Raw genomic sequence first — 55,973 nt, 5'->3', positions numbered from 1 at the left:
CTTTGTTGTTTGTGTTGTTTCTCTTGCCCCAAGCGCTATGAGGCAAGGTGGAGTGGCCCAGACACAGGGGACATCACAGCTGAGGAACCCTGAGCTGGAGAACCTGAATCTTTCACAATGGGCTTCAGGCATATCTGAGAGAGACATTGTCCTCAGAACACTGGATAGTAAACAAATCTGCCCCAGCTCTAGAAAGAGACACCTATCTTCCAAAGATGTTGTTCACTAAACAAACACCCCTGAAAAGAGAGTGCCTCTGCTTACATTTGTAAAGAAACACAAGAGATCCTTGGAGCATTATCTCCCAACAAAAAGAAAGCCTTCAGTTGTCTAATTCATGTAGACCCAATGGAGAACATGTAGTTGGTATCCAATGGGCCTCGCACTCTAAGTGAGGAATCCAGCCCACATACTAAGCAACTGCCTCCCAACAGACACAGACACAAATTCACATGGAAATGATAAATAAATATAAAAGTGTAAAGTTATATATCCCTTCTGCTTCAAAGAAAGCATTTCCACACATATCTTTGCTTTGTCATCTGAGAGGGCCTAGAAGCAAAAACACCCTGGTTAGCAACAGGCACAATGACCACCAATTTCATATGTTGAAATCCTAACCCCTAGTGCAGTGGTATTGAGACCAGACATCACTTGTAAATTCTTAATCTTTTAGCAGGAAATGAAATGGGACACCTCTTGCAGAGTTAATCTTTTTAATAAGCCTAGTTAAATCTTCTCCCCTCCTTTCTTGGGAAAAAGGCCCTCTCCCTAAAATCTTGATAATTGCCCTGGCGACTCCCCTGGCTATTGATAAGGGTCATCAGCCCATCATTAAGCAGAAATGGTATTAAGCCAGGCAGGGCCCTTAGAGTCTGAGGGGATGAGGGAACTTTAAGCAAAAGATCTTTCTTTTTACTCTTCAAGAAACATTAACCAAGCCTATTTCCCTTTACTCACTTAATAAGCAAATCAACAACAGAAATTAATAGATGTATAATTTAAATGATGAATTTGTATCTTCTTTTCCTTGTCTAGGGACTGAAGTGGCACTTTAGCAAGAAACCCAAGACCCCACCCAGAATGAGGCAGGAAGGGAAAGAGCTCAATGAAACCCCCGTAGGCAGGGACTACGGCCATTCTTAGCAGGAAGCAGATACAGAAGAAGAAACCTCCAGTCCCTCAACATCCATATTAATAATAAGGGAGTTCATGACTCTTAGAAAAGAGTTAGGCTGGAAAGTTAGTTAGGGGGTTTCGGGTCTGCCTGCAGAGACACCGAGGTCGCCCTATCCTAGAAGGGGTCTGCCCTAATCTGCCCACAATTAAGCAAGCCAGAAGGCATTTTTTAACTCACACAAAGAAACCAGTAGGCAGAGATTTAGGTACCAGTTTAAGCCAGTCACTCGCACCTGCGCAATAAAGACCCCAACGACCTTCAACTCACCTGAGTTTCATTATACCATTATTATAATGTAATGCATATGCCTGGAAGTTCATTAATATCATTATAGCAGACTGAATTCTGGGAACAGACATGTGCAGAAGGCAAAATGATGAATCACTAAGTCCTGTCAATCTTAGTTGTCAATCAAGGAAGCCCACTCCTCTAAGAATATTAATCACCCACAGCCAAAAGGGATAAAAACCCTGAAGTCTTTGTTACCAGGTCTTTTAAGCCATGCTTCTCTTGCTCAAGGCTGGCTTCCACGTCTGGAAGTGTACTTTCCTTTCTAATAAAACTTTTCTTTCCCACTGTAATTTGGCGTCTTGCTCAATTCTTTGTTCGAGACATCAAGAACCTGGACAACACACTGGGAGAGGACCCCACTCTCTGGTAACAGTATTCGGATGTGGTCTCTTTGGGACCGAGTTAGGACATGAGGGTGGAGCTCTCATGAATGGGATTAGTGCTCTGATAAAAAGACATGAGAGAGCTTGCTTTCTCTCTCTTTGCTCTTCTGCCACATGGGGATACAGCAAGAATCCAGTAGTTTGCAACCCAGAAGGCCCTTACCAGAACCTGACTATGCTGGCACACTGATCTTGGGCTTCCTGCCTCCAGAACTGTGAGAAATAAATTTCTGTTGTTTATAAGTCACCCAGCCTGTGGTCATTTGTTATAGCAGCCTGCATGGATTAAGTCTCACACTTAGTGTTCACATCTTGATACACTATTATCCAATTAAAAAAAAAAAAAAAACTAGGGCCCAGAAAGAGAGAAAAAAAGTAATTTTATGATGGAGAAACTTGACAAACACTACCTTAGCCAGGTGATCAAGGTTAATATCAACAGTGATAAGTCAGGTTGAGAGTCTGTGCCCTTGATGTCTAATTATAAAAATATCAGACAAGCTTCAGTCAAGGGACATTTTATAGAGCATTTGACCAGTGATCATCAAAACTGTCAAGGTCATCATAAACAAGGAAAGTCTGAGTACTCACAACTAAGAGGAGCCTAAGGAGACATAACAGCTAAATATAATGTGGGATCCTGGATGAGATCCCAGAACAGAGAAAGGATATTAGGGAAAAACTAAGTAAGTCTAAGAAAATATAGGCTCTAGTTAAAATAATGTATCAATATCAGTTAGTTAATAATGATAAATATGCCATACTAAGTAAGGTAAATGAAAATGACAGAAGAATCAGGTGTAGGATGTGTGGGAACTCTTTGTACTATCTAAATTTTTCTGTAAATCTAAAATTATTCTAAAATAAAAAGGATACTTTAATGAAAGAAAGCATTTCCAATTCATCTTCATCTTCCTTATTTTCATCACGTTCATGAAGATTCTGATGTAACAATTTCCATATTGTTATATTCACATTCCATTTGTTCCGGAGGCCCTAAATTCAGTAATAGCTGAATTTTTGCAATGGAAACTTTGTCAGTTTTTTCCTCTCCTGCTGAGGATTAAAGAGAACTAGAAGACTGCTTTTTTTAAAAAAGCACCTTTGTTAAGTTTAAGATTTTAAAACAGTATATATAATTCTCTGTTCATCTCACGATGGAAAGCCCTCAAACTTCAGATTTTTAAAGATATCATTAAATAAAGGAATTATACCACCAACAACCGAAAACTAAGAGGATGGATCCCCAGAAAAATCCCACTAATATATAATACTGGCAAGCTGAGAGCACTTGCTATGGGAGGTGTGGGCTGTTGAAAGTCGATAGAGACCCAATACTAGTCCTGCAAGGACATCTGGAGAAGCATGGCAAACAGAGCCCACAGCGCTGGGCACTTACTGCCAGCTCACTTCTTGTGCAAAGTGGACCCCCTAAAGAAGGAGAAGAGAATATTACTGCTGTTTATGGATGAGGGCAATTGTTCTGAAGAAGGCCTGTGCTGGTGGAGCTGCAGTTTTACAGAACATAGTGCAGTCTGTTTACTGCACTATGGTGGCCAGCCATGGGGGTAACTGGAGGCTGAGATCCAAGCTCTGTCTGACAAGCCCCCACGCCCTGCACTCTCAGCACAAGTTGAGGCTGCCGTGGGGAAGGGGTGCCTTTTTACTTTCGTTAAGCACTGAAGGATGGAACTCCTGCTTTTTGCAGATTAGATAAATGGGCTACATTGTGAGCTTTTGTTCTCAATTCTAGATGGCAACAGAAAAATCCTCAACTAAATTTCTAACAGTTTTCTCAGTGCTTGGTAATATGCATACATTACAATAAATATAACAAATTTCTTGTTTATGGTTTTGGGGAACTGATGGCATCTCTTAGTGTTTATCCCAGCCTTAACATACTTGTATGTATTTGTGGATTTTTTGGATTATCAAAATAATATGAACTTGTAATCATTTCAAACAGTATATAAACAAATGAAATAAATATGGAAATGAAAGAAGGTGAATTAATGTTTTTCACTAAAACCAGTGATTTCATATTTCAACAAGGTTATTTTCATCACATCAGAGCAGGTCAATGCCAAAGTCTCAGAAATGCCTCCTTGCATCTGGCCAGACACAGGAGAGGGTCTGGAAGGATGCACACAAAACTGTTAACATGATACCAAGAGTTTCAGGAAGTGAGAAGGAGGAGGGCTTTTGCCTTATACTTTAATTGCTTCTATATCATTTGAATTTGTTACAATGTGCATGCACTACCACAGTAATTTTATTTAAATCCAATAAGCATTTATTTTAATGATTTACCCAGAGTTGTCAAGAGCATGGTAGGAGTGTAAATCAGTCCCACCATCTGAGAGGGCAAAAAGATTAAAAGCCGTAAAAAAATACAACTTTTTTGACTCAGCAATCAGGATCTTCCCCCTAAGGAAATAATTATTGTTGTGGGGGTAAAATTAGCCATGAGGATTTTTTTTTTGCAATACAGTTAATAATAATGATAAGTTTGTGGGGAAAATCTAAATGTGCAAGAATGAAAGCTTGGTTAACTGAATTATGAAGCCCACATAGAATAAAATAAGAAGCATTTGATAGACTTAAGTGGGAAAAATAGGCCACAAACCGGTTGGAGGCTTTATGTGCTAATTTTCAAAGAGCAAACACAAAACTCTTATTAAGCTGAAAAAGTACCAAGTCCTGTGTGATCTAGGTTTTGTAAAATAAACTCTCAAATTTTTAAATAAGAGTATGTTTAATAATGGTCCGTAAATATTTCAATAGTAACAGGTATGGAGTGCTGGAGATTTTATGGTATAGCTTTGCTGTCTAATTAACAGACAAATGACATTAATGAATGCCAAGTGTCCCCCTTTAGCACACTAAAGGATCCAGAAGACTAAGCACAGCTTTTCTGTGCTCCAGCCCATCAGCACTTCTGCTGGGAGCAGCACCTTCACCTGAGCTCTACAACAGATCATGTGCTCTCAGTGCAGACATCAGCACCCTTGGGATCAGGCATTCACACCCTAGATGCAGCAGACCTCAGCAGACATTGCCTGCTATAGTGGCTGTATGGGCTGCAGGAGAGAATTATAAGGAGTGCCAACGGGAGAAACCCATGGTAACTGATAGAACCATGTCCATAAGCCCACGGGAGACATCTCCTGCCAAATCTCCAAAACCCATAGGGAACCAGAAAAGGGGGCCAGAACTCCCATCACAGAAGGTATATGCAGAGCTCAAGAAATACTGTGTGCAACTGCTGTCGCAAGGCTAGATTGTCCCCAGACTTGCAGGGTTATGGACACACAGGTTCCATATCTGCATCATGGTTACTGGATACCAAGGGTGTCTTCAATCTTCAACTTGTTCAGACAAGATTCTTTCCTAAAATGGGCTTCTGAAGATACAGCTGCTTGGAGTTCCAGTTGTCACTCATCCTTCTTACATTTCCTGCCCATGTTCAGATGAGCTAAGTGGCAGTAAGTATAGCTGAGATCACTGAAGAGATTTTTAAATAAGCTATTTAAAAAGTGACTGACATCATCAGCTCAGAGCTGTTATTCCTAGGTCAGCACATCTTCTCTGCAGCAGCCACAGTCCTTGATGATTTCTACCTGACTGCACAGGACACAGTGGGGTACCAGAGCTGGAGGCAATACCAGGAGCAGTGAGGTCCCTCTAGCAGCCAATCTCCCATAAAAAAAAATGGAAGAAACTGTTCCCCAACAGAATTTAAACGAAATGAAATATCTAATCATGATTTAGTTCTGAAAATATTTTCAAGTTTAGAAATAATTTGCGTATATTTAATTCTCATTCGAACAAACTTCCCGTTTCTTTAAAAGACACCTTGTCTTATTTATATGGAAAAAGTTAAAATTTGGTTTTATTTTTATATTTACCAAATAACTCTAGGAAGGGAAACTGAGCCAGATAACATCTAAATTCCTTTCCAACACCTAGATTCTATAACTCTATAAAATGAACAGGATTCAGTCACATTTGGTTTGTTTTTGGATAGTTGGTGCTTTTTCAAGTCCCTAGGTTCTAGGATATTAAGAACAATAACAAAAGAGAAATATTTCTCCTCTTTATGGGAAAGACAGATGTCAATGCATCTAAGCTTCGTTAATCTTCTAGGTGTTACCTGTTTTTTAAATGGCATCTTGATTAACGTCTTGACATCTTGATTAACATAAATTCCTAAAAATGATAATAGATAAGATTTATTGAATGCTTACTATGTGTTGGTATTGTGCTAAATCCTTTACTTATTTTTAATCTAATCTAATTCTCCCAATTTAATGAGGTAGCTATTATTGTTAACTCTGTCTTAGAGATGAGGCAGCAAGCAGAAAAGTTAAATGACTTGCCCAATGTAGCTCAGCTCAGGACAATCAGCTGGGATTTGATCTAGGTCTTTCTCATTCCAGAGCCTTTAAGCTCCTCACATTCCTGACATACTGTCACCTCTAGCCTGTGGTGCTTGGTATTCAAGAGAAATCAATCATTAAGTTCACGTCAACCCCCCAAAAACAGCACCCATTTTTGCAAGAGAACAAAGTTTCCTTAACTCTTGATTCTTAAACAACAACAACAACAACTTACCGTGTATTTTTATATAAAAATCACTGAATAAAATAACTTTACAGAAAATACAATCTTGGATTTTGTATAACAATTTCTTAAAATCTCTCAACACATTTGAGGTAAGGAAATAAACTTCAAAAAGGAGTTAAAACAATAGGAATTATATGTAAAAACTCTCTCTTAATTACGAAATAAAGCTTAGAACCACACACACAGAGATATAAAATCTCAGATGACTATTCTTTAAACAATTCTCCATGTAAATCTTTTATCACATGGCTTAAGATAAAAGTTGAGTGGCAAAAATGTTGAGGGTGTAGTCTATCACAAAGACCTGAAGTGTGTATCCTCTAGAGGGCCAATTAAGAGCAGACATACATGCTCTGAGATAGTAAGTTGTTATTCAATAAGTCATGGTGGTATAATGAATAGTTATACGGAAAAAAATAAATACATTTATATTATACACCTCACATCTTATATCAAATAAATTCCAGATGGATCAAAATATAATTGTCAAAAATGATATCAGAAAAGTTTTATTAGAAATATGAGATAAAATTATTTTTATAATCCCAGAATGGGAATGCCGTAGGAGACTAATAGATTAAATTACATAAAAGTAAAAATATCATGTTTGGGAAAAACACCACAAATAAAGCAAAAAGGCAAATGTCAAGTTGAAAAAATATATATTTTATTTCATATTCCAGACAAAAGGCTTATGTCTTTGATGTAGTAAGTATTTAAACAAAGAAAAAAAAAAAACAATAGAAAATGTGTAAAAGACATGAACTGACAATTCACAGAAAAGGAAGTTCGAATGATTCTTAAACTTATGAAAAATGTATGAACCCATTCATAATAAAAGGAATTCCAAAGGAACCATGAGATGTTATTCTTTACATTTCAGTTGGCTCAGACTCAAAATTTAGATTGCACCCTATGTTGATGAAGGTATAGGGAAACAGGCACATGGCTAGTGGGAGTGTCTAAAGAAAATTGGGCAATATTTATCAAAATTGGAAAAACATCACATATTCTTTGACACAGCAAATCTACGTTTTTTAAAATTTTTATTTATTTATTTATTTATTTAGGCGAGGCAACCCTTGCTTGACTTCACAGATTGCAAGGACCTTGCCAACTTACAGTCCCTTATTTTTTATTTTTTATGCCTACAGCACCTCGTCTTCCTAGGTGATCTCCTATCCAAGTACTAACCAGGCCCGACCCTCCTTAGCTTCTGAGATCAGCTGGGATCGGGCTTATTCAGGGTAGCATGACCATAGATGCAAATCCACTCTGAGCAAAAAATCCTATGGACATACCTGTGTGCAAATAATAAATATACAAGGACTCCCCTCACTAAGGTATAAAGCAGCACCTTCCATCATCCTCTATTTCTTTCTCCTTTATTGGTCATCATAACATTTAGCAATACTATTGTTTTGTCTACCTCCCCCGAGAGTGTGTATGTAGGTGAGCAAAGGGTGGGAAGCAGTCCTACTGGGGGAGATGATCCTGGGTTTGCCTTCTAACAGCACGGCTTCCTTGCATAAATGAGGACATTGCATACCACCAGTCGGTTATCTGTCTTGTCTACTCAGAGAGAAATGAACTGGAACTCAAGCCTTGGGCCTATGTAACTAGAATCATATAGAGAGACAGGTGAGGAACTAAGGCATTACATTCTGTTTCAAGATGAATGACACATACCTTGACCTCATTAATGGAAAGTATGTTTGCACTTCCTGCATGGAGTTGCTGAATCACTGATGAGACCAAAGATGTTTCGCATGCCGTTTTTCCCTGACCTGTTTTCCGTCTGCAGAGTAAGAAGACTCAGGCCTATTGAACCCCTCCAGTGGGATTTTCAGTCTGAACCTGAAACTACTGCTGGTGGCAGGACAACGCACCGAAAGGCAGGCTGTACCCCAGCATCAAGAACGGGACCTGGCACGTATTAGGAACTCTACAAATACCATTTAAACGGTAAATGAATGGATGACTGGATACTGTACTGGTCAGTGAAAAAGAGCAAGGTGCACAACGGTAGCACTTTGCGGAAAAAGATAATACCGCTTTCGTTTGCACAGGCTGACGTTGGTGGAATGCACAAGTGATTTGTACCTCAGTAGATGAATATACCACTTCTGCCTTCAGTGGTTACAAAAATTTTTAAAGCCAGGACAAAGATTATTCCTGGAAAACAGTTGTTGCTCATATACATAAATGTATAAACAATTAATCAAGGTTGTGTATCGTAGGGAATAATGATTTTTGAACTGGAAAATGACCGAAGCAGGCATTACTCGTTAAAGTCCATGATCTGTTTCTAGAAGTATAGTGATCTAGGTGCTCTGAGGGGCAAGCCACACGCCCCCCACCCCCAAGAAAAAAAAATCCCTGATTAGGAGCAGAAGCTGAGAGGGGTATGCAGTAGATTGGCAAATATTAATCAACTTAGAATTCTACTGATCGCACCAGGATAGAGAGGTTGGAAAATAATATAGCCTAGAGTCGTCAATCATATCAATCTTCCCTATGAAATTAAATATCTATCAACAGGTTTTGGAGGGAAGGATGCTGATAAAAACTTAATTTTCGAGGGGTGTGTATTAAAGTGTCTGATCAAAGTTAAATAACAGCAAACACTCCTATTTCAGAAATTATATATATCACACTCAGAATTTTCATACAATTTAAAAGGAGACTGTTTCTGCTAACTGGATATCATAGAGTGGATTTGCATCAGGGGTCAAAATTGGACAATATTTACCTACATCTGTTTTCTATATATTTTAGCCTGTTGCTGGCAGCACTGCAAACTATACCCAGCCCTGTGTGAGCTCCAGGAATTCTTTAACCTACTGCTTTATGGTGGTTCTTTCCTGGTCTTGTGGAATTTCGTCCCACACATGCGCAGAGCAGTAGTTAGGCAAAGATTCTAGGGAAACTGCTCTGCAAATATCCAGAACATTCTCTCTCTCTCTCTCTCTCTCTCTCTCTCCACGTTCTAGCCTTTGCTAATATTGATCTCTCCTAGATTCAGTGAGTCTCCGAGGTTCTGTTTCAGTTCTCTTTCCTGCTCCATAGCCTGGAAATGGCCTCAGACAATATGGGACAATCATACTTCTCATTTTATCTATTTCCTCCTCTTAGGTTTCTCAGTCCTTTGTTGCCTGCTGTTCACTGTGTGAAAAAGCTGTTACATATATTTTGTTTGATTTTCTAGTGTTTTTTTACAGGAGAGAAATTCTGGTTGCAATTAAACCTTCCTGGGAAGAAGTACAAGTCAATAATTTTATTCTTCATAACTTCTCCAAGAGTGATCAAGAGTATCTTCAAGGTCAGTTGAAATGATAATGTAGTCATGCTGAATATACGCAAACAACAACAACAAAAATTTTTATCTTTTAGAGGTTCTATTGACATATTTATTGAATGAGACAATTTTTAGGATTTGCTTCAAAAATATGGGTAAGGGTAAAATTGCATGGGGACATTTATTGAGCATGAATTGATACTTATTGAAGTTGGTTATGAGTACTGCCCACTTTTTATATTTAAAATGTTCTATAATAAAAAGTTTTATTAAATCAATTATGAGAACCTTTGTTTAATGCTCACCAAATGACTTCTGCGTCAATTTTGTAAGAATGAAATATCGGAGAGCAGGAGTTTGATGGTAAAAGTGGGCGGAACATGAGGCGCACAGCATGAAAAAAAGAAACTGAAGGGAAGGCAAACTGAAAAACCAAGGGCAACCTTCACCTGTCCTCTCGTATCAGTTCAGATGAGGGCTGTCGCTGATACCCTGGATACCCAGGACTCGGCACAATGCCAGGCTGGCAATTGGTCCTCCACTTACTGTGTGACTGAGAGGTAGCAAAAGCTGTGCCCACACGCGTTGTTACTGCTGCTGTGACTGCCTGGTCCTTATTTTAGAGAGTGAGATTTCACACATCGCCAAAACAATCTGTCCCGTCACAAACTCCAGCTAAATAGAACCTGATCACCATGGGAACAGCGAAAGCAAGAGTGGAGGAGGGATGCATATTTTGTCACAGAAACAAAAAAGCAGGTGAAGAGCAAAAGTTAGAGAAAGTGTCCTATCCGTGCCTCAGGATCCAGCCCAGAATTCTGTCTCCTCTTAACCCCCATGGCCTCCTCTTTATGGCTAGGTTTGTAAAGAACCTAGTCTGTAAATCCATAGGAAGTATCATTGTCTTCTTCTTACAAAAGGAAAATTGAGTCTCCGAGAGACTAAGAAACTCTCTAAAGTCCAATAAGTGCCCAAGCTGAAATGAAACCCATATCAACCTAGTGCCAAGGCCAACATTCTCCCATCTCTAATTCTGTAGTATTTAGCATTTGCAAATGCTCATTCAGACATATCCATGCAAACCTATATGACATCACTTATAAAATAAACACAATGGGCAACATCATAAAGATAAACACAAAAATAATTTTTAAGCATTTGAAGATCCAGAGTATTTTTGAGAACTCATATTTCATTCCCCTCTTCTCCCAAATATTACAAAATAAGAACATAATATTAGAATATAATAATGGAGGAAAATTACTTCCATTATAGAATGTGAAAAGAGAATTATAAACTAAGGGCTGCATTAAAATTTGGCCAAATAAGCAATATTCTAGGACATCAATGTATATAAATATCATCGTGATTAAAAATGATACTGTTCCATTCAGGTTTTCTCACATAACTCCTCAAATAAACTCCTTAAATAAAAACAAATAAATAAATGCAAATCATTCTTCTTCAATGTCTGTAATAAATCCTTTATTTAAACATTTAAAAATGTTGTAGAGAAAAGGAAATTTATCATCTCAAGCTGATTTCTAAGTAAGGTGTTCTTGTTTGTTGTTGATATTATTTGGGTGATACTGTTTGCTTAGGGGTTTTTAAAAATATTTTGTTGTACACAAATGCAATTTTTCTCTTCAGTATAGTTGCTTCGTCATACCGGAAGACAGAAATCAGAGGTGTTCTGGAAGAAATACTATGGTCAAGAGGCTGCTGCTAGTATTGAACATCCACCGCTAACCACCATTGCAGTTGATGACTTCCAGCTCCATTTTAGCCTTTACATCATTCATTCAAGATTTAAAGTCCAAAAAATACCCATGCTTCACATCTTATAAAACATTAACTCAAAATACATAATAGCTCTAAATGTAAGACCTAAAACTATAAAAATTGCAGAAAAAGAAAAAGAAAAAATCTTTGAGAATCTAGGTTAGGCAAATATTTCTTAGATACAACAACAAATTCATAATCCATAAGAAAAACAAATTGGTGAATTGGAATTCTTCAAAATTAACAACTGCTCCTCAAAAACACTCCTGAAAAAAAATGAAAAGAAAAAGCACAGATTGGGGAAAAAATTGCAGATTACATTTCTGTACTATATCTAAAATACATGACGAATTCTCAAAATTCAATAATAAACACTTTACAATTGACTGAAAAAAAGTCTCTCTAAAACTCCCATATCCTAATCCCTGGAATTTGTGAATATGTTACTATTACCTTCCCTGGCAAAAGAAACAGTGCAGATACAATTAAGTTAAGGATTTTGAGATGGAGAGATTATCCTTGATTATTCAATTGGGCCCAATGTAATCACAAGGGTCCTTATAAAAGGAAGGCAGGTGGATCAGAATCAGGAAAAGGTAACCTGTTGACAGAAGCAGAGAGAGATTGGAAGATGCTATGCTGCTGGTTTTGAAAATGGAACCTTCTTCAAAAGGGGTCATGAGCCTTTAGAAGCTAGAAAAGGCAAGGAAAGGATTTTTCTCCCAGAGCCAGCAGAAAAAACTCAGACCTGCCAACACCTTATTTTAGGACTTTTGACCTTCAAACTATAAGATAATAAATTTGTGTTGTTTCAAGCCACTAATTTTGTTATTATTCGTTATGGCAGCACAAAGAAACAAATACTTATGTATATATGCATATATACACACATATTTACTCCATAATTTTTAAAACTGTTCATATATTTTTTGCACATATGAAACAGTTATATATTTTTTAAAGTATATATACCGAATAGTGCATAAAACACATAAACAGTTTAAAGAAAAATGATAAAATAAATATGTGTAACCACAACCTAAGTCAAGAAACAGAACATTCGCAGCAGCCTTGGAAACCTCACGTGCCCCTCTGCATCGCGTATTTCTCCCTCCTCCAAAGGTCACCTCTATCTTGACTGCATGATAATCATTTTCCTGTTTTCCTTTATAATTTATACGCACATATAAGTGCACACATGAAAGTGTATCTCTAACCAGTATAGCAACTTGCTTGTTTTTCAAATTTTTTAAGTATATTAAAAGATATGTAACATAAGAATTTTCACCTTAACCATTTTAAAGTTCAATACAGTCCAATAGTATCAAGTACACTCACATGGTTGTGCAATAGAGCTCCAGAACTTTTCATCTTGCACAACTGAAACTTTATACTCACTAAACAACAACTCCCATATCCCCACACCCAGCCCTTGGTAACCACCATACTTCCTCTTTCTATGAGTTTGACTACTTTAAATACCTCATATAAGTGAAATCATACAATATTTGTCCTTTAGTGACTAGCTTATTTCACAGCCCATAATGTCCTCAAGTTCCATCCATATCGTAGAATGTGTCAGAATTTGCTTATTTTTTTTAAGGCCAAATAATATTGCATGTATATGTCACATTTTGTTTATCTACTTACCTGTCAGTGGACAATTGGGGTGCTTCCCCTCATTGGCTATGTGCATAATGCTGCTATGAACATGAGTATACAATTATCTCTTCAAGACTCTGCTTTCAATTACTTTGGATATATACTCATAAGTGGTATTGCTGACCATATGGTAGCTCTATTTTTGATTTTTTAAGGAAACATTATACTGTTTTCCACAGTAGCTTCACCATTCTATATTCCCACCTTGCCACATGTTTGCTAACACTTGTTATTTTCTGTTTGTTTGTTTCTTTGTTTGTTCGACAGCAGCCATCCTATTGGCTGGCTGTGAGGTGATATCTCATAATTTTGATTTGCATTTCCATAATAATTATTAACGTTGAGCATCTTTTCATATGCTTGTTGGCCATTTGTATATCTTCTCCAGAGAAATGTCTATTCAAGAATCCTTTACTCATTTTTTAATAGAGTTGTCTGGCTTTTTGTTTTTGAGTAGTAAAAGTTCTTTACATATTAACCCCTTATCAGATATATGATTTACAAATATTTTCTCCCATTTCTTATATGCTGTTGATTATAGCCTTTGATGCAGAAAAGTTTTTAATTTTGATGCATCTATTTAATTTCGATCTACCTATTTTTACTTTTATTGGTATTATATCCAAGAAATCATTGCCAAACCCAATGTCATAAAGCTTTTCCCCTATGTTTTCTTCTAAGAGTTTTATACTTTTGGGTCTCATATTAAGATCTTTGATCCATTTTCAGTTAATTTTTATATGGTATAAGATAAGGGTCTAACTTCATTTTTTTTTTTTTTTTTTTTTTTTTGCATCTGAATACCAGTATTTCCAGCATTATTTGTTGGAAAAACTTTTCTCCACTGAAGGGTTTTTGCACCATTGCCGAAAATTATTTGACTATATACACAATGGTTTATTTCTGGGCTGTCTATTCTATTCTATTCATCTATACTACTGCCTTTATGCAAACACCAAACTGTTTTTGATTGCTGTAGCTTAACTCCACTTGATTTAGAACTACATGAAATCCTATAATCCTATTCTTGAGGACCTTATTTCTTTTGGTTAGTATTGAAAGATACATTTATAGTATTATGTATGGCTATAAATAGTTTGTTTTCCTTGAAATATAGTATACTATTGGCCAAAATGTATCCATTCTACTGCTGGTGGATATTTGATTTTTTCCCTACACCTAAAATGGTTTTTTGTTTTTTGTTTTTGTTTTTGTTTTTGTTTTGGAAATGGATAGCTGCTATTTGGTCTCATTGGGTTTGGAATTTTTTACATAACTACCTGAGTATACTTTATAGTCTCTTTTGACATACTTCATCTTTGTGATTTCATCTTCTATTTCTTTAAACTTTCATCCATAGCTATTTTATATTTCCTACCTGCTATTGTATTATATCTGAAATTCTTGATGACCTAAATTTGCTGTTTACTGTTTGTGTGGAATCTCTCTCTTTTTTTTTTCATCTACATAGTTGGGGTGATCTTTGATTATAAGCTAATATTTAGTTGATATTCATCTGTTGAAAAATATGTGACCCAAACTGAGAATGCTCCCTCCAGATATGATATTTATTCACTCTTCCAGGAGCCAGGGACTGCTACGAATCCACCACTTTTAATCCATATTTGGAGCTTCCAGAGTCCATCTTGCTACTGACATAACAGTTCTGGTTTCTGGATTGCAGGAGTGATCTGCAACATATCATTCGACTCCTATTCAACTCTACCTTTTGGAAAGCACCAAGATTCATTGGGTTTTTATATTTTTTCCCTTGGAATGTTATCTATTTGCTGTGATATAAGCAGTATAATAAAAATTGTGTTTGATGTAAGTTTCAGTTGTTTCGTAAGAGGAAATTATCTGGTCTACCATGTAGACCAGAAGCAGGAGTCCTTATAGGTCATTTTTTGTAGGCTGATAAAGCATTAGCTTCTTGCTTGAGAACGATAAATGGAAGTTACTCCACTAACCAAACCAGGCTTTTGTTTTATTGAATAAGGTAGACGAAAGCTGGATTATCCTAGGTTGAGAACAAAAATTAAACCAGGACCACAGAGAGGATTTGTAGTGATTTGGAGAAGAGAAAAAATAGAAATGGGTAACTGGAAAGAGGAACAAACTCTACTGGAGTTCAATTAAGTTTCTGGCGCTTGGTGAGGAATGTGGATTACAAACTAACCACGAATAATGTCCATTGTTAAAAGTAATGTGAATTTGGTTCTACTTTGGAAAATGCAATAAAATTCTGAATTTGGCTCTGAAGTAGGCGAAAGTGAAAGCCGGGGCCTATTACCTACATTAGGTAATATCTAGAGAATAATAATATCTTGATCTTATTATTTTGGTCTCTTACAGAAATGTCTTCACCATGGCAAGATGTAATGTAAGTCCCCTAGTTTTTACATCATGCTAATGTAAAAATCTATTTGAAGAACATTCTGTCTTTTGCAAAACCACATTTTAAGATATTTATTAAATCACTCAGTGTACCTTGAACAAACCCACACACATTCAAAATTTCTCCTTAAATTCATTGCCAGGAAAAACCTTGTCTCTTTAGAAAATTATATTTCCTTATTTTATCAGACTAAATCACCCATATGTCTCCTCTCTCAACTTGCTTTCTTAACTTCCAAAAAAAAGTCAGATCCAAACTGAGTAAGCTCACTTGTGGTAAGCAGTGCATCCCAGGTGCCTGGGCCCATCTTCCTCTGTGATCCTGTTTGTAAAATCAACTTGATCATCTTTTCATTTTGTAGCATGAAAGTAATACATATTCGTTATTCATTCTAGGAAATATAAACCAAATATGAAGAAAAAAAGGCAAACATCAGTTTTAAAACCTTAGTGTATATTCTGAAAATACCATTTCCTTCCCCGCCCCAACTTTATTAATATTATTTGGTTGGCTGGAAGGAAACCCACTCTGAGTGCGTAGGGGAAAATGTTTTTATTTTCTTTCTCCCATCTTATCTTCATTGGCTGGGGCCCTGGAAATTAGACTGACAAAAGACAGATTAACAAGGGAAAATCAATCAGAGGTTTATTACCATGTAAATCACACTTACACCTGGGAGTGCCCAGTGATGAGTAATTCAAAGAGGTTTTTAGAACTTGGACCAAGATAGCATTTTACCAAAAAACAGTAATTTTATAGAGAAGTGACAAGAAAAAGGATAAGGACTTTGATCTTCTAGGAATGGCAAATTGTGGGAAGGCAAAGTTATCCAGGAAACTAATGGCAGATCAGGGTTAGTTTCAGCAAGGTTTGTTATGTAAATTTCTCTGGTGCCACCTCTGGGTTTGTAAGGGTCTAGAGCATTCTCGATGATGAACTTCTGACCTTTCTTGTCGTGAGGGGAGGGGACACACCTTTACAAATTTTGTCCTGCTTTTAGGCAAATAAAGGGAAGACAAAGAGCTTTTCTTGTGCCTGTACATCTCAGTTGCCTGCTTAAAATAACCCTTACGCCAAAGTGGCATCTTTGGGGGTGGCAAATTCTGCTATTCTTCACTCATTTAAACAATAAAAAGTGATCTTTAAAAAAATACAGATGAGCTCCCATAATTCAAGTAAACCACCCAGGCCTCAGAAAACATAGAAAACCTGATGGCCCTCAGCCCCCAGCAATGGAAATAACGGACAATCTCCCTGAGCCTCAGCCATCGGCTGACTCATCTCTAAACTACTTTTTTTCAAGTGATGGCCAGCTTGGAGCACTGCATTCAGCACTCGAGTAAGACTGCAAGGAATGGGGAGGGCCAGGTAGCCGGTGCAAATGAATATGGGTGGTTCTGTCATCATAAAAGTGGGGTGAATTAAAAGGGGTGTTTCAAACTACTGAATCATCTTTTTGTTCCCCTCCCTCTTTTGTGGTTGTAGCCAAGTGTTCATGAATTTGTTTCCCCACACCTATTGCCACTGCTGTGAGAGAGAAACCCTGGACTGGTTGTTATTCTCCTGGTGGGTTTCTTAGGCAGGCATCAGTCGTTGAGGATTGTGGCTTTCTGCTGCCTGCATGCTCTTCCTGACCTTTGTCTCACTAAATATGGCTGGAGGAGAGAGAAGAGGGAAATTCCTTAAGTACATTTCACATAATTAGAGCAAAATAAAGGTTGATCCTGTTTATTTCAAAAATTAATGATGGCATGAATCTGTTCTATATCCTCAACAAGTGACACAAAAAATGCAATATCCTCAGATGTGTATCGGATGCAGTATTTCTCAGTATTTATGGGAACACTCATTTATGGAACACTAGTACATTTAGTGATAGTAATATTAGTTTTGAGGAAAGAGTTTTGGTAGTTAAAATACATTTAAGAAACATTGTATACTATATGATATTTTTGGATATACAAACTAAAGGCTCTAGTAAGTTCTACAGTTTTATTGTAGGGAGGAGGCAGGAGAATTTAAAATATTAATCAAGCCACAATCAGAGACTACAATATGCTGATCAGCCCTGCAGCCAGGCCAGGAGGACACCTGCAGAACAAAGGAAGATTTCTACTGGGATTCCTAACAGCCCATTCCCCACACCTGTGAAGGGGAAACAGCAACCAAGAGTCATTGCCTATGGCTAAACCCCTGGGGGACCTATGGACTAAAGGCTGGGAACTGCCAGCGGGCCTTTCACTCTGCATATTCTTACCTTTTCACACTACATACTCTTCCCCTTTCTATCAAAGGAAATGGGTTAACAAAGTCTTTTAAACTATAACTCACAGGTTCTAAAGAATGATATATAAACTAAATTCTCTGAACACTAGGATCCCTCTTAGTGACTTTTCTCTGTCTCTCTCACTGTCCCTCTCACTCTCTGCCTCTGTGAGGAGACCACACTCTGTCTGTGGAATGTTATCCCTTTTCCGATAAACTTTCCTTTTGACTTGAACTTTGGCGTGTGTGTTGAATTCTTTCTAGACTCTCCGCCATAGGACTCTCTTCTCTCGGGGCAAGGCCTGGCCTCCCTGACTTGGGGAAATTTGTCCTGTCCTGCATCTGTTGTTTGCCTCTCTCCCCAGATGCATACGTGTATGTACGTGCATGCGCACGTGCACATACACAAATAACAATGTGAAGATACATATTAAAATATACAGTGATTATATTCCATGGTTCCAGTATAGTTTTTCTTTGTTGTTTGTCATGATACTCTGATTTTTCTGTAGCGTGTGTATATTAAAAAGGTTAATAATTTACACAAAATTAAAGATTAAATATAGCCTGTTAAGTACAACAAATGAAGAGAATTCGTTCTCATCAAACACCAAAACTGTATGATAGTGTCTCCTATTGAGACAGGACATCACTTGTAAAATTCTTAATCTTTTAGCAGGAAATGAAACTAAAACAGGACATCTCTTGCAGAGTTAATCTTTTTAGTAAACCTAGTTGTTTTCTTCCCTCCTTTCTTTGGAATAAAAAAGGCCCTCTCCCTCAAATCCTGATAATTGCCCCCAAAACTGGTGACTCAGATCCTCTGGCTATTGATAAGGGTCATCAGCTCATTGTTAGCAGAAATGGCGTTAAGCCAGACAGGGCCCCTAGAGTCTGAGAGGGGAGGAGACTTTAGGCCAAAGGTCTTTTTCACTCTTTTAACATATATTAACCAAGCCTGTTTCCCTTTACTTGCTAAATAGGCAAATCAATAATAGAAATTAATAGATACATGATTTAAATAATAAGTTTGTATCTTTTCCTTGTCTAGGGACTGAGCAGGCGCTTCAGCAGGAAATCCAAGACCTCACCTAGACTGAGGCAGGAAGGGAAAGAGCTCAATGAAACCACTGTAGGCAGGGACTACGGCCATTCTTAGCAGGAAACAGATATAGAAGAAAAGACCTCCAGTCCCTCAACATCCATATTAACAATAAGGGGGTTCACAGCTCTTAGAAAAGAGTTAGGCCGGAAAGTTAGGGGGTTTCGGGTCTGCCTGCAGAGGCACTGAGGTCTTCCTATCCTAGTAGGGGTCTGTCCTAATCTGCCCACAATTAAGCAAGCCAGAGGCATTTTTTAACTCACACAAAGAAACAAGTAGGCAGAGAATTAGATATCAGTTTAAGCCAGTCACTCGCACCTGCACAATGGCAATTAAGACCCCAACCACTTTCAACTCACCTGAGCCTCATTATGCCATCATTATAATATGCTCAGAAGTTCATTACTGTCATTATAACAGACTGAATTCTGGGAACAAACACACGCAGAAAGCAAAATGATCAATTGGTGAATCCTGTCAATCTTAATTGTCTCTCAAGGAAGCTCAGTCCTCTAAGAAAAGTAACCACCCACAGCAAAACAGGATAAAAACCCCAAAAGTTTTTTACTAGTCCTTTTGAGCCACGCTTCTCTTGCTCAGATTCACTTCCAGTTCTGGAAATGTACTTTCCCTTCTAATAAAACTTTTCTACTGTGTTTCTGTCTGCTCAATTCTTTGTTCGAGATATCAAGAACCTGGACAACACCCTGGTTGAGGACTTCGCTCTCCGTAATACCATTATCTTTTAAAATACCGCATGCAGTTCATTAACTATCTATTAAATATAGATATATACTGAATGAATATAACAATATCAGAGTGCTTATACAATGCTATTTCATTATACAAATAGTAATCACTAAGACATACTCTTTTATCGACAAAAATCCTTTATATCCTATATCATTTATAAATAACAAAGACATTTAAAATGTAAATTTTAAATTTATATAAAATGTACTTTTAAGTCAAGGATTGGAAAACTTTTTAAGAGACAAATAGTAAATACTTTAGAATTTGCAGGCCATACAGTGTCTGCTGCAATTACTCAACTGCTGTTTTAGTACAAGAGCAGCCCAGGCAATGCCTCAATAAATGAGTGTAGCTGTTTTCCAATAAAACTTTATGAATACTAAAATTTGAATCACATAATTTTCATGTCTTTAAATATAATTTGTTAAATTTTTTCCAACCATCGAAAAATGTAAAATAATTCTTAGTTCATGGGCCATAAAAAATAGGCACAATTAAATTTAGCCCCAAAGGCTACAATCTGATGACCTATGTTTAAAATATTTGCAGTGCAGGGATCACTTAAAAATACATATTTTTTTTAAAGCTAATCGTTAAAAAGTATCTGTGCTTTTGGGGACCTTCATTACTACAAAGATTCTTATTTGATCTGACATCTCTTAGGAAGAATAATCTTAAGAAATGCTTTTGTACCTGTTGAACCCAGCCTCTAAGCTGGCCCCCAGTGATATTCACCTCTTGGTAGTCACCCCTTGTGTGGTCCCCTCCCACATCACAGTAGCCTTTGGTAACAGTGATGGTTCATCACTTCTAAGATGAGGTTATAAACACTGTGATTTCTGTCTTGGGTGCATTCCCTCTCTCTCTCCCCCCTCAACTCTCTCCTTCAGATCTTGGAAGCAGACCCCCACCCCCAATCAAGCCTTCATATGTCTGCAGCCACAGCTAAGAGCCTGAGCGTTTGGGACTCTGCACCAAAATCACTCAGCTAAACTCTCCTGGACTCCTCCTTCATCAAACTGTAAAATAATAAAATAAAAAAACTGTCAGATAATAAATGTATATTGTTTTTAGCTGCTAAGTTTTGAGGTAATTTTTTTATACTTCCATAAATAAGTAGTAGAGCACCTATGTTAGACCAAAATCTGTTGGTTCCTAACTTTAATCCCTCACATATTGTTGCTCTTTAAGATCCCTCTTCCCTGACTCAAAACCTAATCCCTTGTCTGAGTGCCCTGTCCATGAACCTTGCTGTACTCAGACATTCCCTGAAACTAACACTTTATTCCATCTTTTGAAATGTCTATGCCGAATATGGAACTAGTGAAAAAAGAGGGGAATAATTCCCTGCATATTATTTTCCATAAAGCATTTGTCATATTTTCAGAATCTAGTGGTTTAATAGCATCTTTCCATCTCAAAAAAAAAAAAAAGTAAAAGTATTTTTTGCTTCTTCTTAACCTGTTATGTAACTCTCCAACTCTTCTTGATCACACTTTCCTGTATCTTTTCAGACAGTATATTGCATTTTAAGTGACAATTTTGCCATTGAGAATTGTGTTTTGATTTTCAGTCACCTGATTTTCCTTTATAATGCACAATAATCTATTCCACTGTCTATCACTTCTTACTCATCAGTGTTACAGATCCTGTGATTATTCAAGATGATATTTTGTAAAGCATAAGGCAGGAAAAGCAAGAAAATAATGGTCACTCTGCCAAGCCAATCACATGATCCTGACAGAAGCTTGGAGCCAGGCCAATCATCATTAGCAGGAAACTGTCCCACTGCATTTCATGATTTCAGGGTATGAGACTTTATGAATGTTCATAAAACCTTCTATACATTTAGAAAAGTATTGAGATTGTGTATTCTGTTTCAGTTTTGAGGGTATGCTCAGGCACCTGAGCATGTAGGCACATGTGTGCATGATGAGAAACAGGTAAGGGCCAGGAACTGGGAAATAACCAGATGCTCTAATTTCCTATATTCAATTTGTTTCTTAATCAGAGAACTCTAATCATAGGATAAATTTCAAGAAGTCATTAAAAAGTTCTGTCTGGTCTTTGAACTTCATAAGCTATGACTTCTATAAGATTAGACAGGGTCAAGGTTATCACACATAGGAAGCCAAATTTGACTCACCTGACAAGGGTTATCAGTGTGATAGGCTTGCCAGGCACTGTGCTCAGAGTTGAGGCACTGGACTTAGACCATCTCAGCTCAAATTCCTCCTCTATTATTTATTTTTGTTTTTACCTCTTTTTTTGCCTGCCCAGCACCTTCACTGGGTCTCCTTTCAGAAACACTTCCTCTTTATTTGGAGAAATGATTCTCTCTCTCCAACTATTTGGTTCTAAAGGTTCTAGTTCCAGTTATTCCTGAGGTCCAACTGATCCTTCCCTCTCGTATCTATTGCTTCACTGAGGCTTCCTTGCATTACATAATATACCCAGATGGTCTCCCTGCAAGCTGGTTAGAATCGAGTTTCTTTACTTACAACCACTTGCAAATGAATCCTGGCTCAATCAACTGTGCTAGGTGTTGTAGTATAAATTAAATAACAGTAAATTATAATCTGATTGAAACAAAAGACATAAAAAATTAGAGAATTATATGAGAGTATATAAATATAATTATTATAGTATTCAATTACCAATTATCTGGTTGTGTGTTAAATAGTTTTCAGCTAAAGTACATTTAAAAAGTAATATTGCACTTGTGAAAAAATTAAAATTGCCACAATGCTTGCATGTTAAAGACTCTATTGGTTATAACCACATGCTAAGCTCCTCACCAATTAAACCCCTCACCAATCAGATACAATCTATACTAATGTGCCACAGCCTGACATTCTGCCACTGTTCTGTGAAAAGCTGAGTTATACTCTGTCATTGAACATCTAAAAGTTTAAATATTATTAATATAACCTTAGTAATCAAAATGTCCACATCTTGAGATTGAAAAAAATTTTGAAATATTTTAACAAACAGAAAATTTGGAAGGGAGAACCTATTAAGAGACTTGTATTCTTTTACAGACATTTAACAGAGTAAAAATAAAGTAAGGGTCACTTTTAAAAAATTTCTTCAGAGAACATATTGAAGAAAATGGCAGTAACTAAAATGACTTAAGTATAATACATGGAAACTATGTTTGTAAATCCTGAGTTATGTGAGGCTGTTAAGTATGAAGATGGAGAATGTTCAGGGAGGGGAGCAGAGAACAAAAATAGAATTATAATCAATATCTCAGACTGCAGATAGAATATATGGGGGAAAAAAAAACACAGTTTGTTCAGTGATAAGCTCACATTTTATGGGCTTTATTGTATTATTTAAAAATGAATAACTCTGGTCCATTTTTTTTGGTCAGGCAATGCATCTAACATTCAGTGTCCCTAAAAGTAGTTCTATCACCTTTGCCTTTGGAAAGGAATCTACAGAGGAGGAAATATGTTCTAAAATATTGAGTGCACTATAAGTATTATATTAATATTGTACTAGACTTTGACTAATTCTATTTTTATTATAAGTTTGGGTTAACCATGTTCATCTTCTCTTCTCTCAGTCCACCGTTGCTCCTAATATTTCAATTACTTGTGAGTAAGCTGCACCATAATTGTTGTAGGACTTCAGAGGAAATGAGTATTGGTGAGAGCTGGGCTAGTTAGTAACTGCTTTAAGGAGAAAGCAAGATTTGATTTAACCTTGATGGATGGGACGATTACGAATAATTCTGAAGACTTAATTTATTGATTGATTCATTCAACAAATATTGAGCACTTACTATTTGCTAGGCTTATTCTAAGTACTGGGAATAAAGTTGTAGATATGGTAGAATCTCTTCCCTAAAGATATTTCTATGCTGGTTGGGGACACAATGTACAAGTAGACAAGTGAATGTATATTTTTAAATTCCGGATAGTGATAAGTGCTCTGAAAAAAATTTAGTAGGGTGAAGGCATAGGATGCTAATTGTATGGCTCTCTAATGAGCTAACATTTGATCAGGGGCCTGAATGAAAAGAGCAAGAAATGAAAGAACAAGTTGCAAAGATATAGCATTGCAGAGGCTCGTGGGGAGGGGATAATGGAAAGTTAGTGTTTCATGGGTACAGGGCTTGAGCTAGAGAAGATGAAAATGTTTTGGAGATGGATATTGATGATGATTATGCAAGGGTGATTGTACTTAATGACCTAGCATATTTTACCACATTTTTTTTTTAAGTTCTATATCAGTATCGGAAAGAGTGGAAAGCCATCTCTATGGAATCTAGTTTTAATTGAATATTCACATTTGTGGAGAAAAAGTGAGTACTGCTGTCCTGGTTATTCACAGATAACATCTATGGCAGGAAACAGCCTGTTTTATCTGAATGTAAATTCCTGTGCTAAATTGATCCTGAACAAATGCAAGCAAGAATTGATGTCAAGATTGCCCTCACTGAGCCAGAGTCTGCACGGTGACTGTGTGAGGAGGGAACCAGATTCCCCAAGAGTCTAGCAGACAAACAGGAGGCCTGCTGCTCATCACCATGGGTACGAAATCCCTTGGGCCTAAAGTAGGATCTAGATTCTTCAAAACTGGTCCAGGAAGATAACTTTGTTTTCAAGTCTAGCAAATCAAATGAGGAGGGGAAGTCCTAACATAAATGTACAGTGAACTGGCTGAGATCTATGATACTAAGATATCCTAAGGCAGAAAGAAAGGAGTCTGGCACATCATAAAATCATTGACACTTATTTAAAAATAAAAATAAATAATTTCTGCAGATACTAAACTGTACCTGAACATAGACTGAATAAAAAGAAAATAACTTGTGCTGGGTTTGGATTTTATATATATGTATACACACACACACACACATCCCCTGTCATAACACTGATTATTTTTGAAGTCTATAATATGAATTCACCAGAGACAGGGACAGTGGAATGTTAGCCTGATTCCCCTACCAAGCCTCACCATTCATTTGGGCTTAATTTACCAACTTCCAAAAGAGTGATTATAGTGGTTGCCCTGTTGTCAGACAATGTTTAAGGTCATCAATTTGGATCATAATGCTAGCTACCTGGAAAATATAGTAAGTATATTTTTAAATAAAAATAGCTACAATGCATTGAATGTCAATATGTGACTGATGCTTTTGTGTGTTTTACACAATTTCCTTTGGTTCTATGAGCATGACCTATTTTACCATCATCGTCGTACAAATGAAAACACTGGAGTATTGAGAGGCTAAGTAGCTTGGCTCGTTCAAGGCCACCTAGCTTGTTTTTGGCTGAATTAAGAAACAGACACAAATCCATTAGACTCCATAATCTTTGCACATTTGTATCACTGATGAGAAGTTATTCAGTGACTTCTACATTTCTTAATTCCATTTTAAGCTGTGTTTCATGGTTCTGTAAATGTTATTCCCTATATATGTTGCCCAGCATTAGCAGCACCTCATATTTGAAAAGTAAATTTTTTAAACGCTTTTCATGTTCTCACTTAGTTTTCATGATGTTGGGAAGGAAGTGTTTTAACTCCCACTTTACAATAATGAAAATCAAAATGCAAAGATTTTAAGTGTTTAGCATAAAGAAACCAATTGGTCGCCAAGCCAGGATTCAAACTGAAGCCATCTTACTCTGCATCCAACACTCTTCAATACACAGGTGGAAAATGGCTTGAGACTATGGGATTGCTGAACAAAAAGTTGAGAAAAAAAGGAAAATTTGCAAATAGATTTTAAAATAATTCCATGAGTATCACCTTCTTTCTAGCCCCCATCCACCAGAATAACCACTAAGTTTGTCATGTACCCTCTAATACTTATAAAATTACTAATAAAAAACATATACAAATATATACAGTTTGAAATTTTTTAATGTTTTATAAGACCATTATACTATAAATATTATTTGCAATTAGAATTTTTTCTTTACATTATTCCAGATAAATCATACAGATCTAATTACTTTTCAAGATATGGGAGAATTTACGTGTGAACATATTTAAAAACAAAGGTAGAAATTCAATTTAATAAATATTTATGGAGCACTACTATGCACTAGGCACTGTTCTGTGCATGCTGAGGATACAACAGTAACCAAGACAGACAAAACTGCCTGCTCTTGGGCTTCCACAGTTTGCCACTGTGTAGCCACCCACTTGTATCATTAACAGTTTTAGCATATGTGTTTGCCAATACAACATCTAATTTATTACTTAACAGTAACATGAATTCTATAGTATGGTATATGAGAGCTTATTAGCCATTTACTTATTTGACATTCATTTATGCTTTATTTTGATTTTTACAATCAATGCTACAATAAACGTCCATATTGAATATATCAAGTGTAATGATGCCTTTATTTCTTCTGAAGAATGGGTTTTAAAAGTAGGATTGCTGACTCAAGGGGTGTGTGTGTGTATGCTTAATTATATGTATATAATTATATATATAATTTTAAACTTTTGATACATTCTTCAGATTACTTTTAATAAAAGGCTGTAGCAGTTATGTTTTTCTATCAGCTTATAATAGTGTTGATTTCCCTGTCTTTACCAACACTGAATTTTAAACCTTTTAAAATTTTGCCAAACTCATAGTCAAAAAGTAGTTTTAATAATACTGATTTAATTTGTATTCGTCTGACTCTTCTACTAGAGATAGTTAAGCATCCTTACATGTGTTTATTGACGTTGCATTTCCACTCAGTTACAACTGCTAATAGAGTCAGGTGCTAAAATGTGCATCATCTCATTTGATCCTCACAACGACCCTACCAGAGATATAGCATCTGCTTTCCGCACCTATTTTACAGATGAAAAAACTGTTTCCAAGAAGTAATGACACTTACCCAAGGTCACACAGGTGACAAAGTGGTAGAGCGGGAATTTTAACAAGTCTCATTGTAGTACTTCTGGGCTGAACTACTACACAAACTGCCTCTGCTGCCAGGAACATTTTCAAGCCGTTCCCTCCAATCTTACTCCCTATTTTCTGGTGAAGTCAGAACAACTTGGTTAAATCAGCAAATATTTGAAAGGTCCCTTTGCAGAAGATACTATGATAGATTTTATTGGGTGATCTGAAGAAACAAAGCTCCTGCCGCAAAGTCTTTTTGACGAACCAAAATACATTATAGGTAAGGGATATGTATATATGTACAGATATATATATATATGTATATATATATACACACACACACACATATATATGTTTTTTAGAAGGATATGATTTACTATCAGCAACTATGGTGTAGTCAGAAAATCTATCCAATGACAGAAGCGAATAACGCACAAAATTTGGCCGCCCTACAGAACTTAATGCTAGTCAGAATAGTGTAGGGAACATTGCAAACAATTGCGTAATGAGAGTTAAAGTGGATTTATTTTTATTTCTGAAGAATAATGTAGGAAATGAATCACTTTCGAGATGACGCTATTTCTAGAGAAAAGCAGTACTAACCTAGGTAAACAAAAACTAGCAAACAGACCTGTCCCTACCCATTTGTCCCCGTTTCTCCATCTCCCAGGTGTGCTCACTGGCCCTGGTACTATCCACCTGGGTGGTGCTGAAGCAGGAGCTCACTCTCCGCTTTCTGAAGCCGTTCCCAGTACAGCCGTAATATTCTTGGTCTCCTTTTGCTTCCAAAATCAGGATCTGTCAATTGACTTCTGCCTGAAGACTTTCTAATCACGCTTACTATGCAAATCTAAACTCTGCTGTGTCCGACCGAGGACTCTGCCAATAATATTTTATTGAGGATCCCTTCTCTTGGCCATCCTCGTCAACTATATCTTAAACACATGCCGGTTGCCTTTGACAGGGTTAATAGCTCACCCATCAAAATCTGTAAATGCATGTGATTCATTACACTGTGTCATTCCTGAGACAAGAATATGAGTAATGGAAATACAAACCCACAAGATGTAGCTCTTTGAACAGATATTGGTTATTTTCTTTTTTTCTTCCTTGTCCCACATTCCCAGACCCTTGGCCATTTCCCCTACGCTTTGGAAAGACATATCTCCTGAAATTTAAATCACAGGCTAGTGATTTCCTGCTCTGCTTCCCGTCTCCCTTACGCCTCTCAGTTTCCTCCTGTTTGCCTGAAGCCGGATCCGCGAGCGATGGTGACCAATGGTCTCCCCGCTTTGCTGACCGAGGTGGTATCTAGCTCCTCGGTGTTGTCGCTGAACACTAGTACCTACACCCTCCCTCCCAATCTTCTCCTCCAACCGCCCCGTACAGCTCTAGGAGGAGCCTAAATGTCTTCTCCCGGAGCTGAAGGGGATTGTGCAGCGTAAACAGGATTAACTCTCTCGCCCCCAGCCGCATTGATCTGTCTGCGGCCTCAGGGCCACAGCGAGCCCACGGGTGCGAGGAGGGCGCAGCACAGAAGCGAGGCATGCGGGGTCTCCGGGCTTGGGAACTGTTCCAACCTCTCGCTTTCTCGCCAAGTGAGGCGGAAGGCCACAGCCTCAGAAGCTGCTCCTCCAAAGCCCAGGCGGACGGCGCGGGCTCCTAGCTGCAGCCTCCCCTCCGCCACCTCCCTCTCCCTCCCGGCGCTTCCTCTCCGCCCACCGCACTCCAGCTGCTGGGTCGCCGCACTCGCTGTCCTCCGCCCCCCTGAGCCTCCGCGCCCGCCCCGCGCCCAGCCATGGGGGACCTGCCGGGCCTGGTGCGCCTCTCCATCGCGCTGCGCATCCAGCCCAATGATGGCCCGGTCTTCTTCAAGGTAGACGGGCAGCGCTTCGGCCAGAACCGCACCATCAAGCTGCTCACCGGCTCCTCTTACAAGGTGGAGGTGAAGATTAAGCCCAGCACGCTGCAGGTCGAGTGAGTGCGGGCGCGCGCCGCGGATGCCTGCCCCCTCCCCGGGGTACGCGCGGAAGACGGAGGCCCGGGAACAGCCTGAGGCTCCCGGGCCTCTCTGGGCTCGTGCGGCGCCCAGCCGGACCCGGCGTTGGGGGAGCAGAAGTCAGCTCCTTGTTCCTCTTGGTCCCCTCCTCTGCCTTAACTCCTTTCTTTCCTCAATTCTCACTTCTCTCCACCCACCGCGGGGTGGGATGTATAAAACAGCGACGGGACGCCTGGGGGCTAGGGATTTTTTTTGTTTTTTGTTTTTTTTTTCATTGTAAATTTCTCATCCCTTCTGTCCAGCCACTGGCGTGAACCCCCAGGCGGCCAGAGTGGTGCAGATGCGAGCGGCTAGCCTTGGGGTTCACCTTCCTCAATCTCGGTCTTCCTCTCCCCAGTCCTGGCATTCCGCCCGGGTCGGATGAAGGAGAGAGAACGGCTGAGGAATGTAGTGTAAAGGCGGGGGATGGGGTGGTTATTGGGGCTCCCCGAGGGCCCTCCCCCCTCCTCCATCCGCCCTTATGTGGCTGAGGACCCCGGTGCTGGAGGAGCAGCCACAGGTCAGAGCACAGCCTCCTCTGCTTGGCCTAGTTTGACGGTTTTTTCGTGCCCGGTGTTTTTCTTTTTTTCCTGAGTTGTCTGTCTGTTCAGCCTAGTGATGGTGCCTGGGATTGGCAACATACTTACAACAAAAAGACGGGGAGGGGGGTGGGTTTTGTTTGTTTGTTTGTTTGTTTGTTTGTTTGTTTGTTTATTCATGGCAGGAATTATCTTCCCTGCTACCACAGTCGATGTGCCTGGTAGACCTCAGGCAGAAAGTTAGTGTGGTAGGATGCAGTAGCTATGGAGAAGTACCCAGGGGTGGAGTCATTTACCTCTCGGTCTCCACCTAAACATGATATGAAGTCTAGCGTGGAAGGAGGAAATAGCCAGCATTTATATCATCTACCATATTCTGAGGGGAGATGGGGGTGGGGCTTTGCATCCACCAAACACCTTTTATAGCTTAAATTAATTCAATAAACTTGTTTTGGCCTTTTAGATGCCAGGCCTTAGTTCAAACACTTAGAACCAAACCTGGATTGTTTCTGGTACTCCTGGTCCATCTATCTGTCAGCATCCCCCACAGCTCCATGCACCCATTACTCTCATTTCCCAGTGTTCTGTGTATTGCCATATGATCTAGACTTTTACTTTCCTTCTTTCCTAGCAACCTCTTTTCTCAGGTTATCTGTTCTATATGCGATTTTCTTCTGGGTAGTTTTCTATTTTTCAAATTAAAAAACCAGTTTGTGTTAATGACAAAACTTTTTTCTAGTTATACTTTAATTTTATTAAGGTTTTTCAATGACCTAACCCAGGGTTCTCAAACTTGAGTGTATATCAGAATCACATGAAGGGCTTGTTAAAACTTAGATGGCTAGGCCTCACCCTAGAGTGGGGTTTAAGAATTTGCTTTCTAATAGGTTGGCAGGTGATATTGTTCTTTCAAGTTCAGGGACTACTGCTTGAGAGTCATCATCCTAATACAAGGGAATAATGCCAGTGAGAATTTCTAGTGGTATGGCTGGCTTGAGGAAGAGTACCCCAACTCACAGGACGCCTGATTGTTGGAACATGAAAAAAAAAATCATTAGTTTAGTGGTTCACAACCCTACCTACACATTAGAATCACCTAGAAAATCTTAAAATAAATTTACCAGTGCCTGAACCATATCCCTAATCTCTGGGGTTTTTGATGGGACTGGATATAGCTAGGTTTTTAACAGCTCCATAGATGAGAAACTGAAGAAGAGGACCACTGATAGAGTCCTACCAGGCCTCATATAAGTATTCTGGATGAGAATACTGAGGTCAGTTCAGAGAGATTAAGTAGCTATGGTCACATGAGTGATTAGTTGAAGAACCCAAGCCTCCTGAACTTGCAGAACTTTCTACCATATCCGTCTCCTCTAGCCACATCCTGTAGGCTTCCAGCCCAGGGTTATGGTCTGACCAGGACTGGGTGCCTAAGCTAATCCCTACCATATGTGGCCAACTCAAGTTTATTGCAGGAACATTTCCATTGGTGGTGTGGCAGTCCCACTGGAGCTGAAGTCTAAAGAGCCTGACGGGGACAGAATTGTTTATACGGGCATATACGACACAGAAGGTGTAGCCCCAACCAAGAGTGGAGAACGGCAACCCATCCAGATCACCATGCCGGTAAGGCCTGCTTGTGGGTGTTGGTGTTGGGGTGTGGTGCCAGGCAAATCAAAACCATAGAAAACAATCATTATCTCCCCTTAAGGAAAGGTATAAAAAGAAATGTTATGAAATTATGAAATATTATCTCAACTCGTGGTTTCATATTAGAATCTGATTGTCTAGAATATCACAATACAACTAATTAAATAATTTGTGCTCTTCTAATGGTCAATTTTAAGCCTCTTTCTACTCTTCTAATCTATTGCATTGATCTGTTTTTTTCTTATGCCAATACTGCATTGTTTTAAATTCATTGCTTTTATAATGTGTGTTAGAAATAAATAATGTATTTTGCAACTCATCACCTTACTGAACTTGCTTACCAAAATTTTTTAGTAAAGGATCTTGAGTTTTTCAGATAGAAAGTTGTAATCTACACATAACTGTAGTTTTCTGTTTTTGTTTTTATTTTTGTTTTTTTTTTCTGGTCTTACTGCATTGGTTTAATGTTTCTAATGTTTCTAGAATAAAGTCACCTGCTAGTGGTGGTAAGGAGTATCCTTGTCTCCAAGGTTTCACTATTAGGTACAATGATAGTTTCAAATATTTATCATGTTAAAGCATTCTTTCTCTAGTTCACTAAGAGGTATATTTTTATTGGGAGATGTGTTAAATTTCATTTAATTCCTTTCCCATCTATGGAGATAATTTATCTCCATTGATATATTAATGTAATAATTATATAATACATTTTCAAATACTAAGCTACCTTTATTTCCTAAAATAAACCATACTTTAAAATTATGTATTATTTTAAATATATTGCTAAATTCAAGATGCTAATAGTTTACTTAGGACTTTTAGATTTTTATTTTATTAATTTTTTCACTTGTTTGATTTCTCAGCAAATACACAAAAATTTTTTACATATCAGGCACTGGTAGAAGAATGATGGAAAAAACAAATATCCCTGACTTTATGGCGCTTCTAAGCTAGAGAAGGAAAACATACTTTATACATGATTATCAATAATAAAGTAAATTTTTATAATGTCGAGCGAAGTAAAAAGGTAGTGGTGCATTTGGAGCATCATATATCAGGAGTCTCAGCCTCATCCAAGAGTTTGAGGAAAGAGTTTAGGGAAGAGGAAGCATGTGAGGAAAGAAGAGCTACTAAGATCAAGAGCTGAGTGAAATAAGTCAAAGAAAGATAAATACCATATGATTTCACTTATATGTGGAATCTAAGGAACAAAAAGGACTAATCAAAAACGAACTCACAAATATAGTTGACAATTTGGTGAACAGAGGGGAGTGGGGATTAGAGGGCTTGGAGAATGGGGTAAAGGGTTTAAGAAGTACAAATCAGTAGTTGATAGATGGCCATGGGGAATGCAGTTAGCATTAGATATTGGCTAGGTGGAAAACCAGAGGAGAGGAGGAGAAATTAGGGGGACTATTTTGTAAACTATATAAATGTCTAAGCGATGTACTGTATACTTGAAACTAATTAAAATAAATAAATTAAAAAAAAAAAAAGAGCTGGAAGAAAGCAAAATGTGTTCTAATGAATGAGAGAAGCCCAGCATGGCAGGGGCAGAGTGAAGCAGAGACAGGCTCAAGACAAAGCTGGAGAAGTAAGTAGGTGTTGGATGTTACAGGACCTTCTTTCCTTTCAGATTTATCCTCATGCCTATAGGAATTTGTTCGATATACATTTGTTCGATATAAATTTATTTGATATAAATTTACATACAATAAAATTCACCAATATTAAGTGTCCAATTACATAGGTTTTGACAAATGGGTACTACTATGTAATTACCACCCCAATAAAAACATAGAACATTTCTGTCACTTGAAAAATTCCCTCATGCCCATATGTAATCAATCCCCCAAACCCTAGCCCACCCTGAGGTTTTTGTCTCAATACCTTCATTTTAGCTGCTCTAGAATTTTATGTAAATAGAATCATACTGTTGTGTCTGACTTCTTGCATTTGTCATAACGTTCTTGAGATCCATCTGTGTTGTTGCATGTATCAGTAGTTGGTTCCTTTTATTACTGAGTGGTACTCCATTGTACGGATATCCTACAATTTACTTATTTTTCTCTAATAATTGGATATCTGGATTGTTTACAGCTTTTGGTATTATGAGTAAAGCTATTATGAAGATTTGAGTATAATTGTTAGTGTGAACACGTTTTCATTTCACTTGGGTAAATACCTAACGGGAGATTCGACTTGAGTAAATACCTAAGGGGAGATTTGACAAGTCACAAGGTAAGTAAGTGTATGTTTAACTATATAAGAAATATCCAGACCATTGTACCATTTCATATTTCTACCAACAATATTTGAGAATTCTAGCTGCTTTGCATACTTACTTATATATCAGTCTTTTAAATTTGGAAATGCGAAAGACCTAGCAGAGCCAAAACAATTTTCTTTCGTGTCCTATATACTATAGTCTTTAAATCAGGTTGCATAAGTCTTCCAGCTTTGTTTATTCAGTTATTTTAGCTAGTCTAGGCCTTTGCATTTTTATATGGATTTTAGAATGAGCTTGTCAATTTCTCCAAAAATTGGGATAGTAATTTGTTTTGCATTAAATCTGTAGTTTAATTTGGAGAAATTTGACACTCTAATGTTGAACTTTCTAATACGTGAATATGATATCTCTATTTAGGTCTTCTTTAATTTCTCTCTATATTACAGTGTTCCCTATATAGATTTATATATTTTTTGTTTAATCTATGAGCATTCAGTTTTCAACACTAAGTATGAAGTTAGCTGTAAGTTTTTTTGTTTTGTTTTGTTTTGTTTTTGGTATACTCAGGTTAGAGTAGTTCCCTTCTATCCCTAGTTTACTGAGAGTTTTTATCAGGAATGTGTTTATAAAGTGTTTTCAAATGTTTTCTCTATCTTTTGAGATGATCACATGGCGTTTTCTTTTTTATTCTGTTCTATGGTAGATTATATTGCTTTTTCAGTGTTAAAACAACTTTGAATCCCAAAATAAACACTATTTGGTCATGGTATAGTCTCTGTATATATGACTGGATTTGATTCATTAATATTTTATTGAGGATTTTTACATCTCTGCTCTTTAGGGATATTGCTCTGTGGTTTCCTTTTCTTGTAATGTCTTCGTCTAGTTAATACTGACTGCATAAAATGATTTGGAATGTGTTCACTCTTCTGTTGTCTGAAAGAGTAAACACATTAATACCTAGTATTGATATAATTCTTCTTTAATGTTGGATAGAATTCACAAATAAAGGCATGTGTTTAACTTTGAAGATTTTAGTTAACAAATTCAATTACCTTAGTTGATATTGAGCTACTCACATTTATGTCTTGAGTTGTTTGTAATTTATCTTTCATGTTATTCATTTGTTTTAATTAAATTGTCAAATTTATTGGCACAAAGTTATTGATAATTATCTTCCATCATCCTTTAATGTCTTAGGATCTCCAGTGATGTCTATCCTTTCAGTTTTGATATTCATAATTTGCTTTTTTTTCTCTCTGATCAGTTTAACTATTTACCAATTATTAGGCTTTAAAAATTGAGCTTTGTTTTCATGTTTCACTGTCCATTCTATTTCATTTTATTTCTTTATTTTTTTTCTTTATTTGCCCTGTGATATTTTAATTGAAGTATAAGACCTATATACATGATATTTATATATATCATATTGCATATTTATATAAAATAAATGATCCTTTGTGTATTGTACAGTTCTGGTTTTCAATAGTTTGACTAAGATGTACCTAAGTGTGGTTTCTTTGTACCTCTTTTTCCTTAGGGCCCATTGAATTTCTTGAATCTGTAAGTTATGGCTTTTTACTAAATTTAGGTTATTTTTAACCATTATTTTGTTTAAGAAATATTTTTTTTCAATTCCATACTCTGCTTTCCTTAGAGTATAGGACTCTAATTACACATACGGTGTTACCCACAGGTCTTTACGTTCCCATTCAATTCTCTTCAATTTTCTTTTGTGGTTCTTCAAATTAGACTATTTCATTGACGTATCCTCAAGTTCACTGATTTTTTTTCTTCTATCATTTCTAGTCTGCTATTATGCTTATCATCTAATATTTTTGACATATTTTTCGGCTCTAGAATTTTCATTTGCACTTTTTATATTTTCCATTTCCTGAGACTCCCTGTTTGCACATCATTGAAACCATGTTCCTATTTACTTCTTTGAGCATATATATAATTTCTGGTTTAAAATATTTGGTAAATCCAACATTTGGCCCCATTTAGAGTAAGTTACTATAGAATGACTTTTTTTTCCTGAATTTGGGTCATACTTTCCTGCTCTGTTACATGTTTGGTAATATTTGATTAGAAACTAAACATTGTAGATAATATGTTATTAACTCTAGTTTCTTTTATTCTTCTGAAGATTATTGTCTTTTTATACTGTAGCATGCAGTAAACATTCCTGGACTCAAGCTACAAACTCTGTGTTGCCAGCAGTAAGTAGTAGCTGATACGTGTGCTTAATTTTTTTCAGCTTCCAGTTGCTGCTTTTCTAGCCTGGTCCCTTAAGCTAATAGAGTTTAGCATTCAACCAAGGAATTGGACAGTTTATACTGAGATTTGGGGATCCATCCACCCTGAGATTTCCCTAAATTTCCAGCTGCTCTGCCAGTCCTGAGACCTTTGCTTTGACATTTCAAGCCATTAAGGCTTTAACTTATCAGGTTTGGGAATGCACTCAATCAAAAAAGAAAAAAAAAGACACCGAAATTACAAATCTTACTCAGCATAATTTTTTTTCTTTCAAGGATCGACTCTTCACTGATTTGACTGCTTTTTCATTAGGTCCATTAGGGTGTCCCTTTCTACCAGCCCGTGCGTGCAGTTAGCCAGGGATGACAGCAGAGTTATAGTCAGATTCTGGGTTTCACCTCTTCTGCTGCTCTCTTGCTTCCAGGATTTTCTCCTGGAATATTTCCACTGCTCCACCGTCCTGAACACTGTCTTCAGCCACTTCTAGCAAGAAAACTTCCATTTTCTTCTGCCAGATCTACAGGAGACTGAGGAATTCCCTCAGGCAAAAAAAAACCCACAAAAACAATTCTTAGCTGTTGTAGTTGAGGTCTTTTCAAGGTAACTCTCCTCTGGTTTCTGTCCTGCTTTTAGTCACTTTTTAAAGGCTTCATTTTTTTAATTTATATTTTGCCAGATTTTATGATAATACGTGTAAAGTTCATCCAACAACTCCACGCCACCATTACCTATCTCTCTCTTTTAAAAACCTTTATAAGAGTTCTAGGTCCTGATAATATGATAAGATTTGCATGTTTTTAAAATCAGTTTAATGTGCAATGTGGAAAGGAGACGAAGACAAGAAGAATAATTAGAAGGCCTTTATAGACTAAGTTTTGCTGTCAGGTTTAATAGCTTTATAAAATGAATTAGGAACATTTTCGTAGTTTGTGTTCTGAAACAATTTACATAGCATAGGACTTAGCTGTTACTTGAAAGTCTGACAGAATTTCCCCATAAAAGTCAAGATCCAAAATAAAGATATTTGGAAGGAATGTTTTTAACGTTTAATTTAGTCCGTAACTTTTACTTGAGGTGGGGGGAGCTTTGTGGTTTTATTGAGTCCATTTTACTTGTTTTTCTGACAAAATCATTCATTTCTAGAGTTTTAAAATGTATGTTTAGACCTCTAAGAAAATATTTTCATGTTACATACATGACAAAGGATCAAAATAAATCTTTTGTTATAACAAAGAGATATCCTTCCACTCCCAGTATGTCAAAACAGCATGTGTAATTAGAGTTGAAAGAAAATGTTAATTCGAAGCAGAACTGCAAATATGAAAGTTATCAGAATTTTAATGAGATCACAGAGGGTCACCGAGCCAGCTTGAAGTTGTTCCTTTTTTCACTGAACTTGTACTGGGCACTGAGTCAAGTCCAGAGGGTACCACCATAAATGAGCCTGTACCATCTCTTCCAAGTGCTCATAGAGCAGGAGAGGAAGCCTCCCCATCTTCTCCCTGGAACCAGTATGGGCTGGGGACCAGAGCTATAACTTTCTCTGTTTATTCCTGAGGCTGCTACTCCCTCCTCAGCCTCTGGCCTTAAAAGGACCCGAAGGATACTTCTCTTACTACAGGTGTAAGCAGAACGAAAATTGTGGGGGACGATTAACTCAAACATTTAGGAAGGAGTTGATTAAAAACTTCTTAATTAGATTTGTAAAGTAAGAATTTTTACATTATTTTGGATGGCTGAAGTACAGGTATTTTTTTCTAAATGAAAGAATGATTCAGACTTAGTCATGAAAAGAAAGATTTTATTAATTACCATAAGTCTAGATCAACTGTCTAAATATACACTAAAACAGGGGTCCCCCACCCCCAAGCCAGAGACCAGTACTGGTCAGTGGCCTGTTAGGAACTGGGCCACGCAGCAGGAGATGAGTGATGGGCAAGCAAACAAAGTTTCATCTGTATCCGCAGCCACTCCCCAGTGCTAGCATCACCGCCTCAGCTCCTCCTCAGATCATCGGGTATTAGATTCTTATAGGAGCATCAGTCCCTGATGCCCTAAAAGGTTGGAGAGGCTTCAAGTTACTGGGTAATTTGGAAGTATGTTGTAGGAGACAGGATCTGCAGTCTCTTACTGTAACTCACAAATCCTGAGTCCCAGAAGTAAAGCCTATGTTCTTACATATAATTTCCACATCTAGAAAAAGCAGGTCATTGATAGTTGATTGTTCCAACAACGATCTTACAGCTTTTGGTTTGAGCATTGGCCATGATTTGAATCTTATCTGTAATAGAGTGAGTCTAAGGAAGACAATTGAAATTAGGATTTCCTGATCAAGTCAGCATCTCTAATGTTAAGCTCAAATATCATTCTAGTAATGAAAGCCTTACATAACCTTTTACACTGTTGTATGACTTTTGCCACCAATGTTTCAAGCTTAAGTATTGTAAATTACAGACACAATCACACTTTAATGGATACCGAGGACGTCTTGAGCTGTCCAAGGAAACCCAGTTACATAGGTGAAGCCAGCAATGGAAGCTAGATTAAGGGTATACCAGAGAGATTGCCTATGAGTCTAAAGTTACTTCAAAGTACGTAGTTTTTTTTTTGTTCGTTTGTTTGGTTTTGGATTTTTAAATCATTGGATAAGTAATGCTGGGATAATTGGCTATTTGAGTGAAACATCACTGTAGTTTTTTTTCTGATAATATACTCTAAAATATACTTCAGATAGATCAAGGAGTTATCTGTAAAAAATCAACTTTTAAAAAAATCAAAATAAAAAGAGTTAATCTAAACCTAAAAGACATGGAAGACATCCAAAAGTAAAAATTTAAAACTTTGATTACATACTAGGCAAAATTTCTGCCAAACATCATAAACAAAGTTAAATTTTCATTATAATGTGATTTAAATTAAAAGACAAAATAACAATTGATGAAAAAAAGCTGTGTTGCTTTGATGTGCTACTGCCCATGTAGAAATTGTAGCTGCCATTAGTAACTTTCTGCAGTGAAGCTCAAGACAGGAAGAAGTCAAATACCATCTGACTTAGATTAACGGCAGTGATCCCTTTATTCAAATAATTCCACAAGCCCTGGTACCGGGAATTAATAAAGTGTTACCTAGCTCTAAAAGCTCTCCATCCCCACTTCAAAGAGAATGTTGACTTGTGTTTTAGTATGACTAATTCCCTACTCAGTCCTTTCCAGGAGAAAGTCCAGGTGGAGATGCTGTCTGTGTGAATCATTATAATGTTCTCCTTCTGTTGGCTCTCGTCAGTGGGAGACTGGTGGGAGTTTGGAAGAATAAGGCAAGGAGATGTATGAGCTTTGTTATGAGGCTGTGTGTGTGTGTGGAAGAAGGTAGCTTTATGCATGCACTCCCAAGGATAAAAGCTGTTCCTCGTGTCAGCTTTGTCTACTCATTTGGCAAGATCGGTAACAATATACGAAGAATTCTTGGAAACCTTTAAGAAAAAATAATCATAGGACATGGGAAATAGAAAAATAATTTTAAAACATAAATAAGCAATTCACAAAAAAAGAAATACAAATGACCAGTAAATATATGAGAAAATGGCTTAATTTTACTATTGTTAAAAAATACAGAGAGTACAATGACAATTTTCACTTATAAAATTGGTGAAATATTTAAAAATACCAATCGTTCAGTAGTTTTTTCTTTACTAGTATTTCTTTACTAGTATTTTTTCTTTATGAAATACAGTGGTTTTTATAAATTGATATTGTATCCTGCAAAATTGTTAAATTCACTTGTTAATTCTAGTATCTTTTAACATATTGTTTAATATTTCTACAAGCACAGTTGTTCATCTGTGAATAGAGACAGCTTTACTTCCTCTTTTTTTCCTCTTGCCTTAGGTACTGGCTAGGACCTCCAAACAATGCTGAATAGGAGTAGAAGCTAATAACCTTCCCTTTTTTGGCTCTTACCATTAAGGGTGATAGGCTTTTTATCCATGCCCCTTAGATTGAAAAACTTTCCTTCTATCCCAGTTTGCATAAATATTTATCTTGAATATTTATCATGAACGAATATTGAATTGCCAAATGTTGTTTCTGTATCTATTGATATGATGATATGATTTTTCTTTTTTCTTTTGTTAATGTGATGAACTCTCTTGGTCCCGATATAATATACTTATTATATATTGCTGGAGTTTTTATTATTATCTCAAGCAAATAAAAACTATAAGTAAATTTTCTGCATACATCCATAAGGGATTTTTATCTATAATTTTTCTTTACTTGCAATATCGTCAAGTTTGTATGTTGGGGTAATATCAGGCTTATAAAATGAATTGAAAAGAGTTCCTTCATCTGTTGTCTGAAAGAATTTATGTAGAATTGTTGGGTCTTTTCCCCCTTCAATGTCCGAATTTATCAATGAAACCACTTGGGCCTGAAAATTTCTTTCTGGGAAAATTGTTAACTACAAATTCAATTTCTTTAGTAAATAGAGGTCAACTGAAAATTTTATTCATTTCATTAAATGTATTGGTCTCCTTTGTTTCTGTTATTGGTAAATTTTTTTACTTGCTCAGTTTTGCTAGGGGGTTATCAATTTTAAGACATTTTCCAAAAACATTTTAGCTTTATCAACTTTTCTTTACAGTTTTTTGTTTTTTGTTTTTTGTTTTTACAATTTTTCCTTTTCTACCACATTGACTTCTGTTCTTTATTGCCTTCCTTCATCTTACTACTAGATTGGCTAAAATTAAAAGGACTAACAATATTAACTGTTGGAGAGGATGTAGGGCAACTGAAACTTTCATATTGCTGGTAGAAATGTAAAATGGCATCATCACTTCAGAAATATGTGACAGTTTCTTTTAAAGTCAAATATACTTTATAAGATACAAAATTTGTTGTCCTATATATATATTCAGCTAAGAGAAATGAAAAATATGTATTAACTAATAAAACTTGACACATCACAAGAACAGAGAGGCTTGAAATCCAGTAGGAATTAAATGGTAACACCACACTAAAAGTCACAGATGTTTATTTATACAGAATTTGTTTAGTAATGAAGTAATGTCATGTCTTTATCATTTTGTGCTCCCTAGTCAATGGATTTCTATGTGACCTTATTCTTGTCTCCAGTGGAGGTGGGTGGCATGGTGCATGCAGAGTAGTCTGGGTATTCTGGGCCAGCTGGTTGTAAGACTACAGAAATTGTTTAAAACAGGCTCTTGGAAGTACTCATTTATTACCGAGGACAACAAATGCATCTCCTCTCCTTGGAATCTGATGAGCTCTCTTTCACATTAGTTGTGCAATAAAAATGTACCAAGGTTTGTAGCTCGTAAGGACACTATAGCAAATGTCCAGGGATAGAGTAAAGTGTCAGTTTCAGAAATACAATAGACTGGGCGGCTTTAACAACAAACATTCATTTCTCATGGTTCTGGAGCCTGGAATTCTAAGATCAAGGTGCCAACAGATGTGGTGTCTGATGAGAACACTCTTCCATGTTCACAGAGGGCTGTTTTCTTGCTATGTCCCCACATGAAGGCAAGCAGGGAGAGAGAGAAAGGGGGGATGAAGAGAGAGAGTTTATTCCTCTTGTTTACTGGCACTAATCCCATTCATGAGGGCTCCACCCACATGACCTAATTGCCTCTGAAAGGCCCCGTCTCCAAATACCAAATACCACACAGTGGGGATTCAGGCTTTATTACATATATATTGGGGGATCCAAACATTCAGTTCATAGCAGTGTCCTTCCTAAAGCATTCAACAGGTGATAATCCATATATATTCTCACTCAGGGAGAAAAAAAGAAAAAAAAACTGATCATTAACTCTTAGCTGTTTTGCTCAAATGAACAGTTTGGTACAATGATGATAGTTCTTACGCAGGAATTAGGACACCTAGGTTCTTGACCTATCATTAGCTGGGTGCATATTTTAGACCAAGGGCAAGTCACTTAACCTTTTTGAATCTTAGTTCTTTCGTCCATAAAATGGAGATGCTAAAATCAAGACCAAAGTGGAATGACATCTTTTAAAGAGCTGCATAAAATAAAGAGTACTATACAAATGCAAAAGATTATACCTGTGTATAAATTGTATCACCCAGGGAGCCTGCCTGGGTAAATTTTCCTTGGAAGGCACAGATGGATTGGGAGGAAGAGCCTGAGTAGGTTCTTCTGTTCTTCAAAATGAATGTCAGCTTTTTAGACTCCATCTGTTCTTAGTCAGAGGAGAAGAAATTCTGAGCTGGGTGGTGAGATGCCCAAGAAATAGCACTCCGGAAGAAAGAAAAGGAAGGGAGAAGGCTAATGGGAAGTTAAAACAACTAGACATGGGAAAGAGGAAAATATATTCCTAGTCAGCAACAGTTAAGTTTACTATACCATGACCTTGGGTCAGCATTAATAAAAGAGAAACAAAACCAAAATATGAAGCACCTACTGTATTCCATATCTTTAACTATGACTGTTCCTGTCATCAGATTTCTATTTTGGTCTCTTGTTTTACTGAGAACTCTTAGATTGAGACTTTCTTAGTTTTAAGATTATTCTGACATAAATGTAGTGCCTTAAGTTTTTTCTTATTTGTGGTCATAATCATCTTAGTTTGTTTTTTTGTTTATTGTAACCAACTTTTGTCTGTTTTAAAAAAGGCCTTGGCATTATTTCTTTCTCTTACATACCATGGTTTTAAGCTGCTTCTCTCAAAAGACTAGCTGATGTTTGTAAAATATTTTTATAACTTAATTTAATTCAGTTTCACTTTAAATTAGAATGCCCTGTGCTGGTCAAAAATAATAAGTCTTAGTGATTTGTAAAATGAGATTTTGTTCTTACCACCACTACTGTACTATATACAAAGTTATAATATTTTCATATGTATATAGGTAGCCTTAATAGATTTTATAAAGTCCTGAGGATTTGAAAAATATAAATGTTAATTTTTTAGGAATGATAAATTCACTTCACCATTTAAAACATTCTTTCTGATTTTAAAAGTAACATTTATTGCAAAAAATTTGAGTAGAAAAGATAGAAAAACACTCAATTTAATTTCTTTATTTAGAAACTCTATTATTAATATTTTTTCATTTTATTTTTTCTGTATATCTTATTTTATATATTTGACTTCATACTGTATATAAACAGTTTTAATCAATCTTTTCCCTGTTAACATTGTTCTAATTATTTTCTCATTATTAAAAACACTAAATTCATGTTTAATGGTTATATAAATCCATCACATGGATATGCCACCATTTTCGCAATATTTTCTAAAGTTGGATGCTTAGATTACTTCTGGTATTTAGAAGTTTTTGCTAAGTTGATAGGTGAATATTATCTCTGTAAAAGTTCATATTTCTTTAATTACTAATATTATGTGTGAATATTTTTCAGATATTAGCCAGTTTTTTCTTTTTAATGAACTATGTTCCAGCTTTATCTGAATGTTCTTAGTTTTTAGTAATTTATTCATATATTCTTTTATATTAATGATATTAACTATTTGGTAATTCTTATAAATACAGTTTGGCTTAACATTTATTTCTGATTATAAAAGAACTCAATCATTAAATTTTGAAAATACAAATAAGTACATAGAAGAAAATAAAACTTATTAACATGTATAAGTTTAGTTGAATTAATATTAGACATTTTTGTTGGTACTCTGCTTAGTTCAGGTAATATATAGAATCATAGAAAAAGTTTACTAAAATTTACATTTAGAATTGTTACATAGTATTCCATTATATAGATATGCCATAATTAATTAATGTTCTAGATGGACATTTTTTAGTGTTTAATTTTTCACTCTTCTAAACACCGTGATATTCTTAAGATAAATTATAAATGAAATTGATAGACCTACATATATTCACACCTTTAACTTGATACAAATTACTCTTCCAAAGGGTTATATAATTCGGTTCCCTTTGGCAGTGTTTAGAATACCTGTTTCCTTGTAGCTAGCTAAAAATCAGTATTTTTATTTTTTAATCAACTTTGAGATATAGTTTACATATAATAAATGTACCCATTTTAAGCACGGTGATCAATGAGTTTTGACAAACATCTACATACACTCACGTAACCAACACCCATCTAGATGTAACATGTTTTCATCACTCCTCAAATTTTCCTCTGGCACATTTTCATTAATCATCGATCACTCGTATATCATATACATAATATATAAATTATATATCTACTATTTATATTATATATTATAATAGACTATGCCTATGAGTTTTATATAAATAGAATCATACAGTATGTATTCTTTGGGGTCTGGATTCTTTTACTTAGCATGTCTTTGAGATCCATCTTTGTTGCTGCCTGAGTCAGAATGTTTCTTTTTATTGTTGAATAAAATGCCATTTTATAGATACAGCAAAACTTGTTTATCACCAGGTGATGTTGAAACATTTGGGCTGATCCCTGTTTATGGTTATTATGAATAAAGCTGCTGTATACTTATACAGACCTTTAAAAAGAGATGCTTCATTTTCTTATCTGAGAGAAAATGTGTGGTATATCACCCACTGTTTCAAGTCAACCAAATTTCCCAAAGGAAAGCCAAATCTTGTTTTGGGATCAAATTAGTAGGATGAGGCAATGGTGCAGAATATAATTTTGAGAGCATCTTGGAGAGCTATCTGGGAAGCACCTGATTACCCTCCTCCTGTAGCAGCTACAAGCATTAGGCTTCTTCTACTCGCTGCCCTCCCCCTCCATGTCTTCTGGCTTCTGACAAGTCTAAAAACCCTGCCAAGTCAGTCCCCGTCCCTTCCCATGACAGGGAAGGGTCAGAGGAGAAAATAACGACAGGCATCATACTATTGAATGCCAGATCCCCTAAATAGCTCCAGGAGGCGGTAGCGGGGTCAGGCTACCCCACAGGCCACTTGAGCACCTGCCCAGTGGCCTCTAGGGTATTCTGCGCCCTCTTCTCAGCTACATGAGAATTGTGTTCTGGTTCAGAAGAATTCTGTGCAGTGATTTGTAGGACCTACCTTCTGGAAGCAGAATGCAGACTTTGTGAGAACAAGAATCATGCCTTATAGAAATGTGGATATGTGCAAGGCACCTTGTAGATACTCAAATATGGTTTTGGGTAAGGTATAATCGAAGCCTGAGACATGGGCACAGAGCTGGACTTATAAACATTCAGTGGTATTCGAAAGTTAAAGTGGGGTCTTTAACAATCAAATACTTCCAATAAAATAATTTTCCCTGGAATTGAAATTAATGATAGGACAATTGCCATCCTATGTTTAGTTATGTTGTGTTTATGTCATTTTATATAACTATCTTTTGAGATAGAAACCAAAAGACAATCATTAAACATTATTTCCTCTCTTCCCTTCCCAATCCCCCTTCTGTGGCAAGCTCTAAAATTCTGAGATTCTAAGTGGTTTCCAGAAATTAAATTTGGAAAACACATACATTTAGGGAGTTAAATTTTATTAAAGGCAATATAATAGCAAATGCCACTCATACAATGGAAATAAGATTTTATAGGGGAAAAATGGTCCATACACAGCTTTACAGGAAAATACTTCCCATAATAAGGGAAGATAGTTTATTAGAGTAAAGCCTAAGGTTTGCCAACTCAGAGAGTCTTGATCGATCACATCTGATGATGCAGGATCTCTCACTAACATTGGCTCTGGTCTATTGCTCATGGCAGAATGAATTTTTCATGGGGCGTATTTCTCTCCCTCAGATAACTGACATTGGGACCTTCGAAACGATGTGGCAAGTCAAGTTCTATAATTACCACAAGCGAGATCACTGCCAGTGGGGAAGCCCCTTCTCTGTCATTGAGTATGAGTGCAAGCCCAACGAGACACGCAGTCTCATGTGGGTGAACAAGGAGTCCTTCCTCTGAAGATGGCTTTTTCTGATGTTGCTGGACAATCCTTCAGAAATCTCCTTTTAGATAACCCAGCACAAGCCTTCACCAAGGCGCACCACACTGTTGATATTTCCCATCGGGTGCCAATGACCTACTAGCCCCGATTATTTTGAAAGTGTAATTTCCCTCTGATGCAATGTCCCTGACAAAAGATCGTGATATACCATCCCCAAGAAGACCCCATTCCATATTCTGTTGATGTGCCTGCATCCAATTGTTCTTGGTCATCATGTTGGCTGCTTCCAAGGACCTCGGCGGAATTGGCAGGCATGTCCCATATTTCACAGTTTTACTGAATAACTGTGTGTTATGTTTTCAAGTTGAGTGATTCTCCTTTTTTGTTAAACGTTAAATAAAAAAAAAAAAAACAATGTGTGTGGGTTCTCTCCCAAGTGTAATATGGTAACTTGCAATGTTTTACAGCCCTTAAAGCAGGCTTTGTGAAAATGTAATACAAATTGCAGTGAATGTGATTCAAATGTGCTCCCTCTAGATACCTCAGCTTTTCCAGGAAAGGATGATGACAAAATAAAAGGAGAAATATTTAAGAAGTGTTTATAGTGTATTAAAACTCTTTCAAGTAACTTAAGGTTCTGTGCCATGGCCTAGTGGAATTGGGAAGAAGCATGGTTGTGATCACTGTTAAACAAGGAGTTACAGGGTTATTATTTCTTTGGCAAGAGACCCTAGCATTATATTGATGGCATCCCTAAATTCCCCTTCACTTGAACTTTGTAAAACTGTGTATGGAACTGTAATTGACTTTTGATATTTCTTAATAAAGGTGTTGAAAATCATACCCTGGCTTGCCTTCTTAATTTGGGCAATATCTATTTAGCAGGTGGACCTCTGCTCCAAGCCAGCTCCTCTAAGATCTCCACCTGTGCTGCAGGGTGAGGGGGACAGACCTGGAGTAGAATTAGCACACTTACCCACAGATTAATTCTGACAATTTAACAGATGCTCCTGCCAGCTCTAACAGGGCTAGCACAGGCTCAGGCACTTGGTGGGCAATCAAGAAATGTTTGTTCCTGTTCTCTTTCCAAAATTCTTCCCTCCGTGGTGGCCACTCCCCTATAGCTGAGCAGCTTGAGGCTGTGGTGCTGTAATAGTAAGTGTATATCAAGTTGGACACCTCCTTGCCTTCTCCCAGGGTGCTGCAAGGTACCCAGCACAAAACCAGTACTCCACAAAGTTTGAGGATGAATCTCTAAGAAGGAAAGAAACTTCTTGAAAAGCAACATACTACTTTGTGACAATATTGTAATATTTGTTCACTTGAGAAGCACAAATCTTATCACATTGGAAAAAAATTAGTTGAGGATTTGTTTTTTGCTGCCTGTAAGCCCTTCATGTAAGAATAAGCAAGGTTAATGGAAGTATTGTAAAGAGCCAATTTATTGTAGAATGAAATTCGGAAGGCTGGCACCAAAACCCTTTCCACCTGTCACCTGCAATGAGGCTGTACTGCCAGCAGGGCACAGCAATGCCTTGGGTATGGGCTGGTTATGAGCGGTGGAGGGAGGGGGGTGGTTTAGGAGAGCAGTATGCTTCTCAATTCACCTGTTTTTCAAAAATAATAGTGTATATTACAACTGCTGCCAAATACAAAAATTGACCCATTTCTGATTACTGTATTTTAAAAACCAACACTCAATTATTTAAACAGACATTGAGATATTTTTAAAAATGTATTTACTATAGACAGAGACTTAAGTTTTCTTCTAGAATACCCAATAGAAATGCAATGATTTGAAGGTGGGGAAATATGAGAACTACATATTTTAATCTGAAGGCTTCGATTAAGAAATATTTTCATTTGTGAAACAAGAGGTTTCAAACTAGTGACTCATTTATCAGAGCTCCAGCGTTTGTTTTGAGGGGTAGAAGCAATATTATGGCTTTTGCAATATTTCCATGGCTTTAGAAAAACATCTAGAGGCTTTGATTTTTGAGTTTGGGATGATTCAAGGCAGGAGGTAGCTGGTGAGCCCCTGGACAGAAGGTGGAACATCTGAGCCCCACAAACATACTCCTTGAGCCTAAGTGGGTATTTCAATTTTCTTGTCTCCAAAACAAGGAGTTAAGCTAGAAGAATTCTAAAGCCTTTTAAGCTTTACAAGTTGTAACTCTATTTTATACTCTTTTTTTTTTAAGTGTGTGTGTGTGTGTGTGTGTGTGTGTGTGTGTGTGGTGTTCCCTTGGGGCTAAGAGGTAAGGCTGAATCATGGGTGGTGGGGAGGAGATGGAGATGAAGTAAACAGGAAATCTTAACAGCTAATCTGCCACGTTAAGTGATCTCTCCTGGCATATACTGTTCTACTTATGATTGGACTCAGGCCCAGTGTCTCTGGCTACTTCTCCTATAGCTCTCCTTCTACTCTAAAACTTGAGTGCTCAGCTATATCAAGCTGCTGAGTTGTAACTTTGCCCCTAAGCCATCTGGAAGGGCTATTTTTATACAAGTTGTAGCCACGTCTCTCTACTTCTAAGCATCAGATGGCTACCCAGAAGCTTGAGGAACAAGGCCATCCTTCTAATTATGTTGATGACTAAAACACTTTTGAACAGGTGGAAGAGTAGAAATGCCTTGAATTTATATTTTGTGACACCTTGCTTATTGAGAAGTCATTTATCCAGCCTTCTAAACTGTCTGGATCATAGCTGAGAACAGAAAACATGCCACAAAATAAAGATCCCTGTCATGGACGTCACAAAGTCCATTCACTAAAGGCTTGGGTCTTCTCTCAAAGCCTCATGAATCTTATTTCACAGATAGTTCTAACATTTAGGGTGATCTGGTTTCTGGCTTTTAGGAAATTGGAAGCAGAATAATTAGAGGAAAGAAGGCAAGTCGTAGAGGTAGATATGCTAAAAACATATACATTTTTTCCACAGAGCATAAAGAAAAAATGTAAAAAGCAAATACAGTCAGTCAAAAAGTATAATATGTAGGGGCTATAGAGACACAATCTTGTACTAAATCACAGTAGTTTCTGTGGATATCAAATAAAAAATGATATATATAATCACGGCCCTGTTTTATCTAGGTGGATAATCCATTATCTTCAGAAATGTATCGTCGTGACTCAGTGTTTAAAAGTTCAGATTCTGAAGCTAAGATGCCTCAATTCGAATCTTGGCTCAGCGTTTTTAGTAACTGTGTGACCTTAGGCAAGTCACTTAGTATCTCTGTGCTTCAATTTTCTCATTTGGAAAATGAAGAAAATAATAATATTTACCTTGTAGAATGGTTGTGAGGATTACATAAATGAACATATGTAAAACTTTTAGAACAATGTCTGCACATATTATTTTGGTGCATTTTGTTTCAAAAGGCAGGGCAAAATACATTTTCAAACAAAATTATTAAAAGTGCCATGAGAAAAACTGAAAGCATTTAAAGGAATAAAACTTATTTTCCTAGGATATTCTATGCATGAATTTGAAATAATGGCCAACGTTTGTGCTCTATTTTTATACCAAAAAAATGCATGTTGAGGTAATATTTTTAATTATTTAAAAATAAACAGTTTGAAATAGTATGTATTAAGATATGCTAAGAAAAGACTTTCTACACAAACAGGCTTCATTAAGTCTTTTTTATAAAGACCCAGTTTTGAATAATTGCAAACATCGGGACAGAATAAGAGAACTTAAAATCTGGGAGAAGTCAAAAGTTCTATTTGTTATTTCTTTTAATCCTGAAAACTCTATGACATAGGTAGCACATGTCATACTTCCATTTTACAGGGGTGGGGTGGGGATGGGAGGAAGCCTCAGAAGTTGAAAAACAAGGCTCCAGTTTAAACAGCTAATTTTATAAGAAAGCACTTTATTTGACCTTCAGTTTTCTCATTTACAAAATGATGATAATAATATCCACTTCACAAAGTGTGTTAGGATTAAATAATATATCACATGAGAAGCACCTTCTTTCTTTCCTCCCCATCCTCTTTGGCCTGACACATTTCGTTTAAAATGACTTCATTAGGTGCCCACACTCCTATAGTGTTTGTTTTTTTAACCTGGTGGTTTTGCCTTAATTTGTTTGCAGCCTAGCAGATCAGTTCCTTTTCCCAAAGAAAATTACTGTGGATATATTAAAAACATATGTATAACGTAAAAACGAGTGTCAAAAAAACAGAAGTATTAAATTTCTGGAAACTCAGTGTTCAGTACAGAGACCTAGAGAACTCTACATAGCAAATTACTTGAAGATGACCTTTGCTCTTTGAAGTCATACTAACTACTGTTACGGCACTAGAGAAGACTAATTAAAATTTTTCTTTAGTAAGTATAGTATTCCATTTCCCACTTACTAACAGATGAAAATTACAACAATATTTTTAGTTCTACCCTGGTACTTTCTCATAGTAATCCTGAGAGGCACTCTAGACTCTGGCCCTGGTGAATTTCTGATTCGCCTTTTGATAAAGCAAGCCAGAAGACTTTCCTTACCACTGCACAGCCTGTTCCCTCGGCTTGGAATGCCCTGCTCCATTTTCTACCCAGCAAATGCCTTCAAGGGCCAGCTTAAATGTCACCTTAGCTATAAAGTCTTTCCTGACTCCTCTAAAATGTCGAGTTGAGAATAATTTGAAAATATTGTTTAGTCAAAGATTTTATTTTATTACCCCATTTCTGAAAAGCGTCATCTAACTTCTGCTTTTCTTAAGTTCTCTGGACAGTGTCCACATATTTGTACTGATGGCGAAAATGAGCTGACTCAATAAAAAGGTGATGAGATTCTAGAAAGAGCTAGCTGGCTGGCTGGCTGGCTGGCTGGCTGGCTGAAAACCCAGCCAGTGAGTAGTTTGGAATATATTAGCCTTTAGCGGGTTAGTTCCACTCCCTTTAAAGGAGACCAAAAGAAGGCAAGTGGATAAGAAAGAAAAAGCTTGAGTTCTCTCTTACTGGCATTGCTTTAAGTGAATGTGCCTTTTCATGTTAGTATTATTAAGGATGATGGTACTAAGGTGTGTCATTCTTTTAAGGAGTTTATTTCTGTCAGGATAATTATTTGTCTTCCTACCAAACATTTCCAGCCCTCTGCTGTGTAGGCACATAATAGGACTATACTTCCATAACCTGGGGTAGGGGCCTGTGAGAACAGCTCTGGCTAGTGAGCTGTGCACAGAAGTGACATATGTCATTTCCAGGCTGAAGTACCCAACTGTTTGTGTAATACCCAGCAGAGCTCCCTTTCACTTTGCCATGGCAACTAGCCACTTTCAAGACGATCCATCATCCTGGGTCCTGGAGTAAGAAGATATGAAATAGTCTACTAGCCAGTCTTTACCAGACCTGTAGCATATCTGAGAAATAAACTTTTATCCTCAACATTTTATTGTGAAAAATGTTGAGATCTACAGAAAAGTTGAGAGAACTGTACAGAAAACATCCACATACTCATCACCTGGATTTCACAATTAGCATTTTTCTGTATTTGCTTTATCACTTATCTATCCATTTATCCATCCATCCATCCATCCATCCTTCTGTGCTATAACAATTCATCTTCTTTTTTTTTTTTTTAGGTGAATGGGAAATTATTGTAAAATACTATTAATATTTGGGGTTATTCATGGGGTTGTTGTGTACTATAACATAACTTAGACTTGCCTAATCTATAACATCTGGGGTGCTCTGATCAGCTCCTCTCCCTTTCTGCTGAGGATTCTTAAGTGGAACTACTTAAAAAGAAAACTTAAGTGTTTTAAGTTAGTTCTAAGATGTTATTTCCTGCCTGGGAAAATCTAAAGTTATAGGATGAATTAAGAGGCAGATTAAATCATTTTTATTTTTATTTATGGACTTAAAAAAAAAACCCATAAACTCTGATTGAACTAGTTGGAGTGGGGCTCTGTTTAGAGGCAAAAGGGTGGAATAAATGGGGAAAGAAAAGGCAAAAACCACACCCATTGAGTGTATGTCGCATGGCAGATATTTTACATACACTACCTCCAAGCCGCTCTATAAATTATAGATCATTTCTTTTGTTAAAATGAGGATATTAAGCTCAGAGAGGTTAGGCTGCCTGCCCAAGTTCATATAGCTAGTGAGAGTGAAAGAGGCAGAATAAAAACCCAGATGACTCCAACATACTTGCTCTCCCCTGGAAGTCTACAAACCCTGATTTCTGAAGCCCCAGAAGCTGATGTTTCCTGCCCACTGGGAAGGCCGCTCCTCATGGTCCATGTGGTAACCATGGGGTTAGCGGCAACCTCCCCCACTGCTTGAAGGCGGAATTTGAAATGTCAAAATTATATATATATATATATATTCCAAAATACTAATTTCTTTCAAGTCAAGACACAGCTGGAATCTTGATCTCACATTTTATTCTTTAGTCTTGTATTTCGTTGTGGCGTAGATAATGCGCATGCGTGCTTGGTACTTATTTACATCTTGAGATTTAATGAATATGACCACAAACAGAGGTTATTATCAGAATTTTCATGGCTTGAGCCTACTGTTTTCAGATTCATATTAGTTAAACTCAAAAGAATGGGTATGATGGATGTAAGTTTAAATCGTCAGGTTCCCGTTCAGGTCAAGGATCTTTTTCCTGATCTAGGTACTCTTGCTTGCCTGAATAGGAGGGAATAGCTCAGCAAACTTGTCTGGGAAGACAACCTAAGAACCCATTTAGGACTTGGGATCATGGGAATTTGTCCTCACCCTATAGATGTAATCCAAGCCTGCACGACGAGTTCTTTCAAATATTGACACAGACGATCTTTCTTAACTTTCCTATAGAGGTTAACCTTTCTCCAGTGATCTTAAGGAGAGTAAGTCCTTAAAATAAAGCTTGGATACACTCCAAGGAGCAGCATGCAGGAGTTTCCTGGGGTGATGGAACTCTTCTGTATCCAGATAGTGGTAGTGGTTGCATAAATCTATACATGTGTTAAAATTCATAGAACTGTACATGCCACACATATGCACGCACCCACATATACTCTCAGAATTAATTGTACTGTATGTTTACTGATTTAAAAACCTGAAGACACTAACGCAAAGTGGCCCATGAGGCAAGAAATTAAGCTTTCAGGGCCAGATCATCTGCACAAATCATCAGGGAATAATTTCAGAGGGGAACACCACTAAACAGACTCTCCCAGGGGTAGCTGCCAAGCATGGTTCTCTCCTCTTTCTTTCAGGTATATCAATCCTTCCATAAAACCGACAAGCATCAAATGTACCTCATAAACCATTAGAGAAGAGTTCAATGTCTTTTCCAGATGGTCTGCTTTGAGTATGCATCGGTCTTGCTTTGGCCCTGTAGTGGTTTCTTTATCGAGTGTAGAGTCATAAAGCTGAAGAATGAGCATGCTAAGGAGACCATGATTGGGAAGGAAGAAAAGTACCTAAATTAGAAATTGGATTAATTCAACTGAGTTAACTTCTTTAGAGCAGAGGAAATCAGAGTCTGTAGAGCTGAGAGGGCCTTCACCAGGAGGAAAGCCACAAGAATGAGGAGTCAAGGTGAGTCTAGGCAGATCTACGTGGCCAAGCTCAGAGCTGTGGGACCTCTGGGAGAACTGGTGCTCTGAGCCTGGAAGACCTTTGCTACCTAAAGTTTCAGCCTCCTGAACTAATCCTAACTCATGTATTCTATTATCTATGGAAGATCTGTTGGTTAGTTGTTTGGAGGCTTCTCTTTGGCCAGTGCAGTCCTTGGCACTCCTGCATTGTCTAGAACCTGTGAATTCTTTTAGAGCTTATCTATCTGGAGAGGAAATTGTCTGAATAGACTTGAAGAGTGAGAGCCATCTGCTGAAGACACCAGTGAGCATTTGGCAGGGTGGGTGGGGAAAATGAGAGAGCACAGAGGGGTGGGGGCTGGGAATTATCCCACTCTCCCCCTCCCGCCTGCATGGGGTGCTCCAGGAGCTGCTTTTAAGCAATGCCTAACAAGTTGAGTTGTGGTGAACTTGTGCTTGTTCCTCCCTCAGGGAATGAGGGAAGACAGGCTTAAAGCTGTTTAAAGGCTTGGAGAATATCCAAAGAGAAGCTTGACACAAATGCAACGTATTAATGACAACAGCTTGGGCCTGGCTAAATAGTGACTATTCTAACAAGACAAACATATGGGAATTGACGATTGTTCTGAAAAAGAAACAATTCAGCCCTTGTACATGGAACTTGATGCTTCTTTAGCGTCTTCACGGAATTCACTTCACTGTGGCTTTCTTAAACATTGGCTGGCATCTATTTATTCTCAGAAGTGCCAAGAACAGCCACCTCAGGGATCTCTCGTGGGCATGAGCACATTCTTTATTGTATGCCATCTCGAGGAACAAATGTTCTTTGCTTTTTTTTCAGATTATTTGCTTTATACTCTAGGAGAGGGCTTCTTGCAGGCCATCAGAATTATCTGGGATGTTTGTTAAAATGTAGGTCTCTGCGCTCCACCTTTTCAGACCTGCCAAATTAGGGGAACTCTGAGAGAAACATTTAAAACATCTGCATCTTAAGAAGAACCCGAGATGATCTTTATCACAGTAACATTTGGAAATCACTGCCCTAAGGCCTAGTCCTTCTCTTTAATGTTCATTTACTCATTCAAAACACATCCAAGTGCCACCTATTCTCTGGGGCAAGAAATGGTGAGGGGTCTACCATAAGTATTCAAATTGCTCATCTTGCTCATCACCAAATAATTACAATAAAACGTGGTAAATGTTATAGCAGAAGCGCATATGAAATACATGAAAGGACAGAGGCGGAGCCTGCAAGAGTTAGAGGGAGCTTCATAGGTAATATTTGAGCTGCATCTTGACAAATGAGCAGAATTTAATCGGGAGGACAAGACAGAAAGCACATTTCGGGCACAGAAAAGGTATCGATTTAGGAAGGCGTATGATCCACTCTGGAAGAAGGAATTCTGTGCAGCTGGAGCATAGGGAATAGTGGAGGAGGAAAGAAGCATAGACCAGACTGCGAGGAGCTTTGCATACCTGCTGAGCAGTTTAGGCTTTGCTCTACAGAAAATGAGAGCTGGAGGGTTTTATTATTTTTTTTAAGTATAAAATGACAGAATAATTTGTATGATACAGAGTGATCTGCCTGCTGGCAGTTTGGAGACAGGGAGAGGAGTATAGAAGCATATGCAAGGGCGAGGAGTGAAGAAGTTAAAGCCAGACAATAGCACATGGGGGCAGAGAAATCTGCATGAAGCAAGAAGTGGCGTGAGAAGACTGGAGAGACAGAGGCCTAGACCAGACCACCCATCAACAGCTTGGGCTACAGATTAGAGAAGTAGAGTAGAGGGGCTATTGCTCAAGACAGGAAACAAAGTAGGTGCATGCGGATTAGGCAGGAGAAGAAAGGGAGGCATTTTCAATACCTATATTAGTCTTCCAGCTCAAAATTTGATAGTTGACCTGACATTTGAACTTGCAAGCAGATTATAGTGTGCGGGACCGCAGGGGATAGTTTCTGCTGCACTAGGAAATTATTTTAAAGATACCTGTTATGCCAAAAATATCATGCCATCATATGCAGTATGGTTCCATTATGTTTTTAAAAACCAAGTGCAGAGAGAGACACAGATCGAGATAGAGAGAATGAGAGGGGGCAGGGGAGAAAGACAGACAGAGATTGGGTTTTGAGGAAATGCACAGCAAAAGCAAGTTACTGTTAATAAGAAAGAGAAGTGGATTGAGAAAGGAAATGGAAAGACCCTTGACAATTTGCTCGGAATTGTTTTCTATTTTTAATTGTTTTTAACAATAAGTTTTATTGATGATGTATGCTTTTATAACTTTTTAAAGCTTTAAAAAAAATGCCTACACATCTTCTTGGCTGCCACTAGGTGGTACTAGTGGCAGGACAGATTGGATGGCCTTTAAGCTTCTGTGCTCAGCCGTGGCACCGACCTTCCTACTTTCAAAGAACGAAACCAATTAATGCACCAACTATTATTGGCATTCATTCTCAGAGGTTGGGGCTCAAGGCCCCAGACTCCCTTTTCATTCCCCTTAAGATAAGAGATGCCAGGTTTTGTTTAATTCGTATCAAAACGTTTTCAAGGAAAAAAATGTTCTTTCTGCATCAGTCTAAGTTATACAGTTCGATTCACATAAATTCAGATTTGTCTCAAGAGCTCCACCTTAAAAAGATATTCCTAAATCAAATCTTAATCAGATGCACAAAAATAATTTAACTTTTCTCTACAGTGGCACCCTTCACCTGAGGTTCCCTAATTCCGAAACCAGGCCTTTCTTTCCACCCACTCACCCTTAATTCTCTAGGACAGTCACATCTTTCATCACCTCGAATGATGTGGGCAGGAAACAGAAATGTTTCCACTTAGCCTCTTTCTACATCTCATGAAAATGAGGATTTGTGATTTCACTTCTGGAGCCTTTTCCCTTTTTAGAGGGGCTTATCTCCTCTCCTATCATGGAGTAGTCTGAACTAGCTAATGTGTTGTCCTTTATTCTAAAACAGTATTTCATTCCAAAACCAGCTGTCTGAGATGCCCAATCCTGGAGTTGGTAAAATCTTGCAGGACTCAGTGAAATCACTCATGTGCTCTCTTTGGGATATCAATGAGGCCAGCCTGGTACACATAGCTACTCAGTCCTGAAGGATGCAAAGCCAAGAGGTGTCTGCACTGGCTCTGGCTTGGCTAAGGCAGGCTCCTTGTCATGATCCTCACTGGGCTCGGCATGAATCTTTACCTTCTTACCCCCCATCCCCACTGTACCCCTTCAACAGGG

The 55,973-nt window shown here is 37.4% G+C and overlaps 1 protein-coding gene and 1 pseudogene across 1 annotated transcript; one reads left to right on the top strand and one right to left on the bottom strand.

The window, feature by feature from the left end:
- Positions 1-7,625: 7,625 nt before the first annotated feature.
- On the bottom strand, positions 7,626-7,744 carry LOC118605723 (annotated as a pseudogene).
- Positions 7,745-27,972: 20,228 nt separating this feature from the next.
- CNRIP1 (cannabinoid receptor interacting protein 1) lies at positions 27,973-46,037 on the top strand. Its single transcript, XM_016137876.2, has 3 exons — positions 27,973-28,582; positions 30,658-30,808; positions 45,049-46,037. The coding sequence occupies exons 1-3, from the start codon at positions 28,404-28,406 to the stop codon at positions 45,211-45,213; spliced, it is 495 nt and encodes a 164-aa protein (XP_015993362.1). The 5' UTR covers positions 27,973-28,403; the 3' UTR covers positions 45,214-46,037.
- Positions 46,038-55,973: the final 9,936 nt, after the last annotated feature.

The sequence above is a fragment of the Rousettus aegyptiacus genome, unplaced genomic scaffold (genome assembly GCF_014176215.1).
Source record: "Rousettus aegyptiacus isolate mRouAeg1 unplaced genomic scaffold, mRouAeg1.p scaffold_m13_p_7, whole genome shotgun sequence".
Classification (NCBI taxonomy): Eukaryota; Metazoa; Chordata; class Mammalia; order Chiroptera; family Pteropodidae; genus Rousettus; species Rousettus aegyptiacus.
This window is presented reverse-complemented; position numbering and strand designations above follow the sequence as displayed.

Excerpts from the sequence above, each read along its gene's own strand:
- CNRIP1 (XM_016137876.2), top strand. The coding sequence starts at position 28,404 with ATGGGGGACCTGCCGGGCCTGGTGCGCCTCTCCATCGCGCTGCGCATC. Across the intron at positions 28,583-30,657 it reads CCCAGCACGCTGCAGGTCGA|GAACATTTCCATTGGTGGTG; the intron begins GTGAGTGCGGGC and ends AGTTTATTGCAG. Across the intron at positions 30,809-45,048 it reads CCATCCAGATCACCATGCCG|ATAACTGACATTGGGACCTT; the intron begins GTAAGGCCTGCT and ends TCTCTCCCTCAG.